The sequence below is a fragment of the Ambystoma mexicanum genome, chromosome 2q (assembly GCF_040938575.1).
Source record: "Ambystoma mexicanum isolate Mex_15411 chromosome 2q, UKY_AmexF1_1, whole genome shotgun sequence".
In the NCBI taxonomy this organism is placed as follows: Eukaryota; Metazoa; Chordata; class Amphibia; order Caudata; family Ambystomatidae; genus Ambystoma; species Ambystoma mexicanum.
Window position 1 is genome coordinate 163106746 of NC_090924.1, and position 72089 is coordinate 163178834.

Genomic DNA, 72089 nt, shown 5'->3' on the forward strand with positions numbered 1-72089 from the left:
TCGGGGTGTGAATCTGTGCCTGTGATGGAGCAAAGGAAGGAGGGCGTTATTGATGGGTCTGCGGACTTTGGAATGACAATGATTGACATGAATCTGGTCAGTAGATGAGGCAGATTTCAGGCAGGGCCATGCAGGTTGTCTCCTTTTTGTGTGGTATGTGGATGCAGGTATGTGGGTGCCAGCAGTGTATACAGGGTGGAGCTCGCATGTGGCTATGGGCAGTGTCGAGTTAATGTGTTGCATTTACACTCTAGGGCAACATTGTGCTACACATGAATGGACTGCAGTGACTATGGCATGTCTTGTTTGAGGCACCTACCTTCATCGCCTGATGTCGGAACTCCCCTTTCCATCCCTCCGACGCCTTCAATGCCTTCCATGCCAATCGTGGTTGCACAAATCTCCTCCCACGGTTGGAGTTTCAGTGGGGATTCCGAACCTCCACCGGTACCCAGGGCAAGGTTGCGGTTCGCAGAGATGACGGCTCTGACCCGTATGCGAAGGTCATCCCAGCGCTTCCTGCACTGCTGTGAGGTGCGGGGTACGGTCCCCACCGCGCTGACGCGCTCCACCACCAGGGCCCATATGGCCTTCTTTTTTGCTATCGCTGGCCTGGTCATTTCCGGCGAGAAAACGACAGCTGCATTGTCTTGCAGGGTCTCCGCAAGCATGCAGAGTTCCTCCCGGCTAAATCTTTCCTGGCGCTGGCGGTCACATGCCTTCTTAACAACTTTAGGCATTTTTGGGTGGTTGGATGGGTGGGTTGGGACAGGTGTCAGAGTTGGATCTGGTCTTGTTCGGAAGGATGGCAATGGATTGTGTTTTTAAAGATGGCCGACGTGCTGTTTCCCGTTCCGCCGCGATGACGCTATTTCCGGTTCTGATTTTTACGGTGACCGCTAATTGCGGCCACCGCTAATTACGGTGGCCGCTAATTACGGTGGCCGCTGCTTACGGTGGCGGAAGTGCACCTTGCTCGCCCTACGATGCCGGTAGGGGCCTTTTCCGCCATGGCGTTATTTACATTACTGCCATGGCGTAATGCTCGTGCGCGATGGGTCATAATGTGGCGCACTTTACGCCATCGACCCATGGCGTAAACGATCATTACGCCATGGCGGTAATGTCGGCAGATTACCGCCTGGGTCATAATGAGGCCCAATGTCCCTTATGAATCCGATTAATGTATTTTAAAAGTGTATGCACCCTCATTCTGTTGCTCCATTGGCAAAATAAATGCACCTATTTAGGAGCTTTTGCTGCCATGTTTTATGTTGCATACTATGTACAGCCCCTTGAATATTTCTGTGATTTCCAAAGTGTTAGATCTATTGTGTTTGCTCTCTTCTGTTTGGAAAAGGTACTATTTGAGTTTAATTTTAATCAAACTGCTGTGCTCATCTGGCAGATTATACTGCTACCATTTTGCTACACAATACTTATCTCATTGTTTTTCATAACTCTCGAGACTTGTCGCGTGAACGGCCATTAATGTAAGGCTGGCCTCCCAGCTGCTGCCTTATCCCATCTCCCCCTATTGCTGGGCACAAACAGCGAGCGAGGGATCTGTTTACGAAGCCAACTGTGAAAAAATGGCCATTTGTCAGCCGCCTGCTATGGGATCGTGCATAAATACTGCCTCCTTGCAGTAAAGGGAGTGATCTGCAGGCGAAAGGACTGGCCTTGCCTGCACAAGTGGCAGCCAGGTAAGGGGGTTCTTCAAACATGGTTTGAGGGCATGCCAGTTTGGGATTTCATGGGAGATGCCAGTGTTGGCTTGAGATTGGGGAGGGAGGCAGGCAACTCAACTTGTATCTCAGTGCCTGTAACGTGGACAAAGTAGAACTATAAGTGCTGGAATGCAATCAAATAGTGCTGCTACGAGTGGCGCAAAGGCCACTGGGCAGGTCTGTCTCCCCACCCCGAAATGTTAGGTTATGTTGACTTGACCTGCCTGACCTACAGACCACTGGTAGGACAGGACTAACCGGTCTCAGGAGGATAGCTCAGGCGCAACGTGCTCGCCTTGGAATCAAGATGAAACAGAGCAACACAGGTTCGATCTGTGGGTCCACGCTTAGAAGCCTCTGGGTATTAAGCGCATTATAAATAACCAATTTCAATTACAGTACCTGCAGCTGCACAGTTAACAAAGGCCTGGCAATTACTACTGTAAAGTGTTTCATTGTTAGCAACTGCATTTGTATGCATACTTTGTTAGGCAATTGAAATGGTGATGGGGTGTTAGTACTTCTTGCATGTCAAGGTAGTGGAGGCGGAACAGTGGACAGCTCATTCTCACAACACTTCTTAAGTGGCTGGTTTCAGACTTGAAGGAGAGAGTTAACTGCTTGTAACATCGAAGCTGCACTAAAATAGTGTCATTAGTATGTGTAAAGAAGTAAGATACCCCCACGCAAGTAAGTTTTCCCCTCCTCTACAGTCTCTGAAGTTATCCCCTCACAACATTTTAAGGGTTGGTTCCCCCGGAAATCTTAGTCTAGTTGCACTCCTGGCTCTTACCGCAAACCTAAACTCCACTCACTGCCTCTGGAGGGGAGGGCTGGCTGGGAGGCGCAAGGAGTGTAATGCTGAGCCAGGGTTTACATATGGTGAAACCGTTTGAAGGAGACGTGGCTTAGCCTTACATTACTCACCGACTGCATCTAGGTGCATCGCATTGTCACAAAAACCCATCTTTATCTAGTGCTGTTTGGTTATTAGTGCAATTGGCTAGTTGTTACTCTTTTTTGAAAATCAAATCTATACGTGTGTGTTTATTTGATTTTTTCACACGCACATATACATGTGCGTGTGTCGATTTGATTTTCCAAAAAGTGCAATAACTAGAAAATGGCAATGCCATAGAAAGCAAAATACCAGATACATATATATATATATATATATATATATGTATAGCAAAGTCCATTTGAGCCAAGTAGCATATTCCACAACGCACTCTAGTAGCCATCGCTGGAAGTTCACCTCCAGTTCAGCCACAACCACAAGGCATTGTGGGTATGCAAATTAGATCAAATGCAAACCTTCTGGTTGGAGCATTTGGCCATGTTCTGTTGTGGCTCAGAACTGGAGGTGAACTTCCAGCGATGGCTACTGGGTGGATTTGTGGAATGCATGACTTGGCTCCAATGGACTTTCCTACTTTCACATTTCAGGTGGAAGGGGTTTTATATATATAGAGAGAGAGGTTTTCGACCCTTTGTGAATATTCACGAGGATAGCATACGTACTTAAGGTGCTCTTCTTTCTTAGTAGAAACCATGGCCAGGAAGAGCCTATGTAGTTATAAGGGAAGGGGGCAGTAGTTAACTGAAGAGGACCTGTGTCGAGCATCATGCAAGTGTGGACATTTCAGAAAAAAACATTTTGTTCACAGAACGTTTTGTACGTAGGAAATGAGAATCTCACAAAGTGCTTTTAGCATTTAAAAAAATGCATTTGTGCCTGCTGTGATGCGAACTGCGTAAAATGTTTGCTGCTTTTATCCTGAAATAAACTCACAGAAGGATCAGAAATTACTATTGTTTGGTGCATTGTGCATATTCAGTCCCATGGAAATTAAACATTGCCACCCATCACGCACAACCGGGTTTATGGGTTCCATTTTGGCACTACAAAAATAAAGTATGTCACCTTTGCCAGGAGAGTGGAGTCACCTCATCGACACTTTCTCCAACCTTTAATATAAAAACTCACACTAACTAATGACCTTTCATTATGGTCGGTGTCCTGTTGTGCACTTACTAAAATAACACAATGAAAGTTCAGTGATTTCGGTTTCAGATAGTTTGTAGTACACTGAATGGTATTAAATGTGGGTTTTAAAGATTGCTTGGCAAATTATTTCAATTTCCACTGAAATACGCAGGGATGTTTCTAGGGATTGTGAGGTGCTGTGTAGCAAAGGACATCTAGGGTGCCCTATGTTGCATATGTTTTGACATCATAGAAAATTATCTTACAGTGAGTGACCTCATTCTTTGATTCTAGAGGCAACAGAAGAAGTCAGTCACATTGCATGCAAAATGTCATCAGTAAACCAAGATGCACATAACGTTTTGATGTGCTTTTTTAAATGGTCACTCATATATACATGAAACAAAATACCATGAATAAGCCTTTATTTTTAATAGTGTACTCCGTGCATGCCAACATATCTCTTCCATTCAACAGATGCTAGCCCAGTCCTGGTTATATTTGCATTCTGGGACTTTTAGTCCTGGTTTTCCCCATTATAAATCCAGGAATACACGTCCCAGAATGTAAAGTTAAAACCAGGAATGGACTAGCATCTCCCTAATATAATGTATAATGTTGGCATGCATTTCATTTATTGTTCATTTGTAATGTGCCTATACACAAGTGTTTCAAGGTACACTATATGGTGCAGTGTGAAAATAATAATCTCTAGGCTCTTCTAATATTAGCAGATAAACCACAGTGAGATATAATCATGTGTCCAGGATCCCACACTTTGTAGGGAAGCTGGCATTTGAGTCCAGTCTTTAACTTTGTCACTTAAGTACATATCTTCTCATGTCTAATTGGTAGAAATGTGTGCGTATGCCTGGCTTTTAAGAATACTCTGTTTTATAGAAATGAATTGAAAAGTGCAACACGACTAATCCATGCATACGAATTGCCCATCACATTTATAAGTGATGAGCGCAGCTTCTCCAAACTGAAGCTCTTTAAAACGTACCTCTGATCAACCATAGCCAATGGAAGCCTGACATAGCTGGCTATTTGATCAATTGAAAATGACATTGATCAGTCTCTCGATCTATCCGATGCTGTGCTTCAATTTACAAGGGCAAAGTCAAGAAGAAATTCTTTGAACACATAATACAAGTAACATTCTAAGACTGTCACCTAGTATCTAATGTATCCATTTTGTATAGCATTTTCATCAAGTTATTCGAGTGTCCTATATAAAAAAAATGTAACATGCAATTTTTGTTTTCATTTTTGGGGTAGGGGCACCAAGGATGCTTCCTGCCTGGGGTGGAATCTAGTCTGAAACGGCCCTGAGTACAGGGTTTTTAATTAGCAAGGCCTCTCTGAGTTTGGGATAGCATTGGGACCTGATACGAGTAAACAAAGCGGCCCGTTGGATCTCACCCTGACTCTCACGCAATTCTTCACTGCAAAAATGGCACCGGGCAATGGCATAACATTTAGAAATGTAGTTCCTTGGGTGTGTTCTACCCCCCTTAGATAGAACCCAATTAGGATAATAAACAACTTGATTTAAGGTGCTTGGGATCACGCAGGCGCAAGGATATGATGAATTTGAGAGTCAGATGGCATTGGAGTGCATGGATATATTGTGTCTGAAGATGGGTTGATCTCTAAAATGTTCTTAATTTGGTTAGTGCCGGGAAGGGGGGATGTGGGAAAATGCAGGCATAATATTGTGACAGTCCGTTTTGGTTGTTGGTACATGTATTGCCTTCTGATCCAGGCGAGGATCAGGCATGTTTGAGTTGAGCTTGGATTCCCATGTTAGAGTGTTCTTCGGGTGGCCCTCGCCCCACAGGGGCATGGTGGAAGTGGGGAGGGTATCAATGTGGGAGGGAGTGGCAATTAATCGAGTGGGCCATTCATTTCCTGCTATGGTTCTGGCTACTACCAAGACAAATAATACACATTGTGGTATTTGAAATTGTGGTCATGTCCTGATGATCAACCATGTTTCTTGAGACAGCCAAAACACACTGTGTTGAGTTTTTTTGAAAGTGCGACACTGCAAAAACTTTTTGTTAAATAATTGGAAATGTTTTACTGTAAACAATTGAAGCAGTAGTGTGCGACATAAATACCTTGAACATTGTGTTTTTATATACGTGATTGTTCACCTGAAGGATCAAGGCCAACCAGGAACCCTTAACATAAATATATGTCTCTCAAAGTAGACACCAGTGTTTTAACACTGATGTCTCTATATTCTTGGCATAACAGTACTAAGTGCTGCAAAAGGGGCAACCCTTCACTTTTCTACCACTTGGCCAGTGAGGCAATGTTCTCAGTGGTAAACAACTACATTTTTCCCACATTAAAAGTATTCTTCCAGACGGGTTATTAGCCCACACGAAATTCATTTGGGTGGAATCTTCAAAGGAGACAATTGACACAACTCTATTTGTTCTCTTCTGGATTTTACAGGATTCCCAATTTTCTTGGATTACAATGTCTGGTGACAAGTCAGTCAGAGTGTGCATATCGTACACATATTGACATTTCTCATTGAAGAGCTGTATATACTATACTGATATAGATATTTAGGTTTCGAAACCAGCAGATTGATGCACTGGACATCACAAAGCTTGGCAATGGGGAGAATGGCACATTTGTTATGTGATATCATCTGACCATTCCAGATATGAATATGTCTTTGTTTCACAGAATGTCTAATGTTCGTCAATGTGTCACTTAAATTGCAACCTTCATGAGATACTTTGATATTTGTCTTTTGGATCCAACTTATGAATTGGTAGACCAGCCTGGGGCAAGCATGGTTGTCTCATCATGAGGTGTATGTGGGTCAAGGCAGCTTAAGTGATGTGGCTGACAGGGTAGAACGTCCTGCCGGCATTACTGTCACCACACATTGCTGCAGCATGCTATGCCACAGAGGTACTGTGATTACTGCTAAAATCACGTTATCCTTTCATGTAGCTGTAACCATAAACCAGGACCAAAGAGTTAACATTAGTTATTTTACTGTTGCACCACCAAAGAGCTGACATTGGCCACAAAACGTCGGTCTTGTGAACACGTGTCACACAGGAAACTGAGAATGAAGCATCTGTGGAAAGTGGTAAAGTATGGAAATCATACTATTAATTGGTTCCTCATAAAGTATTCATATGGCATCAGTCTGTGAGTTGCTTTACAATGGGACATTGTTATGACATTGTTATGACAAAGAATACTTGACCCATCCTTTGACATGTGTCCGCGGCTATTGAGTTAGCAGAAGGCTCGACATGTAGGAACAACATCAATGCATGGCACCGCCTTATGTCAGAGTAGAAGCAACTGACTGACATATGTTCTGTTGCTGAGGAACAATGCACCTGGTTTACAGAAACATGTGTAGGAACATACTGTCCACCCAAGTAGGATGTACATTAAACAGACTGTTGTTGGCCAGGTTCAGTAGGGCTTAGGGAATACACTGTGTTTGCCATACGATTTCATTTTTGGTGGTGTGTTTTTGCCTGCTCTTGAATTTGTAATAGAATTAAATTGTCAAGGACCATGTGAGTGCAGAGTCTTGCCAATCATGTCAACTCTCACTGATACAACTATGATGGAAGTATCATGCGTGCACAATACCAGGAGACCATTTGTATGTGTAGAGCATACAGCTGATGAGATTCAATTGGATTCCTGTGGTTTTGGTGGAAGGCCTTTTAAGGAAAACATTGTTTATGGACCTGATTCATGAAAGCATTTGACCATTTTACAATATCGCAATGCCATTGAAAAAACGCTTTGTAAATCAGGCATAATGAATACTTCATGATATGTATTTTCCTCTCATGTATAAAGGTTCTGTATTGGGGGTGTATTTGGGGATGAGAGGCAGAGTGAAAGAGAGCTAGGATGACTAAGCCCAACAAGTTGAGGGTCATCGAAGGAGTCGTAATTTAGTGGTTAGGTAGGTATTCATTATATTGCAGTAAAATACATATTTGTGTACTTTTTATTAATGGCAGTCAGTGTGACATGGTTTTATGTCCTGCTGTCAGTGTTACACACATACATTAATGAATAGGTTGTCCCTTGCCTGCCTATGTACAGGTGGCTGTTGGCCATTCTCATAAAGCTCCTAGCTTAGAGGACATGCACGACTGATGCCCATAGTTTGCAGGATCACACATGCCAATGTGCCAGTGAGAAGTTGCAGATAAATGCCAGGCTATAGAGTTATACATCCCCTAAGTCCTAGAGACATCTGCATGGGGAAATCAGGACACCAATGTGCCGCATTTTGACTCTTACTCTATGTGAATAGTTGTGTGATCTCTTCGCTGCAATTTGTGGGTTGGGGAAAGGAGTCAAGAAGTGCTGACTAGTAGTGTTTCCACTGTCACCTGTGCGGGCAATGTTTTTATTGTTTTTATTTGAGCATTTGGGATGTGTTTTCACATTATGCGTTTTGATCGGCTCTATGACGGCAGGTGTGTGAGACGTTCTACTTTGTTCCTCCCCACTCCTGCATCTCTTCTTATCTGTGCATAGCTCTTTGAACAATCTCTTGTGCAGGAAACGTACTTAGGGCAGACCTTTTCTATGCATTGTGGACATTTTAGTACTGTTGCCATGACCATATATTCATTTATGTGAGATTCCAATGTGCCGACGTGCACTGGATAAAACATTCACACATGACATAGGATACGTCCAGTATGAATTCTGTTTGGCAAAGGGCTGTGAGGTAAATTAAATCCTCTCCCTGAGGATTTACGTACAACAATCCCATCTCTGCTATGGGTCCATCGAGTACAGCATGAAATGTCCTAATGTAACCACATCCACAACTCATTCAGACACTGTAAGTATAAATATTCAACAACATGATGTCAACAGTTAAGTCAAAGCATTCTCTTAATTTATTTTTTAGTGAAATCAGACAGAGTGAAACACACCTAATCTAAGTTGTTTATAGCTACCATTAAGCATGTCCTTTTAAAAAATGGCCAGTATCACAGTCAAAAGAGTGGCGATCTAGACTTCACATCTGAGGAGGCAACCAGAATCCTGAACCTGATGAAACACACCCACCAAGATCCACACTTGAGGGATAATCCTACACAACGTAATACCTAATTAGACTAGAAATGAAGCAACCTTACCCCAATATTACTCAGCACACTGTAGTCCCCGTGGCCTGAGGGTATCACTACATCCGACCCTTTGTAAAGATAGCCCTGAGTTCGTGAAACGATGGTATGAAATATTGAATATGTGTTTTTTTGACCTGATACTACTCGCTATGGAGGAATTGACCCATAACGTCTTCAGTTAAGAGCAACATAACACAATTAATGTCTGAGGAAAAAATACATTCTGTCTCGGACCATATTAATGGTAGGCTAGACAAATATGGAAAAGAATTAGAAGGCAAGAAGCTATGGAAGCTCTGTAAGGACACCCTTGACTACAAAGTGATGTAGTCTACACATGGTAGGAGGGATATCAAAAGCATCGCAATAAGTCTAATAAGGGATCATCTTCATCTTCTGAGGTATCAAGTGTGGAAACTATTACCCCTCCAACCACTACACCGTCACAAAGTGAGACTGATCTTCCTTTATCGGCCGCCATTAGTCTGGTTATTTCTGGTACAACCTTAGAACGCATCAATACTACACCATTAGGGGCAGATGGTCCCTCCGGGATACCAGCTGATCCTTTTTTAGAAGAATGTCAAGAACAAGACGGGGAGGAAGAAAACCACCGCCCAGGAATCAAACCTCACAGTAGACCTAGTCATTATATTATCGGCTGTACCATTAACCACTTTCAAAAATTGCACCTTTGCTTTGGGCCTTTCATTTGTAGGCACATATAACATCAGCCTTTTACAAGAAAGGATTGATTTTCACCGTTTTCTTCTGAAATTGAAACTCAAACATTTCTTTGCTGACTGTGAGCTAAATTAGTCACAGGCAGAGTTGGATACTGGATTTTGGGAATTTAAGCCTAAAGGTACATTTTGCCCATTGGCCACTAACAAGGCATTGGAAGTGTTTGAGGAATCAGTATTTAGAGATCTCAAGAATATTTCATATCAAAGACACAAGGCTAACAATTTGTCAATGTGCATCTGAAAAAAATATTGAGAGGGCTTGCTAACAACGATCATTTAACATTTAAGCCCGCTGATTAGGATGGGGCATTGATAGTAATGAATACACAAGATTACATCAGAGAATGTCAGTGCCAACCTAGCAAAAGTAATAAATATTTGAAATTGGATTCTGACCCTATACGCTTACTGCAAACATTGATTACAGAGGTTCTAGATGCAGCAGAGGCTGATGAAGTCAGTTCTCATAATACACATTTTTTAAAAACAAAATTACATCCAATGACACCTGTCATTAATGTTGTACTAATTGATGTTGAACTATTTGAGTGCCGTCTCCATGGATCTATGTGATCAATGTGTGCCCCGTTTTTTCGAATACGAAATGTAGAATCTAAAAACGGCAGCGCGCAATGATCACATAGCACACACTCTACCGCTTTGCCCCTACCCGCAACACGCCCCTCCCTACTTACTTTTCTTCCACATCCTTCCATTCACTCTGGGCCGACCCTCATCTCACTCATCTCCCTGTGACGCAATTCTCTTGTACCTAAAGCTGGTAGTGACTTCCATCACAGGGCCCTTCTTTTTGCCTTTTTTTTCCTCAACTGTATTGACCGCCGGCTCTGCAATCCTTCCCTTGAAAGCAGGAGACAACCCTTCAATGCCAAAACCCATTTTACCATACAAGGAGAGCAGGCAACACTCCCGCAACCTCTGCTCCCCCTGTATTATGGGATTCAGATTTTCATCTCAGCCGAATGCGAAGTAAACACGCATTCAGCATTTTTTTTTCTCAATATTTTCTGCCGATTGTGGGGTGCAATCAAAGGCCCCAAACAAATGGAGCTGAAGGGCCATGTGACAAAGGCCTACCTGTCATTACCCAAAGGAAAAGCAGCAATTTAATTCACAAAGGAATAAGAAATGTAAAGGTCCCTTTCACATGAAAAATAGGATTTTTAAACACTGACACAAAAACGGCTTTGCATGTGTTTTTGCAGGTTAAAGCAAGACATGAGAAACATTTCCCTCTGCCAACATAACGATTTCAGGGAAAAGACATAGGCCCTGATTCATGGAATTATTTGTGTGTAAAACTGGGATTTGCGTGCCATTCTGCCCCCAAATCCCTGTTTGACAAATGGGGATTTGCAAGCAGAATGACACGAAAATCCCATTTCTTTACTCACATAATTCCATAAATCAGGGCCATAGTGTGTGTGTTGACTAAAAAGTAAGGTAGATTATGCTTTGCATGTAGAATACTGGGAAAACATTTGAAAAGAAAAGCCTACATTTGCCTGAAAAGTTCATATAGGCCTATTTAGGCAGACTATGAGGGTATCTTTCTGCAAGGGAAATCAAGGGAAGGCTAAAACATAAATTTAATCAAAGGGCAGATTGGAAAGACACATCACATTACTGGCTGAGAAATAATATGGCTGTATTTCAATAATGACTAATAGCAAAAGCCTTGTACTTTCAGCATAAATGCAAAGTGGACTCTGAAGGTAGACAACGAAAACACTGTGGGGGTAATTCATGGATTATTTGCGCCAAAAAAAATGGGATTTGTGTGCCATTCTGCCCGCAAATCCCTGATTAACAAATAGGGATTTGCGGGCAGAATGGCACACAAATCCCGTTTTTTTCGGCGTAAATAATCCATGAATTACCTCCTGTATGTCAAGGAATAAAAGCTGATGTTAGAAAATTTGAGGCACCTACCTGTGTCACCTGATGTCGGGGCTCCTCTCTCCATTCCACCGACCCCCTCGATGCTCTCAATGCCGATCGTTGTGGCACATATCTCCTCCCACGGCTGCATTTTAATTGGGGAGTCTGCTCCTCCGCCAGTTGCCATGCCCATGTTGCGGTTGGCCGACAGTATGCTCCTTACCCAGAGCCGGAGGTCGTCCCACCTTTTACGACACTGTTTGGTGGTGCGGGGTGTAGTTCCTACGGCACTGACCCGTTGTGCAACTAGTTCCCATATCGCCTTTTTCCGTGCTATTGCCAGTCTGCTCATTTCGGTGGAGAATACAATGTCCGCCTTTTCCTGGAGCATTTCCTCCAACATTGTTAGCTCTTCCCTACTGAAGCGGTCCTGCCGCTGCCGATCGCAGGCTTTTTTGACAACTTTTGGCATTGTGGGGTTGTGTGGATGTGGGTGTAGTTTTCTGCCAGGTCATGGGGTCAGATGTGCAGCGGTTGTGGAGGATTGCAATGGATTGTGTTTTTAAAGATGGCCGCCGTGCTCTTTCCCATTCCGGTGCGATGGCGTAATTTCCGGGTCCGGTTTTTTACAGTCACCGCTAATAGCGGTCACCGCTAATAGCGGTGGTCGCTAACATCGGTGGGTAGGGTGGCTGTGGTGCAGTTTACACGCCATACAATGGCGGTAGCTGATGTTTTTGGGAGGTTACCGGCATGGCGCTGATTACATTAACGGCATGGCACAATGCTCGTGCCCGAGAGGTCGTAATTTACCGCTTTTAACGGTTCATGACCAGCACGGGCACGTTAGTTGAGCCAAGCCGGTAATGTCCATTACTTACCGCCGGGGTCGTAATGAGGGCCATAATGTCTTCAGTTAAGAGCAACATAACACAATTAATGTCTGAGGAAGAATTACATTCTGTCTCGGACCATATTAATGGTAGGCTAGACAAATATGGAAAAGAATTATAAGGCAAGAAACTATGGAAGCTCTGTAAGAACACTCTTGACTAGAAATGTGATGTAGTCTACACATGGTAGGAGGGATATCAAAAGCATCCCAATAAGTCTAATAAGGGATGATCTTCATCTTCTGAGGTATCAAGTGTGGAAACTATTACCCCTCCAACCACTACTCCACCACAAAGTGAGATTGACCTTCCTTTATCGGCCGCCATTAGTCTGGTTATTTCTGGTACAACCTTAGAACGCATCAATACTACACCATTAGGGGCAGATGGTCCCTCCGAGATGCCAACTGATCCTTTTTTAGAAGAACGTCAAGAACAAGACGGGGTAGGAAGAAAACCACTGCCCAGGAAGCAAACCTCACAGTAGACCTAGTCATTATATTATCGGCTGTACCATTAACCACTTTACAAAAATACACCTTTGCTTTGAGCCTTTCATTTGTAGGCACATATAACATCAGCCTTTTACAAGAAAGAATTGATTTTCACCGTTTTCTTCTGAAATTGAAACTCAAACATTTCTTTGCTGACTGTGAGCTAAATTAGTCACAGGTTTGGATAATGGATTTTGGGAATTTAAGCCTAAAGGTACTTTGTGCCCATTGGTCACTAACAAGGCATTGGAAATGTTTGAGGAATCAGTATTTAGAGATCTCAAGAACATGTCATATCAAAGCCACAAGGCTAACAATTTGTCAATGTGCATCTGAAACAAATATTGAGAGGGCTTGCTAACAACGATCAGTTAACATTTAAGCCCGCTGATTAGGATGGGGCATTAATAGTAATGAATACACAATATTACATCAGAGAATGTCAGTGCCAACCTAGCAACAGTAATACATATTTGAAATTGGATTCTGACCCTATACGCTTACTGCAAACATTGATTAAAGAGGTTCTAGATGCAGCAGAGGCTGATGAAGTCAGTTCTCATAATACAAATCTTCTTAAAACAAAATTACATCCAATGACACCTGTCATTAATGTTGTACTAATTGATGTTGAACTATTTGAGTGTGGTCTCCATGGATCTATGTGATCAATGTGTGCCCCGTTTTGTCGAATACGAAATGTAGAATTTAAAAACGGCGGCGCGCAATGATCACATAGCTCACACTCTACCGCTTTCCCCCTACCTGCAACACGCCGCTCCCTACTTACTTTTCTTCCACATCCTTCCATTCACTCTGGGCCGACCCTCATCTCTCCCATCTCCCTGTGACGCAATTCTCTTATACCTAAAGCTGGTAGTGACTTCCATCACAGGGCCCTTCTTTTTGCCTTTTTTTTCCTCAACTGTATTGACCGCCGGCTCTGCAATCCTTCCCTTGGAAGCAGGAGACAACCCTTCAATGCCAAAACCCATTTTACCATACAAGGAGAGCAGGCAACACTCCCGCAACACCTGCTCCCCTTGATCTGTATTATGGGATTCGGATTTTCATCTCAGCCGAATGCGAAGTAAACACGCATTCAGCATTTTTTGTTCTCAATATTTTCTGGCAATTGTGGGGTGCAATCAAAGGCCCCAAACAAATGGAGCTGAAGGGCCATGTGACAAAGGCCTACCTGTCATTACCCAAGGGAAAAGCAGCATTTTAATTCACAAAGGAATAAGAAATGTAAAGGTCCCTTTCACATGAAAAATAGGGTTTTTAAACACTGACGCAAAAACGGCTTTGCATGTGTGTTTGCAGGTTAAAGCAAGACATGAGAAACATTTCCCTCTGCCAACATAACGATTTCAGGGAAAGGACATAGGCCCTGATTCATGGAATTATTTGTGTGTAAAACTTGGATTTGCGTGCCATTCTGCCCCCAAATCCCTGTTTGACAAATGGGGATTTGCAAGCAGAATGACACGAAAATCCCATTTTTTTACTCACATAATTCCATGAATCAGGGCCATAGTGTGTGTGTTGACAAAAAAGTAAGGTAGATTATGCTTTGCATGTAGAATACTGGGAAAGCACTTGAAAAGAAAAGCCTACATGGTTTGCCTGAAAAGTTCATGTAGGCCTCTTTAGGCAGACTATGCGGGTATCTTTCTGCAAGGGAAATCAAGGGAAGGCTAAAACATAAAGTTAATCAAAGGGCAGATAGGAAAGACACATCACATTACTGGCTGAGAAATCTGAGAAATAATATGGCTGTATTTCAATAATGACTAATAGCAAAAGCCTTGTACTTTCAGCATAAATGCAAAGTGGACTCTGAAGGTAGGCAATGAAAACACTGTGGGGGTAATTCATGGATTATTTGCGCCAAAAAAAATGGGATTTGTGTGCCATTCTGCCCGCAAATCCCTGTTTAACAAATAGGGATTTGCGGGCAGAATGGCGCACAAATCCCATTTTTTTCGGCGTAAATAATCCATGAATTACCCCCTGTATGTCAAGGAATAAAATCTGATGTTAGAAAATGCAGTATGGGAGTCCATTTCAGCCAAGGACACATGGTGGTGCCCTGACCAAACTTCACAAACAACTCCCCCACTGCAAGCCTGGATTTTACATCCCCCAGCTGTTTACAACTGCAATATTGTGTGGCTGCTAGTAGGTTTTGAAAACAGACTTTCCCTAGACTTGGTGTATTTGAAAGGGCAGTTCTAAGCAGGCCAAATGCACTAGCTGGTGCAGCCCAGGTATTTACAACTTTAGGCAAGCAACTTCAAAGAGACTAATAAAATACTCGCTGTGAGAAACTAATGGGTTGGAGGAAGGGAAGCCCATATTTGCACATATGAAGATTTACCTTTGTGTAAAAGGACTATTATAACTCTGGCCTTTTCTCAGCAACCACAGGTCCCCACTGATCACATGTATGTGACATTTGTGAGATAATTTCCAGGTTATTTTGGTGATATAAAATTCATCCATCTGTGAATCAGGGAACTCTAATAGCCATCTCAAATGGATTTCTGGCTTATGTGAAAATGTTCCAAAGTTGAGAGTTGGTGAAATGAGGAATACAGTTACTAAATTGCAATGCGAGAATGCTTTTTGTAAAAATTGCAGAAAATTGCCACACGCCATGTTAAATGTTGCGGACCTGACTGCCGTCTTATTCAAATCCCACTGATTATCTGAATTGGAAAATATGTACATTATGGCAGTTATTCATACAATAATAGTTTTGCCACATAACTAGATGTGGCAAAAATGTAGCATGAGAATAAGTGGGAATTCCAAATACAAGCGCCATAAGTCGGCTCGAGACTCCTAAACCAATATTTAGAGAGGGGATGCATTTGGGGGGGATACAGAAGGGTAACTGTCCAATCCTATTTGTGAGAACTCTTGCAGGGTACTTCCCAAGATTGTAAACTTGACACTGTCATTGCTGCTATATTACGTGGATGCACTATGAGCCATGGGGAGAGCTGCTAAAATGACTATCAGAGCTAACTTACCATCTGAAAGCTGCAAGGAATCACACAAGGAGATTGTAACTGGGTGGAGCTGTCTATTTCTGGGAAGGCCTAAAAGTTGTCTGGGTCCTATGGTAGAGTGCTTGTGGCCATCCTTGAGAGGAACCAGACCCCTACCAATACTTCAAGAGGGACCGTACATGCAGCTGGCTTTCCTGAATTTAAACAGAGGCTTTATATGTATGTTGGGCTGAGCCCTGGGAAACAAAAATGTGGGGGAGTCTGCTTGCCTTAGATCCTTTCCCTTTGTTATGGGCGGGGGGCAAAACTGTGTATATCCTTAGCCTACTTGACTAAAAATATTAATTTAATTTAAATCAATTCCCCTTGGCAGAACACCACAGTGTGATTTGTATTACATTTTCAAACACAAAGCTCATTCCGAGTGTGTGTTGAGAACTATAGACTGTGATTTAATTGGGTGATCCTCATTGTCCTGTTGACCCCGACTTCTTTATGAAGAGGGGTGTCTTTGTCCCTGAACTAAAAAGAACCCCTAAACTGCCAGCTTCCCCAAAACAGGCCTTTAAGTGGAGGGGGTGTAAAATCCCAAATTCCCAAATCATTCTTAATCATTTTTGCTGTACAGCTTCCCAAGCACAGGTCTTTAACTGGCAGGGAGTCCGAACCCCAAAATTATTCAATCAACCTAATTTTTCTGTCAGACTTCCCCAACACAGACCAACATAGGCGGCGGGGGTCTGAAAAACAAACTGCTAAATCAGCCTGTATTTATTTTAAAGAGAAAGTGTGGGGGGGGGAATCAAACTTGCTCAGCTTTGCATACGTAATGGTTTTCTTTTTGTTTATTGATCAATTTAATTATTTCTTGAAGAGAAATTTGTAGAAAGAAAAGTATTGTAACTTGTGTTTTTCCTTACCCATTTTTGTGATTCATTTGTGCAACAAGAAGTTAATTGTGAGTCTCATAGAGGTACAAAACAGGGATGTCCCCTATCGCCCCTGCTATATGCAGTTTGCTTGGAGCCCCTCCTGCAGGCAATTCGGGAATCTGAAGGAATACAGGGAATACCATTTGGGGGAAGGCAGCACAAGGTGGCGGCCTTCGCGGACGACATGTTGCTTGCCCTGACCAATCCCATAGAGTCGAGTATGCAATGCAGGCTACTACTAGAAGACTTTGGGGAAGCATCCGGACTACGCATTAACATGCACAAGTCCGAATTGATGGACCTGACATTGGCAAGGGAAGAGAGGGAGGAGTTAAAGGGGACGATGCCCTTTGCCTGGCGACCGGGGGGAATTACGTACCTGGGGGTGAGAATCACTCCGGCTCTACGTGGATGGTATGCAGCAAACTACCCCCCACTCCTGCAAAGAATTAAAAAATACCTCCTTAAGTGGTGGAACTTGCGGATCTCCTGGTTGTGGATGCTAGAGGCACTTAAAATGGTTACCCTGCCGAGGCTGCTCTACCTCTTCCAAGCTATCCCTCAAGCAGTCCCGGCCCGCTTCTTCAAGGCGCTCCAGGTGATAACAAACAAGTTTATTTGGGAGGGAAAAAGGGCAAGGGTGAGTAGGATGCAATTTATGGCCCCGAGAAAAGGGGGGGACTAGCTCTCCCCAACTTCCGTCAATATTACGAAGCAGCCCAACTAAGGGTGATTAGGGAATGGCTGCGGGAGGGGGAAGGAAAACTCTGGGTTCAGATGGATAGAGCGGTCACGCGACATGAACTGGGGGAGGTTCTGTGGCTACCCAGACAGCACCGTCCGGGCCATATGTACCTGAGCTCGATCACCAAACTAGTTGCAGACAATTGGGACAGACTGGTCCAACAGAAGGAAATTACAACCTACCCGTCCCCCTTCACCCCCATCTTCAATAACAAAGACTTTACCCCGGGGTTGGAAAGAAGGGCATTCCGGAACTGGCGGGAGGGAGGATGCCGTTGGATGTGGGACATGTTTATAGGAGGGGAGATCAGTTCTTTTGTACATTGTAAAAGGGATTTTGCACTGGGGGAAGGTGAACGGTTGAGATACTCACAGCTGCGACACTGGCTTCTATACCCCATAAACAAGGAGGCGGCCACTAGATCACCAACCCTTTTTGAGATATTCCTGATGACCAACGATGGCTCGAAAGGCCTTATATCGCAGCTCTATAAGATCTTGGATGAGGCTACCCCGAGGCCGCAATGGGCATATATGGGAAGGTGGGAAAAAATTCTGGGCAGGGAAATAGAGAAGACAGAGTGGGAAAATCTATGGAGGAAGATCCCCAAACTAGCGAGAGCCTCACAAACACGGGAGGCCTGGTATAAGATATTATATGGGTGGCACTATACTCTAGCTCGGCTGCGCAGGATCTACCCGGACTCGTCAGGAACTTGCTGGAGGAGATGCGGCCAGGAGGGCACTGCGGAACATATTTGGTGGTGATGCGCAAAAATAGTCCCATTCTGGGGAGACATCAAGCAGGCAATGGAACAAGTGTTTGGGGCAGAGGGAGGCATACCCCCGGAATGGTCGCTATTAGGCTTGAGGCCAGCAGAAGGGCCGGCGGGTTCGAGGGGCAGGGAAAGAGCGAGGGTGATGCTCACTCTGGCAGCAATGACAATCATAGCCCAGATATGGAAGAGCTCGAACATACCAATGTTTCAAGACTGGCTGCGCAAAGTCTGGGAGATAGTACCGATGGAATGGGCCTCCTATGCAATGAACAATACAATACAAAACTTTGCGGGCGAGTGGGGTGAGGTCCTTTCCTTTCTCAGAGATGATTTCAGGATCGGGTGGCGCCCGCAACGTTTAAGACTTCTGGATCTGGAATAACCCCGACTAGACACTTTGTGGTGACAGGGAGCTACGGAGACTTTGGAACAGCACCGGGGATAGGGGGAAGGGAAGGAAGGGGTAGTTAAGGGGATTGTTAAAGTTGTTGAAAAATTCAATAAAAAGAATTTTAAAAAAAAAGAAGCTGGCGTGTGTAGTTTAGTGTGATTTGCATTACCTATCATTCAAATAAAAACAAATATATTTCCTGTACCCAGCGTGTTCTTGGCTCGCTGTGGGCACAGCGGGAGGGATATCTGTGTGACTCTATATGAGGCTTCAGTAAGGGTAGTGTGGCCTGAGCACATGTAGTAAGGACGTAGCAGCCCGGTGCTCCCACTGCAATCCTGATGTAATCCTGCAAGTGGCTGTTAGCACAGCTCAGAACTGCAACACAAATATACTTTTGTGTGGCAGAAGTCAGCCCGCACCTGATCACATTTGGTCTGACATGAATTGGAGCTGGCCAGGGGGAGAAATCCATGCCAGAACGAGGTGCCCCACGCATCCAAGATGGTGACTGCCTCAGAACTATTAGGAGGAAGGACCTTGACAGCAAGAACCTGCTGCAGTGCACACAACACACTGACCTGCTCCTAAGGACCCACTGTTTGTGTGCTTGGGCTGACACACGGCCTGTCTGGTGGCCGACGGACTGAACGAAATGGCGAGTATATTCCCCCTCTCCCTCAGAGGAGCTGCATTGGAGTGCATTCACAGAGCAGATCCACCAGCACTGTACACCACCAGATGCTGGAGGGCTGCTGTGTAATGATGCAACCGTGAACTGTAATTCCCTACATTACGGACACCGAACCACGGGATGAGACTGCGCCCACACACAGAGCAACCCAGGCCTGGGGTCACAGGTGTGGTTTTTGCAACTGTGCACCCCCATTGTGGAGGATGGCATGATCCTGCTCCTTTTCCTGTCACAATATACCTGAGCATGAGGTGGAATCCATAGCAGACATGCCTAGCGACCTTGCATTCCCTTAGGCCTGCTACTCTTAGGCCTGTGTTGGGCATACCTGTAGTGCTGACTGCGGCACAGCTCCCACATTACTCCTACTTGCACCTGGGGAGCTAATGTGCTTCAAATAACAACATAGCTTTGTTGGCCTACTTCGCCTTGACTAAGTGTGACCCCGCAGCAGGTTCTACACTGGAGGGGCAGACAGAGCAAAGTTTCTGATAAATTCAGTGTTCCCAACTGCCCATCACTGATGTCTCCTGAGAAATCCAAGGGGAAACCTAACTCCATGGAACCGTTTATTAGCCATAATAAGCACACTGAAGGCCCTGGGAAGCAAGCAATGAACAGACAACACCTCTGGCTCCCATACCAGTCTCTCGGGACAACCAAATAATAGCTGCAATTGCATTCCTGCGAACATCCCTAGAAAACCGGGATCGGGCCTACTTTTTTAGTACATTTTTGGACAGCCCTTGGCTGGAAGGCCTCATTGACAGGCTATCAATCGATTCTCGGGTCAGGCACGCACGCTGTGTAGTGCCCTAGATCAAGATGGATAGTGTCAATATTTTGACATTCTCTGAAGATTACTACCAGAGACTCATGACTTTGCCTACCATATTTGCCACAGATACAACTAATGATATTCCAGTCGCAAATAAAGACGACTTGGACTTACTGGTACAAAAAAAGAAAAAATTGATTCGCACAGAATCTCATGGACAGATGATGCTGGCCTATTTAAAAGCAGGTATAATACCTGAAGGGTTGCAAGTAAAAAATATCCCAAGGGTGTTTTTAGACAATCCTAAATTTAAAGGACAATTTAGTGCCGTTGGTAATAAATGCTCACGTGATTACCTGATTTTGATCATCGATACTTCGGTAGAAGAGACTACCAAACAAAAACTGGAAATTGAAACTCTTGAAAACAAGATGATAGGTGATAATCTTATAAAAGACATCAAAGAAAAACTTACAAAAATTGAAGAAGAAATAGTAAAATTCAAAAATTTTACTCTAGATAAGAAAATCTGGAAATACAAAAAAGATAATGAAAACTATAAGTAAATCACTACCTATCCCTACCTTGTTCCTTCTTTTTACGATGATCAAAATAAACAATCACAAAGCAGAAACAAAAATACAGGTCGCCCTAGGAACAAATATGTGAGTTTCTCTAATACATCCAACACCACGTCAAGTAGTGACTCTGACAACCCCTCTACCTCCAATGGCCCTAACACCAACAACCCAGCTCTTCCTTTTTTTCGAGGGCGAGGGAACAAATCACGTCAGTGGCAGCAAGGGCATCCACGGATGCAAACCCGCAACTGTAGGGGTCCTCCTCAGAACTGGTGATTCATATTTTTAACCTGTCAGATCATGTTCTTACCGACGCCGAAACATCAGTCCTAAAAAATGGATTGAGTTTTGTTCCAACCACAAAAGCAAAAGATTTTGACACTCAGGTTCAATTGCATAAATTCTTTTGTTTAATTCGCTTAAAATATTTTTTCAAAGATGGCCACCCCTCTACTAAAACACCTAGCATAACTAGCCTCAAATTACCGTCGCATTTTACTCCATCTAATGCTATGGTTAGTCCGGCTATTTTAGCCTTTGAAAACAAGATCCTAGAAAAAACTAAACATCTTTTGAAAGACAAAAATCAACATAAAGACAATTTTAGCAACAGTGAACGTACCGCTTTAACTGCTTTACAAAAGAACTCGGCTTTCTTAATAAAACCTGCTGATAAAGGCAGAGGTATTGTTCTATGGGACACTACACTGTATTCCACAGAGGTTATGCTCCAACTCAACAATCCAGTATTCTATCGTAAATTGAACCATGACCCGACGGGTTTCATCGGGAAGAAATCAAAAGCCTGATGGACCATGCCTTGCAAGAGGAATGGATCGATCAGGATGAACATCAGTTTCTCAAAAAAACATCACCTACCACCCCTGCCTTCTACCTCCTCCCGAAGGTTCACAAAAACGAGCGTGTTCCACCGGGGAGACCTATTGTATCAGCTATTAATTCCATCCTTGAGCCACTCTCCATCTACGCCGATTACTTCTTCAGACCTTTTGTGTTAAAAATGAATTCTTATGTAAAAGACACCACTAGTATGATTAATTTAGTATCTGAACTCCATCTCAACACTTCAGACCTCTTAGTCACCTGGACGTAACGTCCCTCTACACAAGCATCCCACTGGGAGAATGCTTAAAGATTATGGAGACTTTTTTGAATCAACTGACTGACACATTGCTTAAAGTACCTACATCATTTATCATGGAGTGCATTAAAATTGCCCTCACAGAAAACTTTTTTCTTTATGAAGGGACTTTCTATAAACAAATCCATGACACAAGTATGGGGGCGACCTTCGCGCCAGACTTGGCCAATTTATTCATGGACCATTTTGAAAGCACCTCTATCTACAATCCATCTAATCCTTTCAAAGACAACATCCTAAAATGGTTTCGTTATATAGACGATGTGTTTATGATCTGGCAGGGGGACCTCCCTCGCCTGCATTCTTTTTTAGAATGGTTAAATAATCACAACCCACACATTAAATTCACCATGACTTTTGACGCAACCACTATTCCGTTCTTGGATCTTTCCATCTTTAAAACTGAAGAAGGCACCCTGAAGACTAGCCTTTTTCGTAAACCTACGGACAAAAATACACTTCTCAGATACAACAGCTTCCATCCTCTTAGCCTACGAGAGAATCTACCGATTGGGCAATTCCTAAGACTAAGAAGAAATTGTACTGATCTCGGTGACTTTATCCGAGAAAGTAAAGATTTGAAACAACGTTTATCCAGTAGGGGTTACCCCAAAAAATGCATCAATCGAGCATATAAAAGAGCCAAATATGCCAATAGAACTAGATGCCTTCATCGCGAGCCCATGCTTGCAGAAGATAGAATAACGTGCGTGAGCACTTTTAGCCCTATCAGCAATGCTTTACGCAAAGTAATCAAACAACAGTGGCATATTTTGACTACGGAAGAGTACTGCCCCGCTCAACCCAGGTTTGCTTTCAAACGTCAAAAAAATGTAAAAGATTTTCTGGTCCATACCTATCCAACCATATGTCCACCAATATCACAAGCTACCCTGTGGAATCTTCCACCGGTAGTAGGCCATTTTAAATGTGGCCACTGTTCAGTTTGTGCTTTAACCTCCAACTGCAAGTCGATTGAACTTAATGGCAAAACATGGAATTTAAAATCCTTTTCCAATTGTGCTTCGGATTGGCTCATTTATGGCATTAAATGCCCGTGCAATTTATTGTACATAGGAAAAACCAGCCATGCTGTACGGCTCAGAATTTGTGAACACAGGTCGTGTTTGAAGAATAAAACTGAGAACAAACCCCTGGTATCTCACTATATTGCTGCAAAGCATAACTACACCGATCTAAAATGGTTTGTCATTCAAAAAATTCTACCCTCCCTTAGAGGAGGTAATAGAGATCTAGCTCTGAGTTTAGCTGAACAAAGGCTGATATATAATCTGAACACGGTCAGCCATGGCCTGAATTCCTCTGTGGAATGAAACAGTTTGATCACATAATTCGCATCACAGATGAGAGTGCTGTAAATTCGCACACCCGTTTTTCACTCCTTCCCTCCCCTTGACCCTTTGATTGGTCAGATAATGGTCAGTTGCCCGTGTTTGTTACGTTACCTTGGGGCACCTCAATTAAGTATGACCCTTTGTTAAACACAGAACTCGGCGGATTTTTATTCATAAATCACTTGTACCGCTGTGGACATCTCAGTATGGCACCCGCATACTACCGCGGGGCCCCCTTTGAATAAAATATTTTTTCTCTAATACCATCATACACTGACGTGTGGATCAAGTCCTCGCCTTCTGCGAGGTATCTGATACACTGTATCTTTAAATAAAGGAGTCTCCGCCTGCCGTTGTGCCGACATCGAGACGTATTTAATTCCGTCCTTTGGACGATCGCTTCCACTAGTTGTTGCAGCACGGCCGTGGCGAGAGGTTCGTTCGGTTCAGAACCGAGGAGTGAGAGGTAAGCTCCTGTATTCCACTCAGCTCACAGTGACAAGCCCGCCTTTGTTAATATTGTGCTTTTGATTAGTTCTCTGTGCCCTGCATTTTACAGACCGACTACACATGAATTGGACAGCATGTCCTCGACTACACGGGCTTAATTCCACCTGTGTTCGAATGTCGGTATTAATTTCTTGCCGCCTCTTCACACCACGAATTAGGATTGACGCTTTTTTTGTTAAAAGGTATACAGAAACATTGCCTTTATTAAAGTTCATTCTCTTCTAAAAAGACCCTCAGATTAAACCGTCGCGTTTCTCTCTCTATTTGACTTAGGACACCCTGCGAATCTGATGCCATGACGCCGTTTCTAAGTTCCACACTGGATGCCTAAATGATGTTTAGTAGAATTTCCCTCCAGTTTCGTGTATGACCTACCTGGCGACACTCGGAAGTAAGCCATTCTCTGCATGAATAAAACTGTTCTGTGCCCCGATGTTTTTTGAGCACTGCCCTTGGTAGTAATAACCTGGTAAATGGTAATACCAATAGGAAAAAGAACCAATTTAAAATGACTGGCCATTTTTCATCTATTTATGTAGACTATGCCATGAATCATCTAGATGACTAGTAATCAGGCATTAGGTGTGACAATTCTGTCCCTGAAAGAGTTATTGATGGCTTTGCCTTTATTTGTTTGATCACACTCGACCCAGGAGGTATTGGTAAGGGTTGGATCTCTCTTATGTGTCACACAAGAGTACGTTAACTGTGTTCTGTGGCAAGCACGGATTTAAAACTAGCTTGTATACAGGACAAAGACTGATAGTATATCTACATATATTTTGCAATATGAGAAATAAAATAGACAGCCAATATGAGTTTTGTGTATACATTAGAGGTTATGTATTTAAGGATATTTTAGTCCCACTTTGTAAGTCAATGTTCTGATGTCCCATGATTAATTGTATATATATGTATTTTTTTAGATCTTTGATGCCAATAGTAAATTGCTCATAAGGCTCATCCTGAAGAAATGTCCTGTCCTGAAGATGGCCACTACATTTATCTTCTGTATGGACACTTGAGAAACTGTCCCATCTGATTATTGGCCGAAACATGTCGACATTTTTATCTCATTAAATGTCTACTTTTAGTCATTTTGTATAACTTGTGTATTGGGATTAGATAGTATATTAAGTTGCCTCATCTTTTATGTTCGTTCGCTTTCTGGTTTTTTGTTACCTGTAGCCTTGCCTTATTTTCCCTGACACAAAACACTGTACTTTCATTTTTTTGCGCGTTCTTATATGTTGATGTATTAGTCGAGTTGCCTTCTAATATGTTTGACATCCCCAATTAAAATTACTTTCATGTATGCTCACGCATGTGGCTGTCTATAGTTGCTGTCTGCACAGATTAATGCTGTCTTGTAAATGTATATATGTGTGACAATAAGTTTTCCAACCCATCTTTGAGGTTAGAGTAGTGAGGGGTAAGCAATTCTCCAGTGCCAGTTCCCTGACACACTTATATATTTCCTCGTCATTTATCCCTATTTTGAGAATTGCTCCCCGTTAACAAAAAACGCTGGGATCGGGCCTACTTTTTTAGTACATTTTTGGACAGCCCTTGGCTGGAAGGCCTCATTGACAGGCTATCGATCGATTCTCGGGTCAGGCACGCACGCTGTGTAGTGCCCTAGATCAAGATGGATAGTGTCAATATTTTGACATTCTCTGAAGAATACTACCAGAGACTCATGACTTTGCCTACCATATTTGCCACAGATACAACTAATGATATTCCAGTCGCAAATAAAGACGACTTGGACTTACTGGTACAAAAAAAGAAAAAATTGATTCGCACAGAATCTCATGGACAGATGATGCTGGCCTATTTAAAAGCAGGTATAATACCTGAAGGGTTGCAAGTAAAAAATATCCCAAGGGTGTTTTTAGACAATCCTAAATTTAAAGGACAATTTAGTGCCGTTGGTAATAAATGCTCACGTGATTACCTGATTTTGATCATCGATACTTCGGTAGAAGAGACTACCAAACAAAAACTGGAAATTGAAACTCTTGAAAACAAGATGATAGGTGATAATCTTATAAAAGACATCAAAGAAAAACTTACAAAAATTGAAGAAGAAATAGTAAAATTCAAAAAATTTACTCTAGATAAGAAAATCTGGAAATACAAAAAAGATAATGAAAACTATAAGGAAATCACTACCTATCCCTACCTTGTTCCTTCTTTTTACGATGATCAAAATAAACAATCACAAAACAGAAACAAAAATACAGGTCGCCCTAGGAACAAATATGTGAGTTTCTCTAATACATCCAACACCACGTCAAGTAGTGACTCTGACAACCCCTCTACCTCCAATGGCCCTAACACCAACAACCCAGCTCTTCCTTTTTTTCGAGGGCGAGGGAACAAATCACGTCAGTGGCAGCAAGGGCATCCACGGATGCAAACCCGCAACTGTAGGGGTCCTCCTCAGAACTGGTGATTCCTATTTTTAACCTGTCAAATCATGTTCTTACCGACGCCGAAACATCAGTCCTAAAAAATGGATTGAGTTTTGTTCCAACCACAAAAGCAAAAGATTTTGACACTCAGGTTGAATTGCATAAATTCTTTCGTTTAATTCGCTTAAAATATTTTTTCAAAGATGGCCACCCCTCTACTAAAACACCTAGCATAACTAGCCTCAAATTACCGTTGCATTTTACTCCATCTAATGCTATGGTTAGTCCGGCTATTTTAGCCTTTGAAAACAAGATCCTAGAAAAAACTAAACATCTTTTGAAAGACAAAAATCAACATAAAGACAATTTTAGCAACAGTGAACGTACCGCTTTAACGGCTTTACAAAAGAACTCGGCTTTCTTAATAAAACCTGCTGATAAAGGCAGAGGTATTGTTCTATGGGACACTACACTGTATTCCACCGAGGTTATGCTCCAACTCAACAATCCAGTATTCTATCGTAAATTGAACCATGACCCGACGGGTTTCATCCGGGAAGAAATCAAAAGCCTGATGGACCATGCCTTGCAAGAGGAATGGATCGATCAGGATGAACATCAGTTTCTCAATAAAACATCACCTACCACCCCTGCCTTCTACCTCCTCCCGAAGGTTCACAAAAACGAGCGTGTTCCACCGGGGAGACCTATTGTATCAGCTATTAATTCCATCCTTGAGCCACTCTCCATCTACGCCGATTACTTCCTCAGACCTTTCGTGTTAAAAATGAATTCTTATGTAAAAGACACCACTAGTATGATTAATTTAGTATCTGAACTCCATCTCAACACTTCAGACCTCTTAGTCACCCTGGACGTAACGTCCCTCTACACAAGCATCCCACAGGGAGAATGCTTAAAGATTATGGAGACTTTTTTGAATCAACGGACTGACACATTGCTTAAAGTACCTACATCATTTATCATGGAGTGCATTAAAATTGCCCTCACAGAAAACTTTTTTCTTTATGAAGGGACTTTCTATAAACAAATCCATGGCACAAGTATGGGGGCGACCTTCGCGCCAGACTTGGCCAATTTATTCATGGACCATTTTGAAAGCACCTCTATCTACAATCCATCTAATCCTTTCAAAGACAACATCCTAAAATGGTTTCGTTATATAGACGATGTGTTTATGATTTGGCAGGGGGACCTCCCTCGCCTGCATTCTTTTTTAGAATGGTTAAATAATCACAACCCACACATTAAATTCACCATGACTTTTGACGCAACCACTATTCCGTTCTTGGATCTTTCCATCTTTAAAACTGCCTTTATTAAAGTTCATTCTCTTCTAAAAAGACCCTCAGATTAAACCGTCGCGTTTCTCTCTCTATTTGACTTAGGACACCCTGCGAATCTGATGCCACGACGCCGTTTCTAAGTTCCACACTGGATGCCTAAATGATGTTTAGTAGAATTTCCCTCCAGTTTCGTGTATGACCTACCTGGCGACACTCGGAAGTAAGCCATTCTCTGCATGAATAAAACTGTTCTGTGCCCCGATGTTTTTTGAGCACTGCCCTTGATAGTAATAACCGGATCAATGGTAAAACCAATAGGAAAAAGAACCACTTTAAAATGACTGGCCATTTTTCATCTATTTATGTAGAGTATGCCATGAATCATCTAGATGACTAGTAATCAGGCATTAGGTGCGACAATTCTGTCCCTGAAAGAGTTTTTGATGGCTTTGCCTTTATTTGTTTGATCACACTCGACCCAGGAGGTATTGGTAAAGGTTGGATCTCTCTTATGTGTCACACAAGAGTATGTTAACTGTGTTCTGTGGCAAGCACGGATTTAAAACTAGCTTGTATACAGGACAAAGATTGATAGTATATCTACATATATTTTGCAATATGAGAAATAAAATAGACAGCCAATATGAGTTTTGTGTATACATTAGAGGTTATGTATTTAAGGATATGTTAGTCCCACTTTGTAAGTCAATGTTCTGATGTCCCATGATTAATTGTATATATATGTATTTTTTTAGATCTTTGACGCCAATAGTAAATTGTTCATAAGGCTCATCCTGAAGAAATGTCCTGTCCTGAAGATGGCCACTACATTTATCTTCTGTATGGACACTTGAGAAACTGTCCCATCTGATTATTGGCCGAAACATGTCGACATTTTTATCTCATTAAATGTCTAATTTTAGTCATTTTGTATAACTTGTGTATTAGGATTAGAAAGTATATTAAGTTGCCTCATCTTTTATGTTCGTTCTCTTTCTGGGTTTTTGTTACCTGTAGCCTTGCCTTATTTTCCCTGACACAAAACACTGTACTTTCATTTTTTTGCGCTTTCTTATCTGTTGATGTATTAGTCGATTTGCCTTCTAATATGTTTGACATCCCCAATTAAAATTACTTTCATGTATGCTCACGCATGTGGCTGTCTATAGTTGCTGTCTGCACAGATTAATGCTGTCTTGTAAATGTATATATGTGTGACAATAAGTTTTCCAACCCATCTTTGGGGTTAGAGTAATGAGGGGTAAGCAATTCTCCAGTGCCAGTTCCCTGACACACTTATATATTTAAAAAAGGTTGGCAGAAAGTCCAGAAAATTACAGAATCTTAGCAATGCTGGACTGTAGTGGGACATATTTCACTAATATCTTATTGGAACTACTCACAGAGTGGGTAGCCCAAAAAGGAATACTTACTTACCATCAAACAGGGTTCAGAAACGGGTGTTCGACAATCCACCCAATCTGGACCCTGCTGACACTGATCTCCGACCTAGAAGCGAAAGCGCGGATGGCTCTGTTTGCCTGTTTCGTGGACTACTCGTCTGTGTTTGATAACGTTGACAGAGGGAAAGAGTGGACCATGCTAGAGGAATAGAAAATAGACTGTTCCATGCTATATTTGATAAAAAAGCACTGTATGGCGACACAGCAGTAAAAAGCAGGCTATCACAGGACAGGGCCCTTTTAGATACCATCTCCACTTGTAAGGGTTTGAAGCAGGGGTGCTCACTAGCCCCTTTGTTTTTTAACATCTACCACTCCCTGTTGGCAAGAAGGTTGGGGGAAGCACTTAATACGCCCCCACAATATGGGAATAAGGGCGTGGTATGCATACCATATGGAGACGATGTTGTGATCCTTGATAGGATCAAACTGGGCCTACAGCACTCACTCCTTGCTTTGGCCACGTTTTCATCAGAGTTGGCATTGAAGCCCAATATCAACAAAACAAAAATCATAGTATTTCACGGAATGATCTCTGGCAACAAACACAATCATTGGTGGTTAGGAGAAGAAGAGAGTGGAAATCACCAACAGTTATCGCTATCTGGGAATCACTATAAGGGCAACATTTTCATCAGCGGCCACCTTAGGAGAAGTAACCCAAAAGGCCTGGGGGAAATGTTTAGCTCTAAGGAAGATGATTGATGCCCATGTAGGGAGATGCCTCGAAGCAAAAATACTAGCATACAAAGTATCAATTGTTCCTACGATTATGTATGCCTTGGAGGTCATCCCCCAGAAATACGGTGCAGTTATTGGTAAATAAGAGGGAAAGAATTTTCGATCCATGTTAAACTTACCCCCTGTTACACCTATCCAGGCGATTTGATTAGAACTGGGGCTCGCGTCAATGATATGTTATGGTCAGTAGCATCTTGTAACCTATGGGCAAAAATAAATTATGAACTGGCTGGCCCCGACAGCTTGCTTTCACTTACTTCCCAACATGCAAGCAGATATGAGACAAGCAAATGGTTTAGCGACTTAGACACCAGAGTGACAAAGTACATGGGCAATATTGGAATTACGCAGATTCCAAAGACATGGTTGGATTTAACCTGGCAAAGATTCCTACAAAAGCCAGGGCCCATGGCACAGATAAAGCTCTGATACACCTTGGTGCGCTAACAAAGTTTGGGGAATCCATCAGGCAATCATTTGACATAAGCAGCCCTAAGTCTTTCTTGATAAAGAAACGCTATCCCGCAATGATTAGGTTCATGCTGTCAGTTAGACTCCAAACAATCAAGGTGTTAGAAAACACCAGAACATGGAGAGGTATTCTGCGGCATAAAAGGCTATGCAGACTCTGTGGAAAAACCATAGAGTCATCAAGACATGCTTTAACACAATGTGAAACACTACAAACCACATTATGAAATGTTTTAATACATATTTTAAAAGTATAAATGTAATGTGTATTTTGTACATGTCTCTTAAAAATATAAATGTAAATGTACACTTTTGTAGATGTTAATACGAAAAGGATGCAAGTCATCCAAAAACGCACTTTAAATACATTTTTAAAAAAATAAAAAAAATAGGAGATTGCTGAGATTGCACCCGGGTGGAGCTGCCTATTTCTTCGAAGGCCTAAAAGCTGGTTTGGCCTTACGGTAGAGTGCTGGCCGGCATCCTTGAGAGTGGAGCAACCTGACCCCAGCCCTCTCCTCCAAGAGGGACCTGAAATCCAGCAGGCTTTCCAGAACTTTAAACAGAGGATTTCTATGACGTAGAACTGAGCCCTGGAAACCAAAAGGTGAGGAGTCAGCTTGCCTTAAATCATTTTGCTTTATAGGGCGCAGAGGGCAAAACTGTGTAGATCCTTAGCCTAACTAAAAATATGAATTCAATTAATTCCCTTTGATGGGACACCATAGTATGATTTTTGTTAAAATTCGAAAATAACAAAGCTCATTCCCGGTGTGCGGTGAAAATTATAGACTGTAATTTAGTTTGGTGATCCTCTTTGTCCTGTTGACCCTGACTTCTTTAGGAAGAGGGGTGTCATTGTTACTAAACAATCCCTAAACTGCCAGGTTCCCCAACATAGGCCTTTCAGTGGAGGTGGGTCTGAAATACAAAATTCTCAAATCATCCCCATATTTGCTGTCCAGCTTCCACAACACAGGCCTTTAAGTGGAGGGGTGTCTGAAAACCAACATTATTCAATCAACCTAATTTTTCTGTCCGACTTCCCCAACACAGACTAGACCGTCTTGCGAGGATAGCTCAGAGGCAAGGTGCCCGCCTTGGAAACAAGACGGCACGAAGCAACACAGGTTTGATCCCCGGGTACGCGCTTAGAAACCTCTGGGTATTAAGTGCGTTATAAATAACCTATCATATCATATATCATACCATATCATAGTGGGGGGCAAGCGGGTCTGAAAAACAAACTGCTTAATCGCCATGGGTTTATTTTAAAGAGAAAGTGTGGCTGAAATCATAATTGTCATTTGTATTGGTACAGATCTGTAACCCAACTGCTAGCCTTACAAGCATGTAGGAAAATCGAAATGGCTCAGCATTGCATACAGCATTGTTTTCTTTTTGTTTATTGATCAATTTAATGTTTCTTGAAGTGCAATTTGTAAAAAAAGAACATTATTGTAATTTGTGTTTTTTCCTAACCCATTGGTGTGATTCATTTTTGTAACAAGAAGTTAATTGTGAACCCCAAAGAAGGTAACCTGTGTAGTTTGATGTGATTTCTATTACCTATCATTCAAATAAATACAAATATAGTTCCTATACACAGCCTAGTTCTTGGTTATCTGTTGGCAGTGGGGTTGGGGAGATTTGTGTGACTCTAGTAAGTCTTCAGTAAGGCCAGAGCTAAAAAGAAACATAAGCGAGTATTGCAGGACTCCTTGATTGGGGGGTCGGAAGGAACTCCCCAGGTTTAGGGTGGTCTCAGTATAACGTGACACGATACCGTCTCCATTCCTCTTGTTCAATGAAGTACATAGTGCTGCATTGTTCTGAAACTTGCTGTTGGCCATTATGTGGAAGGGCATGGTCAGTTTTAGTATGAGAGAAATGCCACTATGGTGGTGTGGGTGATGCTATGTTGTAGCTTGGTCAGTATGTCGGTTTCTCAATGATATTGTTAGGGTGAGTGCACCCATTGCATAGACATTTCAAAGATCTTGTGCTTCCCCTTGTGGTCCTTGCACATGGTTCTTAAAACATGATGTGTTCTTGTCCTGTGTATGTTAAACCCCCTCTCCAAAACAAACTGTTAGGCTCTCTGGTGTGAGCATGTTTTTGGAATTCCTGTTGAAGTCAATGCGCATTTGTGTACTTACTGGTAACTTATTTTCCTGTGAGTCAGTTCTCATTCATGTTAGCCCAGCTTTATCAATCATGAGTTCTTCATAGACCACGTGAGAAAAGGAATGTGTTCCCTCTTGTGTTTAGTTATGTTGTGCTTTGGGTGTTTTTATAGATCTGTCTCTCAAGTGTTTGTATCAATTTTCTTTTCTTGACCATCTCCTAATTGGCTTACATTTGGGGAATGTATATCGTCCAACTTGGGAGGTATTTTGGTATATCCCTTTAGTCCCCAGTGCAGGCGGTGCGCACATTTCAACTGCCGGTTTCACTTTCTGTTAGAAGTCTCACAGGAAATGAGGAGGCTTACCTTCAGGCCATTGTAGACGGTGAAACCATCTTGTGGGTATGACGTGTGACGTATTGCTCTCAGCAACTTCAGTGGTAACCACCCCTTAACGATGACCCAAATACTTCGACAGTGTGCTGGTCTGCTTAACATCAACATATCGTGTGCACTCCATTCTAGCAAGATCGGGAGATGGAGTGCATACCAATAAAATGCCCCTGTTTAAGATTTACAAGTTAATTCTTTTCCAACTCAATAACACACTGGGCCTCATTACGACTATGTCGGTAGCCATGCCGCTATAGCCGGCATGGCTGCCGCCGAAATCGGGTCCGGGTTCCCAGAATGGGGAATTACCGGGCCATTCTGAGTACGGAGGGCCCGGTAATTCCTCCCTCCAGGAACCCGGGCCCGGACCTTCCCCATTCCCTTCTGAGCCCCTATAGCCCCGATTACGAGGGGCCCATTGTTTGCTCCCTCTTCCCCTCAGGGGACCCGGTAAGGACGCCTGGTTTGACCAGGCGTTACTTACCGGGTCCCGCGAGGGGAGCTTGTAATGAGGCGGAACGGGTTTAACGGGTCCGTCTCCTTTAGCGGAGCCTGTTAACCCGTTCCGCCTCAGTCGTAATGAGGCCCTCTGATTCCCTATTTCATGTATCCTTGTTGTAGGCTTCAACTGGCTTTTAGACTGCTTGTATGTCCTCATATTCTGCTGGGGTAACGTCAGATCACTTGACTTGAACTGGTTGCGTCGTTGTTCATTTATTCTTAGAAACCTTAACAGTTTTTCGAACCCACTGTCCAGTGGCAACCCCTCACTGAGAGATATGTCTGATCCTGCTATTCAGTACAATGAAGACAACCCATATACAGCAACTGTAGAGTTGGGTGGTCTCCATATGAACATTAGCAAAGCACATATGTTTATGAGGCACAGTGCTGAGGGGGGCCAGTTAATGCATATATTGATTTGGAATCTAAAGGAGACATTCAGTTTAAAAGTCATTGGGCCTGATTTACAAAAGCGTTTTTGAATGTGAAAGTCCCTTTCAAAAAGGCTTTGTCTATCGGGTCCAGTGCATTCTTACTTAGAAGTACTGTTGCCCTCTGGCAACAGAGACATTTGATTATAATATTCACTTTAACAGGAATAGCCATTTAAATTGCACGTTCATAAAGGAAATAATGCCATGTTTTGAACAGACGTTATTAACACATGCATTATGCTTAGGAACAATTGAATTTGGCGTTGTAAATGTATCCAGTCTTTTCCCCATGGGGCGAGTCTTGAGTATGCCAAATCTGATGTATAAGCCCCCACATAAAAACACACACTCCCCTTTCCCCTCCTGCGACCCCACGGAGTGGGTTGTATCCGATTTCAGAGAGTGGCCTTTGGCGTCCAATGTGGTCAGATCAGCATAAGGTGGGGCCTCCTAGCAGTGGAAAAAGGCAGCCATCTGGTCTCCTTGTGATTGAATGCTCTGTGGAGGGCAGTGGAGTTTTTACAACAGTATTCGTCCCGCATAATACTATTCATTAACTGATTGAGGCACCAGTAACCTGTAAATTCCTCACTATGGGCCAATGTAGCGCTTAGTGGTGCACATTGGTGAGATTTATTTTTTGTTCTAAAAACTCGCACACTTATCAAAAGAAACATTGCTCAAAAATGGGGGTCGGAGATGACTCCAAGTTATGGACAATGGATGACAGACGTAGACATCTGTGTTGCAATGGAGCGCAGGGTATACACGGCCAGAGGATGTCCGGCCAAGGCGCAGAAAGTATGGCAAAAGTGGGAAGACACCCACTGAAAGGTGACTTTGTACAAGTGGACAGGAAGAGAGAATGTGGCGTCCCTCGACGTCCAAGGTGCCCTCAAAGCGGGGGAATCGAATGTAACTCCTGCAAAGGGGCAGTGAACTCAGATTCAAAATGTTGTAAGAAACGAGGGTGGGAAACAGTCAATGACCTGTATCGACAGTGTGCTTATGTTGTTTGTTTTTTCAAAACCCAATAAAATGTGTTATCAAAGAAAACAAAAAACATGATTGATAGGTGAATGATGGACTTATACCTTGAACAAAGGTCTGTGAAGAAGGTCGACCAGTTCCTATACCATGCACAAATGTGTGCATATAGTGCTATTTCTTATCTTGGTGGGACACAGGGTTAACATGCAGCCCTAATAGATGGTCACACAAGGAACTAGCCCACCCAGTTCAATTTTTTCTTTGAATTCTGCTTTTTTTAGTCCTGCATTTAAAAAAGAAGCAGCATGACTGGAAGTGGGAACATGCAAACGTAACCCAAATGATGACAATGTTGGTTAAACTGACAGTGACCTAGCAAAGCTCATTGTAAGGAGGTAGTCATAAGGTTCACCTGTCTGCTGTTCTAATGGATTACCACAAAAAGCCCTTTTGCTAATGAACTAACCTGAACTAATGACAAGCTAGCACATTCTATTCGTGGGATATGTACGCGGCTACGTGAATGCTGAGTGGTTCAAATGTCTATATAGATAAGCCTGGAGAGTGCATATGCTAATCATCTGAAGGAGTTTTTGAGGGCTTCGATAATAGGAGGAAATCGTACGCATGATTGGCAGATGGGATGGTGAGAGAGAGGTAGAGAGAGCGCGCGAGAGAGAGAGAGAGAGAGAGAGAGAGAGAGGTGTGTAAAGTAGATGGACTGCTAAAAATGGCAGCTGGTTACGGAGACTGAAATAATCTCAAAACCAATAATCTCCAACATATGCAGCAATACTACAATTGTGAATTCAAGTACACAGATCAAACCGTAAACTTTCAGAGGAGATGAGCGTACATTGTACTGTCCTTACAGGTGCATTCAGGAATAATGAATGCAGAGTATGTTGGGTAAACAACCACGGAATACCTCGTAGTTGGTTTGCAGATCATAAAAGCGAATGATATATTTGCCGTAAAGATTCTGTGTGCAGTGGGTGTCAGACACTTACAATGCATAATAATGCCATTGATTAATACTAATGTATGTCTTTATAATAATGGTTTATTAGTTTGAATTAAAACGTACTGAATGTATTCGTCAATTTAAAGTATACACATGCAGGACATAGTATATTAGAAATGTGATACATAAATCCACTGAAATACAATAACATGCAATACAATCCCTTACTAATATATTCCATCTAATTGTCCTTAAATGACATCTGAAAGATGTAAAGTATTGAGCATTAATAAGATCTGATTTTCGTTGATAAATACGTAATGCAAATGTTCCAAACAGAGTCTAGTAGAAGAACGTAAGTCCCAGGAAACAGATATAAATGCATGAAAACTAAGCAACTGGAGAAAGAGGAGCAAGAAAAACTAAGGAAAGCAGAATATGGAACTAACAGAAAATGAGCTGAAAAACTATGAATTCTGTTGAAATAATACAATCAGACTGGCCTAGTACAGGGTCTGAAAGCATTGGCTACCTAGACGTTTTAGACTACAACTCCCATAACCAGTACATCGAATGCTGAGGAGTCAAGGGAGATTTCGGGCAAAACATCTGGATCACCACAGGTTTCAACCCCTAACCGAATACATTGGTATTAGTATGAATTTCGCAAAGAATGCAGGGGTAATTTCAGCATCTATTTTGGACAGAATGTCGAGTAGGATCTTTTCTCTCCCAGACCCCTCATAACTGTAAATCATGAACACAAAACCATAATCCAATTCTACATAATAGCACATGCCAATCACTGCACAACGCATCTGTGTTCATTATCTCCTTGACAACCAACACATTTTCCCGTTTCTGGTTTGCAAAAACTTTAAATGTTTGTTTTTTGTTTGCCCAGACATGGGCCACACATATTGTGCAAGCCAGATATCGGGCCGAAACAAGGAAAAATGAACAAAAACAAAGTTGGCTGCCTCAATTGTAAAAAGTAAAGGAACCAAGTCCCTTTTCTATTTCTATGCCATGGGAAGGTAGAGGAGCAAGGGAGTAGGAAGCCATGCAGGAGCAAGTATGTCAGAGATGGGATTTGAGAATGACACGAGGGCGAGAGGGGCACAGAAGGGGTCCTGGCAGATCTGCTGAGGTACTGTAAAAAACATGACAGAATCCAGGGAATGGCGAAAAGGGTGACTGGTGGAATAAGGGCTAACACTGACATTTTCTGCCCTCTTTTCGATCCACCTGAGTGGCTGAGTTCAGTTTTATGGGATTTATTTCTTCACCATTTCAGTCTGTATCCATGTTTGTTTATGGTCATTTTGTTGGTATTTATGCACATTTATTTTTTGCTATGTAGTATTTGCCAACATTTATTTACATGAAAATATACATTAGCACTTGGATGCCTGTAATGAGAAGCTTTTTAAATGTAATCAATTTCGAACAAGAGAACAATGTAGGCATTGGGTGGGTGCACAGAGTGGCACGCAGCAGGTCAAGTGTAGATTTGGTAATTGTCTTGAGCCTCTAGAAACGCTTAAACATATACAGGCCGATTCATGGAATTAATGTGCGCTGAAAATTTCTGCAAAAGCGTGCGAATCGCAGCGCAAGTGCGAAAATCGCAGGGAAACCAGCGCACAGCGATTCATGGAAGTCCGTGCGCGTGTCAATCCCTGGATGTGCGCTAAAATCCTGCATGGCGCACGCTGGCACACACGTCTCCAAACAGAGTGCGCTACGTGCACAGGGAAAGCGCACATTGCGCAGCACACACAACTAAAGTAGGCGGAACAGGGGGCGTAACATGCGGAATGGGGAACGCGTGAAAATGTGGGCGTCACGGGGGAAGTACAGGAGCCAAATGCGCGGAACGCCCACACACGCGTCTACAACACGTATTCATGGAATCGAACAGGGCCAATAATCGAACGGGGCCAATGCGTGTGCCAAAAAAAGACGCGCTAATCCGGAAACACGTACGCCAGCAGTAAGCAGGCGTATGTGGAACCGCACAGCATAAAAGTGCACTCAAACAAAAAACAAGCACAGACGCCAGGATGACTCCTAGCAGCAGTGGTCGTGGGATACTGCAGGAGGAGGACGATAGTCAGGCCCAGAATTTTTAAACCCAGAACCAGCCTTTTTGGGATGCCTGATGACCAGGTGTATGGGAGGTACAGGTTTCCAGCTCACATAATACTCGACCTGGTAAGTGTGTGGGAGGATGGCCTCACATCACCCACCCTGTGCTTCCAAGCACTGAGCCCCCTGGAGAAGGTGCTCAATGTACTGCACTTCTTGGCCACTGGATCATTTCAGCGGACAAGTGCCATAGTGGGGGGGTGTCACAGGCCACGCAGTCATGCTGCCTACACCAGGTGTTGGCCATCATGACTGCACACCCATCAGTCCGCAGGCACATATACCTGCCCAGAACACCTGCAGAAAGGCAGGCTGCCGTCCAGGATTTTTACGGACTGGCACAATTCCCCAAAGTGCTAGGTGCCATTGATTGCACCCATGTGGCTCTAAGTCCCCCCAGGGCATCTGAGCACATCTATAGAAACCACAAGCACTGGCATTCCATCAATGTGCAGGTAGTATGTGATGCCAAGGGAATCATCACCTCAGTATATGCCAACTATCCAGGGTCCACCCATGACAGTTTCATTTACAGAATGTCAACCCTAAACCGGGACCTAGAAGCTGGGCGGCATGGTGATACATGGCTGCTTGGTGAGTATAAATGCCACTGCACATGCATGCATATCAGATACTGAGTAATGTCACAACCCCACGAATGATACCCATCACCACCTCCCCAGGGGACAATGCCTACCCTCTGAGCACCCACATGATGACGCCAATTCGGAACCCCACCACACCACCCGAGGTAAGATACAACACAGCCCATATTGCAACCCAGGGCATAGTGGAGAGCACATTTGGAGTGCCCAAGTCACGCTTTCGCACCCTTGTCCGCTCTGGTGGGCAGCTGCTATATGCTCCCCCAGTATTGTGCAGGATCATAGTGGCAGCATGGGTCCTGCACAACATTGCAACACCCCGGGGCATGCCAGTGGACATGGTGGTGCCCTCACATCCCCAACCACATGCACGGCTGCTGCGCATGGGTGGGGAAAGGGCATGTGGTGAGGCAGCCCGTACGCAGCTGGTGGCTAATTACTTCACCTAAAGTCACACCCCTGCGGAGTGCACACAGTCCTGACACATACCAGCTGACAATCAATGATGATGACATAAGGGACAGGCAACTGTCACAACCATACCAGCCTGAGATTGGTCACCTGGAATTGTTACATTGTGTGCATCCCTACCTGCCAAAAGACAACCAATGCTGTGTCACAAAAACAACACACATTTATGCTGCATGAATGACTACCCCCTTGCAAAATACAACATGAAAGTAGCGCCATGTCATCCATCCCCTCCCCAGCTCCGCCACCCAACACACCATGGCATTCATGCAATGTGAAAGCAAACAAAGCAATGCACAAGACCTGACACAAGTGTCACAAAGTGTCACAAAGTGCACTGTCCCAAGTGGAAACTTCCCACAGACAATATGCTCCCAGTAATCAATAACAAACAGCACACATGAACAAATACTTACCACCAACACAATACAGCAACACACCATGAAACATTGCAAAAACATGACAGTACTAAGTGAAAGTAGTGGTAGTCTTACAACCTGAATAAGGCAGCACATCGACCCCTTCCAACTGTAGAGTGTTGCTGCCACGCAAATATGTCAGTGTACTGCATACAACATGAATTCCATCTGCAAAGGAGACGGCCTTGTGAAGACATGAGGAAGGAACCAGCAAATTAGGAGGAAGACATGGATGCACAAGCACATATCAATACACCATGCATTGTACAATACAACAACAATACCCACCAGGGATTTACACACAGTATTGACTACAGACTGCCCACACAGCTCATGGGAACCCAATGTCACTGTGTAAGTCACTGTCACTTGATCACACCCTTTGCAAGCCCATGGAAACGGGAAGCAGGAGGGGTGTGTCTGTCACAAACCCAAGCATCTAACCCAAACTCAGGACAAGCCTGCATGTGCCCAGCCGGAATACAGTGGATGCCCACGGGAGTCACACAAGGCAACACACTGTAAAAAAAAGAAATAAAAAAAAAAAATTGCCATGTGGGGGGCAGGGTGGGGGAGGCCACCCAGAAGGTTCGAGGACCGGGTGCACACCAACACCCACCTGCGTGGATGTTGCAAAAAAAAATACCTCCATGGGCTCATGGCCTGCACGGCTATGCCATTGTGGGAGAACTGCTGTCGCTCTCTTCACCCTCTGCTGCTGCATCAGGAAGTGGTGGCACTATGGGAGGCAGCCCACGCAAAGCCCTGGTATTGTCCTCCATGGCAGCAAGCATGCAGGTCTGAAAGGTCTGATTCTGGAGGATTAAAGTGCAGAGAACCCCATGCAGCACGTCACGGGTTGCCTGCACTACTGCACGCGTGTCCTCGCGGGATGCCCGGATCTCCTCAAATGTTGGCTGCAGCTCAGCTGAGAGCGAACGTGTGAGCTGCTCCAGCTGCTGTTCTGCCCTAACTTTCGGGAAGCCTCAAGTTCAAGGAGACTCTGCCTGAGGTTATGGAGTTCCAAACCCAGGGCTTCCCTGTGGCCCTGTGACTCTATTGATAGGGATTCACGCAGAGTCTCCAGTGCCGCCCGTCGGTCCCTGTTGGACGCCAACATGTCTTCCCTGTGTGATTGGCAAATGGAGTCTGTTGCCTGCTGTTGTTGCTCCATCTTGCTTTTGGGGGGATAATGGAAGTGGCCAACCTCTCCATTGCCTGAGCCATCATTTCTACTGATGCTGCCTGTTGGGTTGCCATACCGTACATAGAGTTTTCCCATACAGTATTGCCTGGTAGCGCACAGCCACCGCGTCGGCGGGAACCACACCTGTTCGGGGCAAGGCGATCTTCTCATTGCTGTGATGGCACTGCCTGAGGCTGCAGGACTGCATTCCCCCTCTTATATGCTGGCCCAGGAACAGGATCAGATGCTGTGGAGTGTGACCCTGCATCTGTAACCACCAAAGGCGGACCTACCAACACTCACATCCCCATAGAGTGTCCTAACCCTGGTGCTGGTGGGTTGGACAGAACAGAATCCTTGCCAGAAGCACTGACCTGCGACAGCACATAAGTCTCATCATCCGACTCAGCACCTGAATAGAGGTCTGGGTAGCTGCACCCAGAGGCACCCCTCGACCGTATGGTCTGCAGTACCAAAGTGTTTTCACCCATCACCACACCACGTCCCCCACTGGTGCCTGATCGTGACTGAGAATCCGCCTTGGTCTGCACCATCTCCTGAACCTCACCAGCATCAAGTGCGTCGTCACCTGCAAAAACATGAAACACAAGAAATGGAAACAGGCATGAGCACCATAGCACACACATAGGCCTGACAAGACAGAGATCCTGTACATGGTTTACACATGTCTCACATGACTATAACCATGGCATGCATGCACTGTCTATGATTTTGAAGGGGAGTCAAAAAGGCAGACAATGAGAACACCAAGATGGAAAAGCAACACATTCACAGCATGTCATGTAGCACTGGCATCACACATCAGCCTGTGAGTGGCATGTCCAATACACATACTTGACACATGCCAGCACACAGATGTCATGTAGCATAGCCATGGTAAATTAGACAACTACAGCGATATGTCAGTGAATGAGTACTGTCACACATCCATGTCACATGGACATGATGAGAAGATTAATGCAGAATAGTGTTGCAAAATAACTGCAACACATCCAGTGTACAATTAGACAGTGATTTTAGGCAGATGTACACATCAATGGTTGGTCACTTCAACATGACAGGAAACAACTATCATGTTCCACATGCAGACAGGCCCTAAAAATAAATGTCAGCAGGCCAATACTCCCTCGCCCTGAATGGTTTAATAATTCACATAACCAGGTAACTAAAGTGGCACAATGTGAGGTGTAAACAATGACAGAAGCATGTCACATATGTGGCATTAGGGATTTAAAAAGCATATGAAAAATTGGATAATCTAAACAATCAGCCTGAATGAACACAGAAAAAAACAGAACAATGTTGTTGCAAGATGATAGTTCAAGTGCAACAGCAGTAATGTAGGGCTAATAGGCTACTGTGGGCAGAAGGGATACTGTCATACCCAAATCAAAGGCACGTGAATGTATTGGAGGAAGCACATGGGTGACCCATAACACTCAGGAGTACACACCCTCACCTGGCACTCAATCAGAACCCGTCACCCAAACAACATACACATGGATTACACACACATGCATGGGCACTCACCGGACAATGCCTCGTAATCAGGTAGCTCACCCACGCCTTGGATCTGTTCCTCTGTAACGAAGGTCCCAGCAACAGACTCATGTTCAGTGAGTTTGTTGTCATCTGGTGGAGACCCACCGCCAGTCACCAGAGTAGCAGCATCATTTGAGGCCAGCTTGTTCTTTGCTCTGCGTTTCAGGTCATTCCACCGCTTGTAGCAATCATCAGCTGTGCGCCTCACAAATCCAAGGGCACTTATGCGGTCCGCGATGGTCTGCCAGTGTGCCCTACGTTGACCAGGTGTGGTCTTGCACCCTGCAGTCACCACCATTTCACGGCTATGTGCTGACACGTAGGTCACAAGTGCATCAAGTTCGGGGTCATTAAAGCTAGGCTTCCTTGACGTGCCGGACTGTGTAGCCGTGTCTGGGGTCTCAGCCTGTAGTGTCAGAGCACCCTTCTTCCTCTTCTTCAAAGGTGGAGCAGAGCCTGAGTGGCTTGCGCCAATCTGGTCAGTAGGGGTAGAAGTGCAGGTGGACTGGGTACTGGGAGTGTGTGAATGCACAATGACCATAGGTCTTGGTGCAGGCATTGTCTGAAGTGTGATGTTGGCAGGGGCAACGTCAGTTTAATGGACCAGGACCGACACTGTCCCAGCTGGGAGACTCAGAGCTGGGGTGGATAGAGCTGCAGCTGCCCCTGCAGCCTCTCCACCCTGCCTACTTGGGGCAGCAGATGACATCTCTGCCCCAGATCCACGTGGCCAGGTGACACCAACTTGCACCGGCACACGTGGCTTAGACTTGCTGACCTGGAAGTCAACCTGGGAGTCATCCTGTGCCGGGTCAGGTGCCACAATGGGCTGGTCCAACAAGGGCTGAGCTGGGATGGTGTCAGCCACATTTCCCTCAACCATGGGGGGGCAGCATGGGTGTCCCTGATTGGTCCTCACACATGGGGGTCTAGGGGCACCCTGCAAAACCTGGCCACGCACCTACCGCGCCCACCATGCCCACCTTTTGGAGGTCGGCCACCTTTGCCTCCCTTACCGCTTGGTCACCTCCCAACCATGGCACTGATGTTGTTGTGTGTATGGGAGTTGCAGTAAACAATTGTCCTGGGCAATTGGGGGTGAAAGGGGTAGGGTACCCTAGTGCTCTAGCAATGCTGTCTGTGACTCCTGGGGGAAGATGACGGGTCACGCAACGCACAGGCACCCCGAAAAGAAAAAGTAACGTGCACGCAACCCCTCATAGACCACGTGTGTGGAAAAATGAACCTGCACTACGCTGTGGCACCCAGAAACACAAAAATAAGCGTATGCGTGTTACACACAGCCTACAATGACCTCTGAAGGGGTACGCTACACACGGGCAAGCACAGTTGGTAAATGCGTGCGCGACTCACCGTCTGCCTGGAAAAATAACATGAAAAAAACGCACGTGTGCGCGTAGGCAACACCCCCGCCAAAAGAAGAATTGTACGCTGTCTGAGGAGACAGGACAAAAGAAGAAATGAACGCTGTTTGAGGAAACAGGCCCAAAGAAAATAAAGAACGCTGTCAGAGGTAACAGTTATCGCATGTGAACCGACAAGAAGTACAGAATTCACCCACTCGCTCTACACGAAAAGCACGTACAAGGGAATGGGGTCCTACACGTACCTTTTAAAGTGGCCCACACGTACAGCGTCACTTACGCATGTACGTGCTAAGGCCCTTTCCTCCAATTACACGAGCTGACACTCGGACGTGCAGTTTTTGGACGTGTACGATGAACATGCACCCGTGTTGATGGAAACGCCAGCGCGCGTCACGTCACTTACGCGCGTAGGCGCTTTCCTCGGATTACATTCATTCACACGCGGACGTGCAGCTGAACCACTATGCCCATGTCACGAGGGAAACGGCCACGCGAGTCACGTCTCAGAAGCGCTTACGCGCTAAGGGCCTTTGGTCCAATGAAACCGCGTACGTGTGCTGACGCGCTTATGCACGAAGGGCCTTTCCTCGAATTACACGCGGACGTGCAAGATTTTCACGGGCCAAATCACTCAGAATTACTGCCCCCCAGAGCCCCGAGCGCGCTCCCACCTGCCATCTGCTGCGGCTTGCCTGATGCCCACTTGCCCTGGTATTTGGTGCCTGCACATCAGCCAGGGTTCCAGTTGCTGTGTCCACCCCTGCTGGAACAGAAGACTCCTGAATGGGATACCATCGCTCCACAGCCCAGCCCCAGGACCCAGTTGCCCACCCACGCCTGCCTCGGGGGTCGCCATGTCAGGGCAAACACCATCTGAGACTGCTGGCGATCCCCAGCCAGAGAGGCAGAGGGCCACCAGCTTCAGTGTGAAGGAAGTTGGTGCCCTGGTGGAGCATGTCCTGGGGCAGTATGATGCCCTCTTCGGAACATCATGCACCAACAAGGACGGATGGGAGAGGATCTGGGACGATGTAGTGGTTGCCATCAACGCGGAGGGGGTGGCAACCCGTGACATCAAGCACATCAAGAAGCGCTGGGAGGACTTCAGGTCCAGGACCCTCCACAAGGCCCGGCGCCTCACAGAGGGGGGCCGGGTCAGCATGAGTGACTTCGAGATGAGGGTCCTGGAACATGTATGCCCAGCGCTCCACACCCAGATCCTTCGGCGGAAGACCCGTCTGGAGTTGAGCGGTAAGTGGACAAGCATTGTTGTGTGAGACAGGGCATGTTGCAGTGTGCTGGTAGTCTGATACTTGCCTGTATGTGTGACATGGGTCATGTATGGATGTGTGTGTGCAGGGACATCATGCTCATGCATGTGATACCAGTAATGTGCAAACCACATGGTTGGTGCATGAGTTCCAATGCAACATGGGGAGCTGTATGGCAAATGCACACATGAAAGCATGCCAGTGTCTGTTCTTGCACATGGTGATGGTGTGAGGGATGGGTGCTGCAGTCACGTACATGTATGGTGCACATGTGGGTGTGTCTGAGAAGTGTGTCTGTGACTTTGATACGCCATGGATTCATGACACATGTCCTTGATGATATGCACATTCACTCATGCAGTGCAGTCACCGTTGTATGCACTGTGTCTATCCAAAGTGTCTGTGGTGTACAAGGCATGATGCATGACCCTCCGGTGATGTGTGTGCATGGGATCAGTGTGAGCCATGATGCATGTGAGTTTGAAGGCAACATTTGGATTAATAGAGGCCCTTGTACATGGATGCCGATGTTGATTGCAGGCGCCGTGCCTGTTTATGCATGTGTGTTGCGTGCATTGACCCATGTGTTGTGGAGTGACAGGATGGAAGTGACGTTAGACACTGCCACTCATGTGTTATTGCTTCCTGTCTAGGTGAATATTGTAATGTACCCTGATGCTTGTGTTCTTTGTCTCCCTCTACGCAGTGTCAAGTGAAGAAGGGGGCGGAGACAACACTGTGGAGCCAAGCGGCGGGGATGCCTCCACTGGGCGGCGACGCAAGGTCCAGCCACCCTCCCAGGACTTGCTATCATCCGGGAGCAAGGGGGCTGGTGCTGCGTCTGCCACTATGGCTGTGGCGGAAGGGTCGGCTGAGCCCCCACAGGGGCTCCAATGGCAGAAGATGGTACAGAGACATCCAGATTGGTGGTCTCCACAGAGGAGGAGGAGCCCGCTACTGAGCCGCACATGGGGCCTGGTGGGGGTATTACCACTGGTGCAAGTGGTGCAGTCCAGGGCCAGGGTCAGGAGGCAGCACAGGTCACCGCAGAGTGGCCTGTGCATGTCCCTGTCCTTGACCCTGTGACTGCACCACCATGCACCAGCAGGGATGCCCCCGTCCCAGGCCCATCCGCAGGTAGAGGAGAGTGCCATGTCATCTGCCTCTCCACTACCTGTGGACGAGGGGTCCAGTGAACGTATGGGCTCCGTCCTGATTGGTGTCACGCGTGACATTCATGATGACGTGAGTTCTTCCTGGGCAGAGAACACACGCCATCACGAACAGCAGCGTTGCGACGTGGCACTGTTGGGAGGGGCCCTGGTTGGTGGGTTCCTACATGTGACGCGCACTCTGGCGGACCTCTCCTCCTCTGTGGAGACTATGCGCCAGTCGTTCTCCCTGCCGTCTTCTGGCCCAGATTCCACCAGGGCCCCCTGTGGACCTGGCCTGACCAACACAGCCAGCTTGGTGGAGATCCCATCCCTGCCACAGTCGGGAGTCGGCGGTCCAGCAGGGGTGGACACCACAACTGGAGACCAGCTGATGGAGGATGTCCAGGCATTATCGGACAGGGCACATGGACAGCAGCAGCAGCAGCAGGAGCAGGCTCTAGGTGGGAGCAATGATGGCTCGGGCCATCAACATCAGGGTGGCAGGCATCGGCCAGAGGGCAGGAGAACCCTGGAATGGATGTGTCTTCCGTGTGGCTGTGGTTGGGCCAGCGTATAGGTGCAGAGCGGCGGCAGGCGGAAGAGGCGCAACTCACCATGGTCCGGGCAGAGTTTGCCATGCGTCGGGCGTTGAGGTGGTCAGAGTGCCTCGAGGCGACTCGCAGGGTGTTGGAACAGGCCATGAGTGCCTCCCTGCGAGACCTCGGGGCCAGGACAGAGGCCCGCCTCCAGCAAAAAGACATGGAGTTCGATGATGCCCTGGCCGAAAACATCACTGAGTGAGCCGCAGGACTTGCCCGTCGCCATTGTAAATAGTTTATAGTGTTAGGTTGCCTTTTTTTTTCTTTATTTTGTGGCTTTTGGACTATGCCCCACATTTTTGTATATAGTTTTTTTGTTAGGTAGGTTATTAGATATGTTTCACTTGTTTCGTTGGGCTCATGGATCCTTGGGAAGTTGATTGTACATAGTTGGACGTTGGAGTGATTTTGATTTTGGACATGGATTAATGGATTTTTCTTTTGGCCAATGGATTGTACATAGTTGGACAATGGATTATTTTGAACTTTTTCTTTTGATTTCACCATGGATCAATGGATTTTTTTTAACGTTTACTTTGGATTTGCGTTGGTGGAGGGAGAGTTTGGACTATTTTTCTTTAGGAATTCTTTGTATTGGTTATACTTTTCATTTACTCTTCTTTTGCACATGCTTTTCATTTCATGTTTGCTATTTTGTTATGCTTTCATTTTATTGATTTATTTTTGTACATAATACATTTTCATATTTTAGTTCCATGTGTGGGATTTGCTCATTGGGTGAATGCATATGAAAATGTGGGTTTAAACAATCAATGCCAACGAGTGTGTGTGTGTGACGGACATGTGTAGATGTACATAGTTGACTTTTGGTTTGTGTCTTGAGATGGGCATGTCAGTGTGGGTTTGATTGGGAAATCATTGCATTTCAGTAATGGGGTGGCATTCTATGGTATTTTGTGGTAGAAGTGGGCCATGATTGTGCATCTTTATTTCATGTACGGGGGGACATGAGTGGGGGCCTGCTGGCAGGTGCCCCTCACTGATGGGGTGTGGGGGTGCAGGGGGACATGTGTGGGGGCCTGCTGGCAGGTGCCCCTCACTGATGGGGGGTGGTGGTGCAGGGGGACATGGGTGGGACATGTGTGGGGGCCTGCTGGCAGGTGCCCCTCACTGATAGGGGGTGGGGTTGCAAGGGGACATGTGTGGGGGCCTGCTGGCAGGTGCCTCTCACTGATGGTGGGTGGGGGTGCAGGGGGACATGAGTTGGTGATCACTAGTGCAATGTGACACGTGGCCTGGCTGGGGGGCATGGCCATGGTGGACGGGCTGCCTGCGGGACATGTCCGGGGGTGCAGGATAGTCCCCTGTGGTGTGGGCTGCCTGCAGGGGCTGTGGAGACGGTAGAGGGGACACCTGGGAGGACCCACACTGCCAATTCACGTGTAGGACTCCCCGCGCACCACACTGGATACACGTACCCCGCTCTGACAGCAAATTTATGTGGGAAAGTTCCCACGCACCCCAGTAACACATGTTCCCCGCTCGCACAGGGCCAATCGCGTTGGAAAGTTCCCGCGCACCCCAGTAATACACGTACCCCGCTCGCACAGGGCCAATCGCATGGGAAGTTACTGTGCACCCCAGTAACACACGTACCCCGCTCGCACAGGGCCAATCGAGTGGGAAAGTTCCTGCACACCCCAGTGACACACGTACCCCACTCGCACAGGGCCAATCGCGTGGGAAAGTTCCCGCGCACCCCAGTGACACACGTGCCCCGCTCGCACAGGGCCAATCATGTGGGAAAGTTCCCACGCACCCTAGTGACACATGTACCCCGCTCGCACAGGGCCAATTGCGTGTGAAAGTTCCCACGCACCCGAGTAACACACGTACCCCGCTTGCACAGGGCCAATCGCGTGGGAAAGTTCCCGCGCACCCCAGTAACACACGTTCCCCGCTCGCACAAGCCCAAACAAGTGGGAAAGTTCCCGCGCACCCCAGTGACACACGTACCCTGCTTGCACAGGGCCAATTGCCTGGGAAAGTTCCTGCACACCCCAGTGACACACATACCCTGCTCGCACAGGGCCAATTGCGTGGGAAAGTTCCTGTGCACCCCAGTGACACACGTACCCTGCTCTCACAGGGCCAATCGCGTGGGAAAGTTCCTGCACACCCCAGTGACACACGTACCCCGCTCGCACAGGGCCAATCGCATGGGAAAGTTCCCGCACACCCCAGTGACACACGTACCCCAATCGCACAGGGCCAATCACGTGGGAAGGTTCCCGTGCACCCCAGTGCCACATGTATCCCGCTCGCACTGGGCCAATCGCGTGGGAAAGTTCCCGTGCACCACAGTGACACACGTACCCCGCTCGCACAGGGCCAATCGCGTGGGAAAGTTCCTGCGCACCCCAGTAACACACGTACCCCACTCGCACAGGGCCAATCGTGTGGGAAAGTTCCCGCGCACCCCAGTAACACATGTACCCCACTCGCACAGGGCCAATTGCATGGGAAACTTCCCGCGCCGGGGTGTACATGTATTTTGAGGGGTGCGCTGGGAGTTTTACTGCTGTTTTCATGGTTTGGGGCCTGTGTGCCATGTACGGGATTTGTGCGCTGTGCATGGTGCACGGGGAGGGGTTGGGGGCGTAACTGGCGCTGCTGCAGGGTCGCTGCGCCACTCTGCGCCACGGCTGGTTTTGGATGCTAAAATCCATGAATACGCTGTGCGCGGAAATGGATTTTAGCGTACGCGGCTGGCGCAGGCAGTCACACGCACACACTGTGCGCCAGCCGCGTGCGCCACTTGTGCGCTGAAGTCTATGAATACCCTTTTAGTACTTAAGTACCACCAATTCAGCACAGCCGTGACCAATCTCTTAATGAAATCTGTTAATCCGAATTTTCCGGATTGCTTGGAATTCCTATGGGAAAAGATGATGATGGGGAACTATCACCCCTTAACTCTTGCCTTAGTGCATCTACTTATGATCATTGAAGTGAATTTAGCTTTAAATTTATAATTGGTTTTTAAGATGTTTTGATGTAAAGTCGCATGTGGTGCTGTTAAGCATTATATGAAGGTTGACTAAACATTATAATATGCACTTAAAATATTTAAAAGATTTTAGCAGGGATTAATAATTTTGTTTGCTTGAATTTTGGCATAATATGTGTATTTTAATATACTTTAAATTGGAATGTCATAGGAGCTACACGTAGCTGTGCTATGGATTTTAAGCGGAAATGTGTTTTCTTTCTTTTTTTCTTTCTCTCTATTTTTATTTCAAATGCAAAGAATCTTGGAGCTGATGAATGTTGATGTGTCTTATACAAGATTGTTCATGATTTTTTGTAAAGATTTGATTAAAATATAAACAAATAATAATTTAAAAAAATTAAAAAAAGAAAAGTCTGTTTTGCAGGGCATTGGTCCCAGGAAACCTGCTCTACAATTTCCACCCCATTATCCTTTCTCCTCTCTGTGCGCACCCCCAACCCCCACACTCAATGTGTTCTGAAGAAACTACACTGCAGATAGCATGTTATCAATCATTGAAAAATAAATACATATTGCAATAGTTCATTGGTTCTGATCGCGGTGGCAGCTTAATCTACAAGCCCTCCGCCAACTGACTGATCAACCTTTATTAACTTTGCTTTTACTGCTGGACCCAAACTTAAGACCATATCATGAACCCAGGAACAAGAGGAGGGGACATTGCCAAACAGCTTAGAAACCCAGGGGCACAGACACCTAACACTCATAACATCATGGCCCCAAGAGATCAACAGAAATTCACACTGTGTAAACTCTTAGAGGCCCACAAATGCATCCTTTAAAGAGATTTTTGTAATCAATACAAATATCGACCTGCATAGCAATGAGATGAAAACAATTACAACCAGGTTTGAGGAGACTGAATAGCACCAATCCCAAAGAAATCAGAAATAACTTTCACAGAAATAGCTAAATTAGGTATGGGACTTCAGCCCTGAAAGACATGCAACTACCTGTAGACAAAACAAAAAATGAACTTTCTTAGGGTAAGTGGGGAACCAGGGTGATTTGTGCACTACATTTCTTACAATGGGGACATGTTCTTATTTTCTGGGTGGTTCGCATTTGAAGCTTTGGGAAACTCTAAAATAGTAGCCAGAGGTAGATAAGGTGTACAGATTGATTACAGTGAGGGAAGGTGGAAATACCCTAAACACTGTTGTATTACTCGTTTGTAGTACTTGAATAAAGGCAAAATTCTGCAAGAGACTACCTGGCCAGAGGAGTTTTATCAGAAGGGTCTCAGTCTATTCCTATTCCAATAAATAAATAAATCAACTTTATTAGGATTAAAATATCGCATTTAACTACACACTTATCAATAACATAAGCCATCATTCCATAACTCTAAAAACATAATATTTATGAATCAATACAATATAAAATGAAAATATCATAACATTTAAAGTGAACAACACTTAATAATCCCGGTATTTGATAGAGCAACAATGCCTGAAAAAAGCTCCATAGGAAGTGTTATGCCGTGCACTTCTAGTTTGTCTGTGGAGCTAATATGCAGTATGGGTTGCATTTTTTTTTAATTGTCTTGTTGAATTGGCATGTGCTAGCTATTTTCCAAATTGTTTTCTAAATAGTGCATACATGAAATAAATAAAGATGCTTAAAATCTGCATTGAAGGACTTGTCTCTGCAGTTCATTATAATTGTCAGAGAAAATAAGCTTCAGATATTGCCCTAAAATAAAGTGAACTGAGAATTTTAAAACCATAATATCTTTGTGATGTATGGTCTAATCAATAGGACATTTGTTCCAGATAGTAGGTAGATAATATTTATTGTCACCATACATGAAATCCTTGTGGGGTCTCACAGAAAGATTCAGCGATAATTAGGGAAAACATGTATCTCTGAAAACATGCATCATACAGAGAAAGGTGTCAAATGTGATCCTGTAAACTGATCAACATAATCTATTGATATTGATTGTATTAATCTAACACATTCTAATCAAAAGTTAGGCCACAAAAAAATCATATTTTTAGATTAGTGGTGAGTTTAATCCTCCCTTTGCAGATCATGGGACTAGAGAGGTGCCCCCTCTGTTATGTGCTCAGAGGAGGAGTCACCGATATAAAAACAGAATAGAACAGATGCAAACAGAATAGAAATGATATATCATATGATATGATTGTTTATTTCTATAGCGCCTATACACAATGTGTTTCAAAGCACTTCAAGGTGGGAGGGAGCATGGAGATAACAAATATATTCTTACAAAGTCCTTGAAACAGATCAGAATGTGAAAAATAACTATCAATCATAACAGATAGTACAAGTGCATGAAACAATAAGGGAGCGCTAGGGGGGGGGGACTAAACTAGCAGTAACATTATTATGCCTGACGACAATTGTTGCAGTGCAAGAGTGACAAGAGGAGGGGGATGGGAGGTAGAGGTAGAGGAATGGAAGGGGTAAGGTGAGGAACAAACAAGTGGCTATCTAAAATTGTTCAAGACTGTTCAAGATAGTGCAGGGGAGGGAGTCGGACGATCAGACAAAAAGGAAAAAGGGGGGACAGACAAGCTATTATCAGTGGTCACAGGGACAGTTGATAAGAGTAAATGCTGAGTAAAAAATGTTGAGGGGCAAGAAGGCTGTAAAGACACACTGGAGAAGTTTGGGGGATACACTTGGACAAGGTGGGGGCGAGGGGGAACAAAGACACACAGGATTATTATTAATTAATATGGCAAATCAGCATAGAAGATTTTTGGGATACAACTGGAGATGACTGGAGAAAGATAAAACCATGTGAAGACTGGTGTGTAGACTGTCAAGCTGGAGAGAGATGTCCTTGCATAGACAGATGAGCTGCTAAATTGAAAATGGGGATCCAAAATGGGGATCCAGAAAACAAGTCACCTTTGCTGAAGCAATAATTCCAAGTTGATAAGGTCCAAGCTGATTTTCCCCAAATAAGAAGTCATATTTAACAAGGTAAATAAAACCCCAGTGTAAATCCACATTGTCCAGAGTTTTTTCTATGTTGAAATCCTGGGATTAAGGGGTTGGAGGAAAAAGAAATATTAAAGTGACAAATATACAGGTGCAGGATTACTAACAAGACCCGCTTCAATCTGCAGGTGCTTACCCAGTCCTAGTTTTTTCTCTGCATTCTGGGATGTGCAGTCCATGTTTTCTAATGGGAGAAGTGGAATTTGAAGTCACAGAACGCAGCAAACTGTCAACCATACGTTCCTTTCACTCAAACAAACCTTCCAATGTACAAATGGACATGCAACTCAATATGTAATTTGCGCCAACAATCCTTCAGGTCTTTACAGCAATTCCTCAATCACTATGTGAAACTAAAAGACAAAAGTAGAATACAATTTTACAAATCATAGACTCCTGCCCAGTGCACAGCCACACTGGACTGTGAGGGCATTCATTAGCCTGCATTTCAGCAACTGCTGGCAAAAGCACCTCCCACCACATTAAAATGTTAGCAATACACCATTCCGCGATATGAAATCATTAGTATATTTACTATGCAAAAAGTCCTGCTCTAGAACTCCAACATTTAAATAACATCCTCCTACATGGAACAGGCAAATAACTCCTTTGAGCAATAGAGCCCATCCAAAGTAAATATTTTGGAACTGCAGTTGACTTAGAAAATTCAGTAACTTCACAAACATCAACCTCCTAACAAACACATACAAAAAAGAAAAAGATATGTTTCAAAACACAATTGCTGAAATACCAGACCAAGTATGCGTCTGTTGTCGCAGAACATTTTATAAAAAGACCACACACGCATAGTAGTTGTGGCCTAACAAATAGAGGACAATGAGGAATCCCAATGGTTCCAATTAGCTTTATATCTAACAACAGAAAATAAATACAAAATAACTGATCCCTCAATAGGTTGCACTTAGTGCAATACAAAGCTTGACAATAACCAAATTCCATCACGTGCTATCACTAAAAACTTAGAAATATTCCCGCTTTTAAAGGCTCTCTAACAACTTAACTTGTATGAGAGCATTATAATCCAATTCAAGCTATAATAGACCTTCAACCGAAAACAACCACATTGAATCTATCTGAGTTACTAAAAGGCATGTGTGGCAAAGTAGTCTATTTGCCATAAGATCTTAATGAAAATGTAGAAACTCTAGGAGTACAACAGCCAATTGATCAATCTTTAATTGTACTAGTTAATGGTGTACCAACAAAAGACAAACACTATTAGCAACAACTAGTCAACTTAAATAAAGTTAGACAAGTCTTACAATATCTCAAAGAAAACATTGAAACCAAACAAATAATTCAAGATGTTACACCAAATGGCAAATTTGAAGGTGTAAATTCTGTTACTGCAGCTAACATTTAGCAGTATACAATTCACCCACTACACTCCAAAGAGACCAATAAGATGAATAAGAAACATATCAAATGCATCATGCCAAAGGATTGACAATGAGCATATGGGAGAAAGGGAGAAAGGTGTAGAAGCACATTCTTTTCCTTTGTTCTTTCCTACAGGAAAAGGAGGAAGATTTGATGAAAGATCCACACAAGTTACTGCATCTGAATATTGCTCTTTACTAATGTATTCTGACGACGCCAGATTCAGACAAAATGTAGAATAAATGTTCCACCACCTCTTTGAATGTGAACTAGCAACTCTATGTTATGGAGTTTTACACACATTAAAAACAGGCTTTAATTTTTTAAACATGTCCGCTACCCACCTGCTTCAAAAGATAAAAGTCAAAGATGAAGTTTTGCAGTCAAGTATCGCAATCTCTTGGCAAATGGTTCCGATGTCATGATAATGTGCGTTGCATGCTAAGGAACCCAGGCCCACCCACATGATTTGGTACTTTAAGTTGTGCAATATACAGATGGGATGACCTGCACAACTTATTATGCATTGCAAACCAAAATAAAGAGGGAATAGATATAAAAACACCAGGAGAACGCTGTTCTCTTGACCCTGACAATGTATCAAGGTACTTTAACCATTGCTTCATTGCCATGCTGCACTTCATCTGCAATAAAACTACCCCTCCATTCAGAGAAGTGGAACACTTCTTTTGGAAAAAAAGAATATCAATTAGAGGAGCACCTCACATCCAAATGCTTTTATCGATAAAAGAATAAAAGATTCTCCCAAATTTGGCCATGATGGTGATGCCACTGTTTTACAGTTTATTGAAAAATACATTATCTGCGACATCCCTTCCCAAATGACTCATAGTGACCTACATACATAAATCTTACACTTCCAAAAACATAAGGATGGCAAATACTACTGACGTTGATATAAACACATGGGTAAGTACTATACCAAATGTCGCTTTGGCTTTCCTAGACCAGTTTGCGTGAAAGGACGACTACATAGCTTGATGTCTTCTGTTAGACACAATGTAAAAGACAAATCCCCCTAAAACCACTACAACTTTAAAAAGGGACAAAGCATCCAAGTACATCAATGATTACAATGCATTCATTGTGCTCTTGTTGAAAACAAATATAGACATACAATACAGTGCAGACAATGCTGCTGCAGTTGTAAGATAGGCTGTGACATATCTCACCAAAGCTGAGAAAACAGAGCTAAAAGACCTCTGGGATGACTTACCATGTGACAGAACACTGTAACAAAAATTGTACAGCTTTGGTATAAAAATGCTCCTCCATAGAGAATGCGGGTGCTACGAAGCCGCAGACCATTTAACAGGCACACCCTTATATGGCAAATCTGAATACATTGTCTGGCTATACCTTGGTCCAGCTTCATCCCAAATCCTATGAAGAGATACAAACAATAGTCACAAATGATCCCAACAGCCACGACAGCCAAGAACCACTTGCAGAACCACTTATTTTAAATGAAGCAGAAATAGCAATGACTAAGGTTGAAAATACTATGTATCAATCTAAACGATCTGAAAAAGACTTCTCAGTGCTCAAATCACAGATAAATGATTAACAACTCACCATTTATCTAGAAGTAAATGAAGAGATTGAACATGGTTTTAAACATGTAACTAAATCTTGCAGCTGTAAAAATGCAAAACCTCTACTCCTGTATCTAAGTGGTGAAGTTGGTTCTGGTAAAATGTCATTGAATAAAATAATCAGCACATTTCTACAAGACTTAACAAACAGAAAGCCTTTGCTGTTGTAACAGCCCCCACAGGTTTAGCTGCCTACAACATAGAAGGTGTAACTTTATACTGACTTCTACTCCTTCCAGTAGAACACCAAAACAAATCAGAATACTTGAAATTATCATCAGAAGGTGTTACTGAAGTAGGCCGAATTCTGAAACAAATGAAAGTGCTCCTAATAGATGTAGTAAACATGGTTTCCAACCTCATGTTGGCTTTATTTCACCTCAGAATGCAAGCAGTACTAAAAACCGACTATGCAGAATTGTTTTTAGGAAAACACATTATTGTTTTTGGAGACCTCCTACAGTTAAAATCGGCAAAAGGTCAACCTATTTTCAAACCATTAGGTCACAAACAATGCTGCAACACACTAAACAACATGTGAAATGTAACTCTCCGGCAACATTTTCAGTACATAAAAATATCTCAAACCATGTGTCATTCTGCAGGCCTCATCTATACTAACATTTTAAAAAGCATTAGAACTGGTCTGCCTACTAAAGATGCAAAATACATCCTAAAATGTAGACTTATCAATGAGCTATATGGGCAAAATGCTTCTGCTCCTGATGTTACGCTACAATGAACTCAGCAAAATATAAAATGCATATCCTTTATGCCAACCCTTACAAGCTGTAGTCAATTCAACGAGACAATGATAAAAAAAGAAATGCAACCCATACTACATATCAGCTCCACAGACAAACTAGAAGTGCATGGCATTACACTCCCTATGTGTCAACAAGCAACAGCATTACTAAATAGCTTAGAAAAATGTATCTCCAACACAGCTGGATGGGAGAAAATGTTAACTTTGTGTCTAAACTGCAGAGTAATTCTAAAATGTAACCTTGACGTCGAACAAGACCTAGCCAATGGAGCAATTGGTGCATTTGTTGGCTTACAAACATATCCACATGACAACAACATACAGTTTGTCAACATCTACTTTGACAAACTTGTAAAAGTGAAACCAATTAGCCACACAATAGCCCATGTCCTTCTTTTCAAAGACCTGTATGTAGGTACGCAGAGAACAATTCTCTCTGTCTCTTGCATAGGCTGTCACTATTTATAAATCACAAGGTCAAACCCTAGATAGCGCATTGATTGACTTTGGCAGCACAGTCTTTAAAGAAGGTATTAGATACATAGCACTTTCACATCTCTGTACACTCAGTGGTCTATTCCTAGTTAACTTTGATGCAAACAAAGTCAACGTTGACATTCCTTACATTCCTTGCATCCTAGAATACAACAGGCTATGTGCACTGTACACCCCCATCTAGATATGTACCCGGTACCTCAAAAAAGAAAGCCTTTAAAAAGAAAACGAATACAAACAGAACCTATAACAGATCTCCCAAAAATACAGCTAAAGAAACAATGACCAATTGCTTCTCCATCAAATAAAACAACCACAAAACGGCCTAGTGCAAACTCAACTGCACGTCCATCAGAAGACAAAGAGACACATATCTCTTCTCAAAAATACACTGCAGGCCCATCAAAGGAAGCAGATGCACAACTCTCTGGTCCATTTAAATTCTACAACACAACTGGAGTAAATTGCTATGCAAAAGTAACAATCTATCTTCTCTTCCAATTGCCACCAATTGTTCAGAATATTTACTTAAACAGCTCAGAACAGTTGTGTTTGCAAATACACGTCCTTCATAGAAATGCCACAACTAATCCTGACAGCACTCTCAGGTATAAGTCAAGAATTGGACTACTGTGCAGGGATGGTAACATTTACCATAAACTCACAAGAAGACCCCCATTCATTCCTAATGAACTTACTGCAAGTACTGCAAGCCAAACACATTCTTATAAATGAATATTTCAGATTTCATACACGTGGAAACATACATGCACTCTCTGCAACCCTGTTTCACAAGAGCACATCCCTAATGAACAATTTTCATAGATATCCATACCAAATTGTGAATCCATTCCATTTTACCAGCTTCTGCAGAAGGCAAATCATGGCATTGTATCCCCTTTTTGCAATTCAGACCATCGTTTGAGCATATAAATAAACTCACAAAGCCAATATGGCATACCAATGCTTCTAAGGTACAATGCAGATGGTACTAAAAATAACAGTAAACACACTAGTTTTACACATGGCCAAGTATCTCCTGGCAAGAGAACCTTCACAGCAGTAGGCATAATATACCACACCCGTGCCACAAACACTTCAGCGCACTATACTGCATATGTCGAAAAAAGAAGTGGGTGGTTTGAATGTAACAACAACTCTGTTACTCCAAAACATAGGTTACCAGCAAATCTAACAAATACCTACTTAATATTCATTCATCCCAAATGTACCCACTAAACTGTAGCACAATAAACAGTTAGAATATGCCAACAGATATCTAACTACATGCATAATACCACAAAAGTACTTTTAAAAGTCAATCTAGTTAGAATACACCAACAGGTATCTAACTACTTCAAAAATATCCTTCATTGCAATACATTTCAAAAATGCCATCACAATTCTTGTTACTATAAAACTTCTTTTAAAGGCTAATGTAGTTAGAATACACCAACAGTTATCTAACTGCTTTAAAATGTCTCTTAATGACAACACACTTCCAACAAACATACTATCACACTTACACTCACATAATTGTAATCGTTTATTTTTTATCCTGTGTGGATTTTTTTTCCAATGACCCAATTATGATATAATGTCAATACGACAACAGTGTATCAAACACTAATGTTGTACCAAACATAGTACATAGAATGCACTGTTCATGAGGGTCAACAAAAGTAAATGTATATGTAAAATGGTATGGCATTAAAGCTCTTTAACTATCCTGCTTAATAAATTATACTGTTGTTTTTTCCACAGAAAACAACCAGAGATTTCAGCTTCATTAGTGTATGCAACTAAGTAACCATACTAAGTATAAACATATACATATTCCATAAACACTTTCCTCAATTGTACTGCATTGTACTACAATCATAAATGCCATATACAGTTCAATTTCATAATCCCACCATATTACAAACACTTTATACTGCTACTACATTACTTATAGTTACTACACACATATTACTACTGTGGTGGTTGTGGCCAATAGGTAGATCATGCCCCCAAGAATCCGCCCACTGGCCACAACACCCACAATAGAAATAAACCACACAAGTAAGTACAATACACCTTCAAAAAACCCCTGCAATTGGATTGATATCTGCGGACACCGGAATTGACTGTGCACTCAGTGGCACCTGAAAACCCATTTTACACCTATAGAAACAGCTCCATATCATCATTATTCCACCCCTACCTTTTCTATGCCCTCTTTCAGTCATCAAATAACTCCAAATGTGTTTTCCAAGCTGCTCGTTCGCGATGCTATCTGTGCACTATCGCAGTGTTCGCAGAGCGGGCGGCATCGCGCCCACATTTTTCACCTAGAAAAACAGCTCGACATACTCTTTATTCCACCCCCACCCTTTCCAGCCCCTCTTTCGACCACCAAAACCCCCAAATGTGTTTTCCAGACTTTGTTGTCTGCGGACAATGGCGGCTGTCCGCAGATCCAACCTGGCGGTCATTTAGAAAATGATGGCACACTTCATGATTTCCATCATCCAATCAGCGGCTGCGTATAATGTCTGCGAACACCACTTCACCCGCAGATTTGCCCGGAGTCCTGTCCGCAGAGCGAATAGGGAAGTGAGTCTCCAGACCGAACCCAGATATCCATATAGTTTTTAACCTACTTTTAGGCCATATAAAAAAAAAAAAAACTTCTGGACGGATTTACCCCAAATTATCAAAAATACACTTCTGGGACCAAGACACCGCTCCTGGCGCATACTTGGTGAAAATCCATCCAGCATTTTGGGTTGTGGACATGAGCACAGTTTTTCCATTGTGTCTATGAATGAAAACCACACATTTTGGACTGCCCTATAAATTTCCCCCCTTGTCGAAACCTCACCAAAAGTCACAGAATCAATCCCAGGTGGCCAAATACAAGTTTGGTGAGGAGTCGTCCGGGGTGGGAGGCAAAGTTATAAGCCGGGCAAAAAGTGCTCTGCCTTTGGGTTGAGCAACTTAACTTTAACTCCAGGGCCGCTGCCGCAGGCCCTATAATATATGTATGTATTATTATCACTTGGAAGTGGGTATTGACCTCCTCTCAGCCAATTACATTTTTGGAGTGCAGTCAATACCTAATAGTATTGACTTAATTCTGAATGTTCTGAATTCAAAGGCAGACAGGGAAACAAAAAAACAACTTTCAGGTTTGATTTTGTTTAACAAATAACTCCCTCTCTAGAGGATATTTTTTCCCACTGCAACACCCAATTTACCCCAGCAAAGAGAAAGCAAAAATATCTGAATACCTTTCAAGTTGTTATAGAGCAACCGTTTGCTTATTTTTACATTACACCTAATTTATGCTCATGTTAAATCCTTTCCAGTTCAACCAAGTTTGCAATTAAAATACTTAACTTATAAAGACACTATTGTTTTTTTAAAAATATTACAAAATAAAAGCACCCTTAATTTACAAACATAGTTGTAGGATTTATTTTACTCACTATTAACCTTTTTCTACTTTACATCCACAACTCTAAAGCCTATATTGCTATTATATGTGCTAATAGCCTTATAGACCTCCAGAGGGGTCATTATCTCTTGTGATAATGACCCTTCTTAATGTATTGCTCACAGCTTTGCTGCGATCCATAACGTTTAGGTGGGTAAATATGCTGTGATAATGACCCCATGTCGGTCTATAAGGCTATATTAGTTCAGTAATTTGTTATGAAATGCACTGGTTTCACACTACATGAATCCCTTGAGTGCTACTAGGCTGTTTTTATACAATCTAAAAAGTGGTCGTTTTGTCACAGAGTGAATGTGTATATTTTAATTAGTAGGGTGGAATGCAATATTCCCTACCAGCCCCAATGTCCCAGTGACCCCTGGATAAAGCATTTGTTGTTTTGTTGTTGCACTTCTCGGATTCCCTTGGTATTGGAGGGGGCACAGCAACACTTTTAGCCATTGAATATTGTGTAGAGTCCCAGAAATATATTGTCAATATCGAGCACTTATTAACTGTCTTTACGGTATGGCGTTGTTTCATCCCCAGGAGTTTTTTCGATGTCATTCTTTTGAAAAAAAGTTACATAGAAAAACTCAGTGAAATATATGGGGCAGGGGTAAGGGATTATAAAGGGGTAAGGGGTGGGGGAGGATTTATAATTAAAGGAAGGGGGAAGATTGGGGGTCCCCCAAATAAAATAAAACATTTCAATGAGTGTTTTCAAAATAATTTCTACGAAGAATATATTTCGAAAATACTCAGGTTGTAGGGACATAGGACCGCCTTTACGGTAGCCAACCAGGTAGTACGTACCACGTCCACAAATATTTTAACAATATCAGCCTATTTATCTACCCTGCACTCCAGTTTCAAGCCTAAGCCTGTTACATTTAAACCTACATCAAGACCTCTTGAAATGTGGTCTTAGAATGCTGATCGTGCAAATGGCGTCCAATGAATTCACCTTGAGTCAGCCTTTTGCACATCAGACAGACACAGCTTTGACCTCAAACGACTACATTAATTCAAACCGCTTAACATTCAATAAACGAGCCTGAACCTAGCTTTTCTCAGAACTGTTCAAACACATTTTTACCGCCTTTCCATGCTTTTCTTCTTATTTTATTTGAGTCCTAAGCATGAGTAATAAACTATGTTTAGTCAAAAGGTCTCCATTGCGGAGCCAGTTACGACATGAAAGACGTTGGTTCGAAGGCAAGATACCAGTCTAGAAAGAGCTACGATTTAAGTGATTACAGATTTTGTGAAACCGTTGGCAGGCACTCTGGGTAATCATTCCATTCAAGTATCAGGAGTTGTGTGAGTGTTTTCAATGTACTTTGTCTCAGCCATGGCTACAGTGCTCTTATTAACATACCTTTGTTAGCAGATCGTGAGCCTGCACACTGGATCGCATAAATAGATACACTGGCACTGCGTTGAGAAGGAGAGAGGCAGTGAGCTCGGGGTCGTTCAGACCAGTTTAGTTTAGTTCACTGCCAGGTATAAAACACAGCTAATTAGCTATTTGTTTTTAGAGGGCAGGCAGCCTAAAAATAGCTCCTATATGGGAAGAAGGCTAGACTGAATTAATGAAATGAAAAGCAAATCATTTAGTTATTTTTACATCAATTATCTTCATGCACAACTAGGCACATGTAGGGGGTGGACTGGCCTAAAGGGAACTCTGGAGATTTCACGTGGGGCCTTTGCATCATGGGCCTCTTTTGTGTGGTTACATATTTTGTTTCCTAACGTTCGTATGGGAAAGGGGCTGATCTTGCTCACACTGTATTATATGGAGCCACTTTGAAAAACATTTCGTTTGGCTCCCTGTCCACCCTTGGCCACAAGCCACAACAGGGCACATGCGTTCTGGTTGTCATACACAATGCACCACATTCTCTACCATGTTGCATCATCATTCCTCTGATCACCACATTCCCTTGGCTAGATCTGATCACAGACATCAACAAAGCAGCAGTCTCAAGGTTTACCCCTAAGGACCTAGGTTCATGCACAACAAACTCCCCGGGCGAGTACACACACTAGACAGCTGTACGGAATGCTGGTGGCAGCCATTTAAACCACTGCAGGGAGCAGGACATGGCTGCACACCATGGGAACGCCCACTGACCCACCCCATGCAAGAATCCAGGGTAGTATCCTTTTATTACACGTTCTGTCATGCGATGAAGTAGTAGTTGCTTGACAAATACCCTCCTTGGTTCCCTCCTCCTTCTCCTCACCTGTACTCAGTTCTTCCGAGGAACTGTCGGTGTCTATGGCTCTCCTTTCTCTCCAAAGGTCCAGTCCTTTCCTGATGAGTTTGGGACGAGCTCCACTGGAAGCCACCCTGCCCGCTGTTCAACAGCAAGGCAGAAGGGACCCTCAGGGAGTCCGCCCCCAATTCCAGGGAAAAGCGTGGCTGAAAAACCCTGGTGTGCTTGGATGTTGTAGCACTACGAATATGAATATCGAGGCTGAAGGCTTCCGTTGATGTAGAAGAGAGGACTTCTATTCCCAGAAGACACTGCTGGAGTCGAGCTAGCGATGGAGACCTTAGCCGAGGAACGAGGAAGAGGTCTGCAGAAGGCTGCGGTGGGAAGGTGCATACAATCGTAGTATGTACAACAAATTTGGAAAGAGCACTAGAGTGGTAGAAGGATCAAGGACTACAAAGCGGGAGGAACAGAAGAGTGCAGGAATCACCATGAGAGATCAAAGGCACAAGCGGGAAAAAACAAGGGGAGTCAGAGAGGAGCACTAGCGTACAAAACCTGGCGAGGAAAGCAAGGTTGCAACGCATCGATTACCGCGAGTGACGCCTATATATATGCGTCATGACGGTAACGTGCAGGACGTGGGAGACTAGACTGCTGGTGGAGGAACGGAATCAGCCCTTCCATAGGCTCCATAGCTTCCATGGAGCGCGCGTCATGACAGTATAACCCCTTCGCCAAGGCCTTCCTCCAGGCTTGCCCGGATGGTGTCTGTGGAATATGCGTAGGAGTCTGGAGGCATGTAGATTTTTGGCTGGTTCCCAAGATCTTTCTGTCCAAGGGTATCCTTTCCACAGTATGAGGTATTGTAGGACTCCGTTTTTGTAACGAGAGTCCAAGATGCGTGAAACCTCATACTCTTTGGTGTCATCATCCACACTGGGTATCTTTCTTCTGGAGGTTCTCAAAAAAGGATCAGGTTTATATTCCTTAAGAAGCGAGGTATGGAACACTGGATGTATTCTTCGAAGAGAGTGTGGGAGGTTTAGCCGAAAGGCCACAGGATTGATCTGTTGTTTTATGGAAAATGGTCCAATATATCTCGGAGTGAATTTACCTGAGTGGACTCTCCGGGGAAGGTATTTAGTGGATAACCATACCTTGCTTCCTTTCTTCCAATCAGGATTAGGTCTTCTGTTTTTGTCAGCCCATCTCTTGTAAGTCTGACGACTGGCTAACAGGGTTTCTTGAGCATACCTATGAGTTTGTTTCAGAGTGTCCAGTAGTAGGTCTATAGTAGGGACATTAGTGGGTTGAATGGTAGGAAATGGGATGTGTTTGGGTTCGTACCCATATGTACATTTGAAAGGACTCATTCCTATTGCAGTATGTTTGGTGTTGTTATACGAGAATTCTGCAACTGATAAGAGATGATACCAGTTATCCTGAGTCTGGTTGCAGTAACATCTTAGGTACTGTTCTAGTGTCGCGCCGAGGCGTTCGGTCTGTCCATTTGTTTCTGGGTGAAAGCCAGAAGACAACGCTCTCTGAATCTGCAACTGTTTACACAAGGTTGTCCAGAACTTGGAGGTGAACTGGGTTCCTCTATCAGACACAATTGAGGAAGGTAGACCATGGAGACGAACTATCTCCTTTAGAACACATCTGCTGTGGTAGTGGCAGAAGGAGTGCCTTTAAGAGGAATGAAATGAGCCAGCTTACAGAAGGAGTCTACCACTACCATGATGGCAGAACATCCTCCCGATCTGGGTAACTCAACGATAAAATCCATAGATATATGTTGCCAAGGTCCAGCAGGTGGTTCATCTTGTTGTAGCAGCCCCAACGGTTTGGCCGAACTGTGTTTGCTTTGAGCACAGACTGGACAGGAAGAGACGTATTCCACAACATCCTTATTCATCTTTGGCCATCAGAAATTCCTCTTCAATAGTTCCAGTGTAGCAGTACGGCCCTTGTGACCAGCCATGGGCAGATCATGGCACCACGAAAGAGCTTGGTTCTGGAGTTCTTGGATGGGTAGGTAAAGCAAGTCATCTTTAAACAGGTATTCTCCTTTGTAGGATAGAGAGGGGTCTTTTGGAAGAGAAGTGGTTTTCTGGGCTTGCAGAACCTGTTGTAAATATTTATTTACTGTTCCTATGAATCTCTTCCCATTGAGCAGCCATTCCTGTTCGGGGTGATTCCCTGATCCTTCTTGATGGCTGCGGGAGAGTGCATCAGCTAAGTGATTGTCTTTACCCGGTAGGTATGTGAGTATGAAATCAAATTGGGAGAAGTAATAAGCCCAACGAGCATGACAAGAGTTCTTGCATTCCATCTGTTGGAGAATACTTAGGTTCCTGTGGTCTGTTCGTACCTGAAACGGGTATTTCGCTCCTTGCAACAAATGGCGCCATTCCTCACAAGCCTGTTTTATTGCTAACAGTTCCTTTTCAATCACCGAATAGTTTCTTTCACTGGAGGTGAGTGTTCTGGAATAGTAGGCAATGGGATGTTCGAGTTGATCTTCCTTCCTTTGTAGCAGAGCTGCTCCAATGGCCCCTTGTGAGGCGTCAGCTTCTACGATAAAGGGTTGTGACTGATCAGGCTGCCTGAGGATAGGTGCAGAGGTAAATGCTTGTTTGAGCTGATGAAAAGCGTAATCTGCTTCTGGCGTCCAATGGAACTTCACCCCTTTCTTTAGCAAAGCTGTGATAGGTAGGACTATGTTGGAGAAGCCTGTGATGAATTTTCGATAGAAATTTGTCAGCCCCAAGAACCTCTGGATGTCCTTGACAGAGTTGGGAACAGGCCAATCGTTAATAGATGTAGTCTTGTTAGGGTCCATCTCAATGCGGTTTTCTGACAGAATAAAGCCCAGATATGAAACTGTAGAAACCTCAAAAAGACATTTCTCTGCTTTGACTAATAGGTGGTGGTCTCGAAGTCTCTTGAGCACTTCTCTTACGTGGAGACGATGTTGTTCAAAAGTGTGAGAGTAAACTAAGATGTCATCCAAGTAAACTACAGTGGACTTGAACAGAAGATCACAGAAGACCTTATCCATAAATCTTTGGAACTGGGCTGGCGCGTTAACCAAACCAAAGGGCATTACCTTGTACTCGAAATGGCCTAATGGAGTACGAAAGGCGGTCTTCCATTCGTCCCCTTGTTTGATCCGTAGGAGATGATAAGCCCCTCTGAGGTCTAGTTTGGTGAACCATTTTGCCCCTTGTACTGCTTCCATGATCTCCTTTATCAGAGGCATCGGGTATCGATCTCGGATGGTTTGACTATTCAGGCCCCTGAAGTCAATACAAGGTCTGAGTTCCTTGGTTCCCCTCTTTGGTATAAAGAACAGAGAAGCTCCAGCCGAGGAAGTAGATTCTTGTATCAAGCCATTCTGTAAATTGCTGGCTAGGTAGTCTCTTAATGCTTCCTTCTCCGGGAGGGATAAGGGATACATTCTGCCAAATGGAACCACCGCATTAGGTATAAGGTCGATCTTACAATCCTCGGCTTGATGTGGAGGAAGAGGTCTAGGAAGAGTGTCTGCAAATATGTCGGTAAATTCTTGATAGGCTACAGGAATGGAGTTAATACTCCTCACTGGCACTGTGTCACCCTGATGTGAATGTTGCCCTTCCTCCTTCAAACAGGACTACATACAAAGGTCTGACCTGAACTCTATAATGTTAGTTACCCAGTCAATTCCCGGATTGTGTTTTCTTAACCAGGGTATCCCGAGTATCACGGGAAAGTGGGCAGCCTTAATCAGATCGAATATCACGGTTTCATGGTGAGTCTTCATCTTAACCATGACTTCTGAAGTTTCTTGTCGGATAAGACCGGAAGACAAGGGGGTCCCATCCACTCCTTCTACCGGTATGGGTTGAGGCTTTTCTCTCCTGGGAATGGCGTATCTACTGGCCCATTGGTCGTCCATGAAGTTCCCAGCTGCACCACAGTCAAGCATTGCCAGACACTCAACTGCTTGGGTAGAGGTCCATTCCAGGACAATCTTTAGGACCATGAGTTGGTTTGAGGGAGTACATGGTATAGGTGGATTCGTAACACAGGGATTAGCAAGAGAAGCCCCTTCCGTGTCCCTGCTCAGGGTTGGGGTCTGTCGTTTCCCGATCTTCGGGGAGGTACTTCCCGACAATCTCTTAGAAGGTGCTTCTCAGAACCGCAATACATGCACAAGTGTAGGTCTTTTCGTCTCTTTCTTTCTGCTGCGCTGAGGGGACCCCTTGCTGCACCTATTTGCATGGGCTCTTCAGTCTGGGAAAGAGATCTGTCTGGAGCAGCAGGCATGTAAGAGGATGGTGTAAAAGGCGGATTGGATCTGGTCTTCCTTCTTTCTGCTCGTCTCTCGGAAATTTGAAATTCCATCTGGAGGGTCAGAGCGACCAGTTCTTGGAAGGAGGAGGGTCTTGATACACGAGAGAGTTCATCCTTCAAGTCTTCATGTAGTCCTCTCCTAAAGAGAGTCTGCTTAACTGAGTCAGGCCATCCTGTCTCCAATGCTATCCTCTGGAAGTTCGAGGCATAGGTTTGTACATCAACAAGACCTTGTTTGAGGTCTAGTATGTTTTCGTAGGACGCGTACAAAGTCTCGGTCCTTTCAAAGCGTTCTCTGAATTGTAGTACAAAGGCATTGTAATCATTCAGCACAGGATCAGTTTCTGTAACTAACGGGGTAGCCCATGCTAGAGCGTTACCCCCAAGGTTTGAGATGAGGAAACCTACCTTTGCTTTGTCGGATTCATACATCTTTGGGCGAAAAGTGTAGTATACTCTACAGGCATCGAGGAATTCCTTAATCTTCTTGGGGTTCCCTTCATACTTCCCACAAGGTAAGGGCATAGGTGGGAGATCACCCCGAACTTCTTCTCTCAGAATCATTTGTTGTCTCATAGCGGCATTGTCAGCCTTAAGGGCGGTATTTTCTACCCTCATGGTTTGGAGCTCCGCAGTTATCCCCTGTATGGCATTGACCAATTCTTGATACTGCTCTAAGCTAGCCATCCTTTGGCGTTGCAAACTGTCATGCGATGAAGTAGTAGTTGCTTGACAAATACCCTCCTTGGTTCCCTCCTCCTTCTCCTCACCTGTACTCAGTTCTTCCGAGGAACTGTCGGTGTCTATGGCTCTCCTTTCTCTCCAAAGGTCCAGTCCTTTCCTGATGAGTTTGGGACGAGCTCCACTGGAAGCCACCCTGCCCGCTGTTCAACAGCAAGGCAGAAGGGACCCTCAGGGAGTCCGCCCCCAATTCCAGGGAAAAGCGTGGCTGAAAAACCCTGGTGTGCTTGGATGTTGTAGCACTACGAATATGAATATCGAGGCGGAAGGCTTCCGTTGATGTAGAAGAGAGGAATTCTATTCCCAGAAGACACTGCTGGAGTCGAGCTAGCGATGGAGACCTTAGCCGAGGAACGAGGAAGAGGTCTGCAGAAGGCTGCGGTGGGAAGGTGCATACAATCGTAGTATGTACAACAAGTTTGGAAAGAGCACTAGAGTGGTAGAAGGATCAAGGACTACAAAGCGGGAGGAACAGAAGAGTGGAGGAATCACCATGAGAGATCAAAGGCACAAGCGGGAAAAACAAGGGGAGTCAGAGAGGAGCACTAGCGTACAAAACCTGGCGAGGAAAGCAAGGTTGCAACGCATCGATTACCGCGAGTGACGCCTATATATATGCGTCATGACGGTAACGTGCAGGACGTGGGAGACTAGACCGCTGGTGGAGGAACGGAATCAGCCCTTCCATCGGCTCCATAGCTTCCATGGAGCGCGCGTCATGACACGTTCCCAGAAGACACGTGTGTGGGATACGGATCTGATCATTAATTGGCCATAACTCAGATGGCTGAACACAAATTAACTGAATTGTCTTTGTTTTCACAAATATACAAAATTTGTCGAACTTTAAACAATTTTCGGGCAATTGACTTTGAACAGGCGTGTTCATCTGTTTAAAAGAGTCCTGCATATGCAGTTTCACAGCAGTCTCCTTGATGAGATGAGGAGGACGACCCTTGTTCCCCTTGTAGATTGAGAGGCTGATTCATAGAATTATTTGCTTGGAAAATCGGGTGCTTGTGCACCATTCTGTCTGAGAAACTCTGCTTGTCGATTCATGGAATCGACGGCGTGGCACTTTTTTGTAACTTGCGGGGACTTTGGGCAGGTTCGGTACGTCCTTGAGAGTGCCTTGAGCGAGACACCACGAAGAGTGTGGGCGAGGCCTGCGAGGAGGGCAGAGTAAGGGGTGGAACTCAGAAAACAAAGAAGAACAAGGGAAAAATTGGGTGTTACAAGGTACTTCATAGCATGCCCACAACTGCGCACGACAAAGCGTACTCATTGATGTGACCACACAACCTCTCGCCTGTGAAATGCCCATGCAAATCCCTCCATCTCTCCACCACCCGAAGGCTGGTGTAAGTAAACTTGTGTATAGGAATAGCAGCACAGAAGTGGCTTGCATGTCAGATTTACGGGTGTGTGTACGCAGTCAGCGAGCCGATCGGATTTACAGGTGCGTGTATGCAGCCGGATATCTGATCAGATTTATGGGTGCATGTACACAGCAAGGGAAGCATGCAAATGTAGCTGTTCTGGCTGTTTTTGCTTTCCGTGAGGGCCGCGACTTGCGCATTGGTTACTTTGCGCAGAATATTCCATGAATAAGCAGGACGCACATTTTTTTTTCTGAAGCGCACGTTCGTGTAGTGTTGTTCTGGAGCACAGCACTTGCAGGATGAATGTGCTCTTTTTCCATGAATCAGCCTATGAGAGTGTACTTTTAGTGGGGGAGGTGGGATCATTTTCTAAAAGGAATATTACACTTTACATAGTTCATTTTATTTGAACCACATTTTTTCTTTTTTTTAAGTGAGAACTTTGTGTAGGGGAATTTTCGTCAGAATATGATAATTTTTATTTTGACTAAATGCTTCAACTTTATTTCACTGAAAATCCAGTTACCTAGGGTACTGTAGATTTTTACGAGCCCAATCCTTTGCTAGGACACCACAACATCACAAAACATTCTTGACCAACGGACCACACTTTTTTTTCACAAACATTTGTTTTTGTGGAATGTCAAATTGATTGATGTTTAGGCTGTGTTACCAGTGCAAGTTGTTTGATAGTGTTTAAGAAAAACAGGCAACCTGTTTGAGTAGTGATGTGTGCTAAACACTTGAGTGAACAAACCCACAAAGTAATTGAGATTATTAAAGTTGATTTCACAAGCCCTTCTTTTTGGTGGAAAGTAAAATTATTTGAATGTTGGTGTTGGTGACGAGCCAGCCACTTCAATGTCTGGATTTCTAAGTTTGTGGCAGAACACACCACCTGCTTGAGGAAGAATTTGTGTGAGGTGCTTGTTTGCACGCCAGTCACAAAATACACAAGACTTGAGCATTTGTTTTTCCTTAGACTTGATGTTCAGGAAATGCAATATTGATTGGAGGTTAGTTGGAAGTGGTGATGTGATGTCGTTAGCAGATCATTTTGTGAGTGTGTGATGCATCACACTACTTTTTTGAAAAGTACACTTATCAATTGTTTGATTAAATAGCTGATCGTAAAAACACTGTAGAATAGGGCTATACCATTTAACATTTCATTGTGGGGGAACATAAGGAAATATGGATTTGGTGCAGATGTGGTGGCATTAGTGACAGGTTGTGTGAGTTTATCAACCAACACAAAGTTCTAAGAAGGTATCTTTGCTAGGCACTTTAATGAACATCACAAAATATCTGAGATTAGCACACTCCATTACACAGACACGTGTTCAAGGGGGGATTTAGAATTGTTGGCAGGATGATAGTTATGGTACTTATCTTTGAGCTGGCGACATAAAACACTGCCCGTTGATGGGGAATTTGTTCTGGGCACATGATTGAAGAATGCTATTACAAAACACCTATCAATGGTGCACTAGATGTGACAAACCTGGCCTCCAGGTGGAAAGGAACATTGTTAGTGTATGGTGGTGACGTTGAGGTGGTGACAATAGTGACAAGTTATTTCAGTGCTTCATGCTGCCCATTGCTTTCCCATGTACAAACTGAAGCTACTATCTGGAAACATGGGAGACTTGGGAACGAGTTTTCACAAGGATGTATTTTTTTTTAGGAAATGTAAAAATGTGCTCAGTGTGATTCTGGTGTTACACTCACTGTCACCATATTGCAGCAATTGGTTAGTGTTATTCCAAACACAACACACAGTGCAATACGTTCTACTAGGTATACATATTTAAACAGCACAACCACACCTTTCATGACACTAGGACACGATTTTCCAGGGTATGTGTTATTCAAATTCAAGAAATGCAAAATTGTCTGAACGAGTAGTGTAACGCATGACCTGCTAGTACAGTATTAAGGCTAGGGTCCTGATTTACAAAAATGTGTTAACATGTGAAAGTCCCATTAAAATCATGTTGTGTAAATCAGTCCCTAGGTGTTTAACAGAACAGGTGGCTACAGAGTGCATGGACTACTGTACACGAGCTCACACGTGCTTGATCCTGGGGTAGAACAGCATTGTTTGGAGGCTGGTTTCGGTGGAAAGGGAGTGGCTTTGGAGCAAGTTCAATGGGAGTGTGATGTCTCCATCTGCCGACTTAGGTAGAAATGTGTGCCTGGCGCCGAGTGTGCTAGATGGCATAAGTACATGATTTGGTGGGTGTGCTGGTGGGTTGATAGTATTAGTAAAAAGTATGTTGCTTCAATGGGTGGTACAGCACACTGCCTGCTTGATGAGAACGTTATTTTAAATGGTTGATTTAACGCATTGCCCAAAAAATAATACCCAATCTACTACATAGAGTTCACAAACACCTTTTTTGAAGGAACGTGATTTTTTTGTGGCATGTTAGTTGTGGTGCTGGTGATTTGATGCCCTTATTTTCAACTTATTTGAGTGGTCACTGCAACATACTGAAGAGGATAGCTGAGACAAGTGCACTGAATTGCACATGCCCTCACGACATGGCATTGTAACATTTTTTGGGAAGTTGGTAGTGAAGGAAAGGAAAACGCCTTAGTGTCAGGTTGTCTGAGTGCCTGAGGAGAAATCAGTGATTTGCACTTGATTAAACACAACTGCCACTAAACAGAAGACGCAATTTAAAAAACGCATAGACTTAGGGGAACAAAGTACTGTTTGGATGCCTATGGTGCTGTCTGTGAGTCATTGGCATTATTGGGTGTTTGTTTAAGACTGTTAGAAAGCACACTGCATTCTAGTGAGGAGTTTGTTGTCAGGACATTATAGAAAATGCAACCGAAAAATACACCGGCCAGCACCCTAGATTTCACAAGCACTTGTTTTCAGGGGAATCCGAATTTTGCTTGGAGGGTGGTCATGGCGAGGCAACAGAGTTATGGGTAATATATTATTTGAGTGTATTTCACACAACACCACCTGGCAGAGGTGTTTTTCCCCACTGTCTTCATTGAACAATACAAAAGCAGTATGCACACGAACAGTGCACCAGATTTCTAATGCAGGTATTCTTTCTTATAAGATTTTAAAATGGTTAGAAAGCTAGCGCAGATTATTGGTTGGCAGCTGGTGGACTTGGTGTTTGGCG

At 43.9% G+C, this 72089-nt stretch overlaps 1 long non-coding RNA gene across 1 annotated transcript; it reads left to right on the forward strand.

The window, feature by feature from the left end:
* Positions 1 to 24160: 24160 nt before the first annotated feature.
* Positions 24161 to 28551, forward strand: LOC138568926 (uncharacterized). The gene is made up of 3 exons (XR_011303004.1): positions 24161 to 24248; positions 27684 to 27801; positions 28337 to 28551. It is a non-coding gene; the product is annotated as an uncharacterized lncRNA (long non-coding RNA).
* The last annotated feature ends 43538 nt before the right edge of the window (positions 28552 to 72089 follow it).